The sequence below is a fragment of the Anastrepha ludens genome, chromosome 4, assembly GCF_028408465.1.
Source record: "Anastrepha ludens isolate Willacy chromosome 4, idAnaLude1.1, whole genome shotgun sequence".
Taxonomy (NCBI): Eukaryota; Metazoa; Arthropoda; class Insecta; order Diptera; family Tephritidae; genus Anastrepha; species Anastrepha ludens.
The window spans coordinates 10,933,721-11,005,809 of record NC_071500.1 but is presented as its reverse complement, the minus strand read 5'-3'; positions in this window follow the sequence as shown (position 1 = coordinate 11,005,809).

Below are 72,089 nucleotides of genomic sequence, written 5' to 3'. Positions count from 1 at the left end.
CCAGAAGTCCCTTGCAGTGATCATCACAAGTTCCTTGATATTCATTTAAACTGAATCGGGCAAGAGAAATTTGTTTTATTAATGGATAATCTTGTGCCTGATCGAAGCTTGTTTTTTGTTTTTCAAAATTAACAATATGGCGGCCTGAGGAAATATTTTTCAGATTTTCGAGAAAAAAACCGAAAATTAATTGTTAAAAAAAATCGAAATTAAAAAAAAAAGCTCGCTCGAGCAGGCATAAGTTTTTTATGGTTTTCAAAAGCAGTATGCATTTTATTGAAATCTACCAAGCGGGTTTGAAGTTACAGTGATCAGCAGTTAAAAAAAAAAGTTTTGAGAAAAACGCATTTAAAGTTTTGCTATCGATTGCCGACTTGCCCGAGCGCCCTTTCTTAATTGTTGAATAACTCGAAAAGTATTTGTCGGACTCACCTCAAATGTTCACACAATATTTTTAAGACACTATACTTTAAGAAAATGCAAAAAAGGAAAATCCAATTTTTTGAAAATTCTGATTACCCATAACCCCTTAAAGTTTGGAGTATACTACTGGCCTAGCATAAGTGAGTCTTATAAATGTATTTGAGCAAATTTTGCCTGTTCTCAAAAAATTTAAAATAATTTCTATTTGCATGTAGTACTTACAAGCGTTCGTAACCTAATACATGTAATTTAAATATCATCAACAAAAAATAAGGAAAAAAATTGGCAAACTTTAAAGGCGTTAAATTGTACGCTTTTACAATTGCCTTTGCAAAATTTTGTAAAATAAATTTTTTTTTAAATATTAACGCATGACTAATGAAATCAGACGTTATAATTTTTACCGGATTTAACTACGAAGTTTTGCTAATTTTCGATTGTGGACCCCCTAATTTCTTAGTCGTTGAAAAGTGCCTATAAATATTTCGAAATGCTTAACTTTTATTTCGTTTATAACAAACAACGCAAACTATTAAGTTTCACTTCTCGTTTAATTTCAGTTCTTTTATTGCTTTCAATTCCATGAAAATAAAAAACAAAATTTCTTAACGCATTTACTCAAGTTGCTCATACGCCATCGCGCACTCAACAAAATCAAATAGCAAAAGAAACAATGCATGAATCACGCTTTTTATATTTTTAATACAATTTGTTTTTGTGTTTGGTAAAATCCGCATGCTTTTCTCAATAAACAACCTGTCTATATGCATATGCATATGTATGTGTGTACGTACATGTAAATATACTTTTGTGTGTGCTTTAAATCGAAAACATTTAGCAATGCATGTAGGTGTTTGGCGACTCGTCAGTTGGCCGTTCGTTTTTATTCTCTTCTGAATTCAAAATAGACCGATTTTCAAATAAAAACTATTTTGTTTTTGCTTGTTTTGAAATTCAAGCGTTTCTAGTTTAGATTTTTCGAAGCTTTTTTGGTGTGTTGTCCCCATCAATGATTATGAGCAATAGGATCTCCTGCCAACAAATTCATATTGAATAGATTTGGTATTATATGATTTGGTTTTGTCTGGCGACACAGTAAACAAATATTAAATTTATGATTTCATTATTTTGGCCGGGAACTCTCCTACAAATGTTTGTGGTTATGTATTATTATTAGTGGGTGCTGTGTTGGTCTAGGCGACCATAAATTAAGCACTAAGAAATATGAAAATAAAAAAAAACATTATAGTGTGTTTTTTGTGATTGAGATGTATTGGACAGAAAATATTTTCCTTGTTTAATTTTTTTATTGCGCTTATTATTGGAAAGTGTCCAAGTGTATACTTTTTCTAACATAAAAATCTAAAAAAATATATATGTTGGCCTATTAATTTAATAGCACCAAAGTGGCGCTAGATGACATTTTTCCAAGAACCTTTAGTCACTGCAAATGACGAAATCAAAGCTAATTGAATGTGACTCTAAAAAGCCAGCTCAGGCTAAAATTAAAAATTGAAATTTGAAAAGGTCGAGCCAAGGAGCACCAGGAGATTTGGTGGCTCCTAAAACACTCAGGCTAAAAAGCCCATTCTACATATTTGAGGGGGGAAGTCCATGTAAAATTTTAAAAAAATCGATATTTTTCAATATTTCGAAAGTATAGTATCTTAAGAATAAACTTTGAAATTTTCATGCGAAAATTCTCAATATTATAGCTTCAATAGCCCATTGACTATGTAGAGAGCGGTCCGCGCGCTCCTGTGCCTCAAACTTAAAACTCATTTATCTCGAAACTGTATTTTTAAAAACTGGTCGAATTGAAACGCAATAATGTTTGAAGTTTGGTGTGGCCTTTCTGTACATTACTATCGGAAGTATAAACCTAAAAGATATTTCGCGTTGATAAAAATAAAAAATGTCAATAAAATAGCCCTAAATACTGACTTTTTTTCAAAGGCTCATTTTATAATTAATTTTATATATTTTTTTTTTAATTTTATAGGTTCATCATTTCCGTTAATATGTTATAAAAAAGAGCCAATTTCATTTTTTTGTTTCAGATCGATAGATTAAGAGTAATAAATAGAGCAGTTCGGGACCTCGCGCCGAGAAAATTTTTTTTTGTACTCTCGAAAGGTTAAATAAAGTTGTGTTGAAGCTTCAAAATAATATAAATATTTTATAACCTTTAAAAATATGTTTAAAAAATTACCGATTTTGAGGCTTCTACATGGACTTCCTTCCTTAAAGCACTGGAAAGAGGTAGTCAAGGAGGGAAGAAGAAAAATATCAGAGAAAGATATAGGAAAGAATAGCGACAGAGATAGAGATAGTTAGTCCTATGAGAATTTTCCAGATTCTTTGACAAATCTTTAAATATCCTCTAGTTTTAGAGAATGAATATTACTGATTCTCATGACATCGGAACCCAAAACTCGTAGCCGTGCTCTAGCAAAGGCAGGATACTCACAGAGAAAGTGCTCAGTGCTATCCGCCTCCTCCAAGCTTAACAGGCATACTGGGTCATCGATGATTCCAATGGTGGTCATATGCTGACCCCATGGGTTGTGTCCTGTCATGATACCGACCATCAACCGCACGTCTTTCCATCTTCCAAGTTTTAGTAGAAAGTTTGACAGTTTTCTGTTCGGACTTGTCACAAAACAATTTGCAGTTCTGCAGCGTTCTAAACCAGACCCAGTCCAGGCTTCTTGAATTCAAATTTTCATTTAAGTGCCTCAGAAAAATAAAAAAAAACATATAAAGATAAGAAGCTGCAATCCCTTTCATTCCGCTATTTAAGCTTGTTTATCCACGTTTTTGCGTTAATAAAGACCTAAAATTTGGGTCCCTTCAAGGTTCCCTGTGGAACAAAATCAAAAAATCAAGACGTACGCCACAATTAGCAAGAGGCGCGTTCGGGAAACACCTAAGAGAAGGCCGCGAGCCCTTTTGTTTATTTATTTATTTGCTTTAATTACGAACTAAATTGAAACCTAAGCGATTTTAGTCACCGGATTAGGCTGCACTGCAGTCTCTTGCCCTTGCACGCACTTTTACGCAAAGTTTAGTGGAAGTTACGAATGAATTTTTAGCACTTTGGAAATTAAAAAACATAGAATTAACATTTTATGCTTTGTAATTCCACACACAAATCCAACTTGAAAAAAAAAATATTAATTATTAAATCAGCAAGTTGCTGTGCCTAATAAGGTGGACAAATGAAATTTTTTATAAAGGGTGGCAAAGTTTCAAGGGCAGATCTTGAATGTGAACCACTCCTAAATGTCAAGTCGTTTTTTACATTTCATTTGACATGTTTCAATTTCAGACTAACTTAATTGGAACCATGGAAAGATACACAATCGAGCAAGGCGTTAAAGTTATTCAGGTTTATTATAAAAATGGGCGTTCAAATCAAAATGCATGTCGCGCACTTCATCTTCAGTGATGAGGCACATTTTCACCTCAGTAGATTTGTCAATAATAATGTTAATCCAAGAGTGATTGCCGAATTTGTCTGATATTCTATTCCATACGTTATTGAGCTATACCAGTATTATCACAATCAAGAGAAATGACAATAATTTCCTAAAAAAATTGTATTTTATTCAATATCAACACCGGCCCTTAAAACTTAACCATCCTTAATTTTTTTTGTAATGGCATAGCAAAATTCCTCCGCTTGATAAGGTTTCAAGGTACCCCCAGCCTAGGCAAATTTGCAGAAACAAATAAAATTTTCCAAAAATTTTAAGTTTTATGTTGGCAACTTGTTTTTAAATGTAAATAATAATAATTCGAATAATTAGTAATAATTCAGTTGATCAATACTAAATGCTGACCAATAATGCAAACCCGCCACTGCAAGTCATTTAATGTCACCAAATACATGAAATTACGTTCTAACTTTCCAGGAAACCGCTTTGAAATCAATACATATAAACATTAACACCAACGAAAAGTGTAGACGCGAGTACTGCTATATGAAGGCACGCATGCATACAAATAATTTGGTTCCAGCAAGACGGCGCTACGTGCACTACAGCCCGTGAAACTATGGATTCACTGCGGCATCGTTTCGGTGAGCAATTTATCTCTCGTCTCGTACCAGTGGATTGACCACTTTCATTGTGTTGGGGTATATGAAGTCTAAATCCTGTGTGGATTAATCAGCTTCGATTGAGGCATTGGAAGCCAACATTACTGAAGTTATTCACGAGCTTCGATTGAGGCATTGGAAGCCAACATTTCTGAAGTTATTCACGAGATGCTGACCGAAGTTCTCCAGCGAGTCAGTCGCAATTGGTGTTTTTGGTATTCACGGCTGGCCAAATTACGGCACAGTTGTGGTTAACATTTGAAAGGGATTATCTTTGAACAATAAATGCCATGACTGGTTATACAAAAAAATAATAAAAATTGCCCAATCAAATTGAATTTTCGTTGTTTTATTTTAATTAAAAATCTGACACCTCTAAATTGATCAACGTTTAAAATAAGAAAGGAACTGAAAACATTGTAGAAGAAGAAATACGTAAATTTGAGATTTATTCAGTGTTCAAAATTACGGTATTGAGTTCTTCAAAATCAATTAATTAAAAATAATATTTTCCAACATTTTTTTTTAACGAAATAAAAGGACTTTAAGAGACGAAAAGTCTAGTTGCCGTTTTAAAATAAAACATTTGAAAATTTGGATGCTTGCATTTTTCACTATTTTTATTCAAAGTACGGCTGTTAGCCACTTTGCACAATATAAAAAATTACATCATTTAAATGTCCAGTGTCCAAATGAGGAAAAATCAGTGAAACAGGCGATTCATGAGTGCCTAATTGCTGAGAGCGTCGAGACATCATGTTGAAGTTTGTTCAGCAACGTTTTGCGCTACAGCAGCAATATTCTCAGCAGAACGTCCAGGTTTTGGGTTGCCACTTTTTGTTCTATATTCGTCAGACATTTTAAGATTTTTTTCGTGAAATTTTTTTTCATCAACCTTTGAATTGACTTGTCCGAATGATTATGTCCACCAAAACATTCACTAATCTTGCGAAATGTTCTTCTTGATGATGAAAATTTTCATAAAAAGTTGCAGTAGTTAGAATGCATTGACATATCGTTTAAAATTGTACATCTATCCACTTGACAAATGTCAAATATGACATAAAAGAAGCTACTGTCTAAAAGTTATTCACTACTAACATCTAGGCAACAGATTTGCCTTTATTTTTGAGTAACTATAACACTTTTTAAACTAAAATCATTCAGTAGAAAGACACGCTCTCAGATGATATGTCCCACCGAGTTATTTGGACGACGTTAATTGGGACTATACATACATATATCCATTCGGTGGTGCTCACGTACATATCAACTTACTGAATCCACAGTGCACTTACTTCACTTACTCGAACGGCTAATTATAACAACTGCCAGGGGACTGTTTGTTAGTGTAATATATAGAACGTGAATTGTATTTTTGGCGATGTTTTTAATTTATTATAGGAAGCAATACAAATCACGATAGTGAGAGGTTTTATGGAATCCCTCTATGCAACTTTCAGCTCATAGTTACTGAGCTTAGTCTCAGCTATTAATGAAGAAAATAAGAGATAAATCTAAGATAAAATTCTTAAAAAATTTTTTACAAAATAATAAAATTTTATATAGAAGGCATCTTTTAGTTTAAAAAATAATAATAAAAATTTATAAAAACGTTCAAAAGAAATGTAGCTAATGGACTTGAAACAACTGAATACCAAAATTATCAACTTTAAATAAATCACAGACCTATTAACTTTTTTTTTCATGATTTATTCAGTTTACTTCTTATTATAATTCTACAGTAAACCAATTTTCAGAAAAAATCAAGACTATGTCCAAAACACTTGGATCCCTTGGACATCACAAACATGGAATCGCTCCTATTCCTCTGTTTATTCTATCTAAGTAGTAGGTTTTGAAGATCGTCTAGCTCACGAACTATGGAGGAACACAGGATGCCAGGAGAAAAATGCTGTAAGCCTCTCCAAACTGGGCCAGAGCAAAAAAGTTGTATTTTAAAGAAACACTGCATGCCAGTAAAATAAGTGCGTCATAGCTTCCAAAATGCTTATAAATATCCGGGCAAATGTTGCTCGCAAGCTCCCAAATCGACAGGCAAACTGAAACAAGCAGAATGTTCTACCTCGAGAGGTAGGTCGGGTGGCTGTCGCAATGACACACTTAAGCCTTTCGTAGGTCCATTGTGATACCACTGGAGCTTATCCTTACCCTATGGGTTTCTGTTCAAATCATCCGGTAGCTTTAATAAACAAGCAAGGCTCCGTTAGTTTTAGATGCGCTATGTCCACTACATCAGGTAAAAATGCTGTATCAAGACTGTGGAACCTCCTTATAGCTAAGATTTCACACTCACATAAAAGGTGTCTGACTGTTTCCTCTTCTGCTGTATTAAGACAGCTTCTACAGAAATCGAAGAACGGGAGTCCTAGCTTAGCGTGGCTACCCTTTTAAAAAATGACTAGTTAATACCCCTATCATTTTTCCTATAGCTTCTCTGTTAAATCTTAACAAGTTTTCTGATCAACCGCTGTTCCAGCTCGGCCATGTCTGTCTGCTTAGTTCGCATGTTGTGAGGTTTTGCCAGCTTGTAGTAACCTTGCTGATGATTTCCCTATTTACAAGTGGCTTTAGGAATAGGTATCAGCGTCTTATCCAGTAGGAGATCAAGTGTTGTACCGGTTCGAGCAAGTTCAACTGCCTTGCAGTTCCCTGCTTTATACCTCGATAGCTGAATGGCAATCAAAATGGGACCAGCCACCAAGAAGCCGGTGAACGATTTGGTTGATGCCGAGGACTAACGCTTGATTTTCTCCTGATCCAGCTTTTAAGCGGACACAGATGCTACCAAAAATATTTGCATCGTCTAAACTTAGGTGATAGTCCTTATTGCCTAGAACGCTTGGACGAAGACTGAGACTGCTGAAGAAGCGGCCTTTTATTGTAGCAGGTACGCTAAGGAACGCGAGAATCTAGCAACCAAAACTGCTGTGATTCTCAAGCTCAATTTTCTAGTCACACAAATACTTCAGTCGGATGAAAAGTGGAGGGCAGTGCAAGCTTTGGCAACACGAATTATCGTGGAGCTTAATAATTGATTGGAGGTGAAGGAATGATGCTACATAGACGAACGCAGCAGCGAGAATAACTGCCGTATTGATAAAATGAGCAAGACGAACAGCAGACGAAGGCAAGTGACGATTGAGCTCATTGCTCAATGGTCGATTTTGGCGCCCTGTGGCAGCCATTTTGTTTTGGTGACATCTGTCAAATCCTTTCTTTATTATTCAGTTGTTTATGCCAAATCATCATGGCAAGCTACACGATTGAACAGCACGTTGAAATGATAAAACTTTATTATCAAAATGAGTGTTTATTAACGCAAACGTTGCGCGCATTGCGCCCATTTTTCGGTAGACGTGGTGGCCCTTCCAATTTCTTATGGCCCATATTGAACCATATGGACATAGGCGACATGTGGTTCCAGCAGGACGGCGCTACGTGCCACACAGCAAACGCCACGATTGACATTCTGCATGCATACCCGCCCTTATTGAAAAACCCTTTATCTTGCAAAAATAAAAAAAACGTCCCGAATTGACACACTAGGTTTTATTAGCGTGAATTATCATAGCACTTAGAAGTTCTTTACTTGTCTTAATATTATGGTACGAATAAATTTTAATAATATAGTTTTTCCCAAACATAACTTCGGTATCTTCTCAAATATTTTTTCAAATTTGCAGAAGGCACATGTGGATGTACGAACGTAAGGGAGTATCTTAGCTGCGCTCACTTAAGCAGGATGCGCTCATTTTTTGGCCGAAGTAAGGCCAGTGCTCGAGTGAGTTTGCTTCAACACCGGACCACATCTGATGGACGATCAGCCGACCAAATCTAATGGACAATGAGATGCCTCAGCATATTTCACATGCATGTTTTCTTATCCTGTTACTATCAGTTAAGAAAGTGGCTCTTAGCCTTCATAGGGTAGCAGATGCAAGAAATCTTCTAAGTTGCAATGCCTCTCCGTCCCGCTGATACTGGATGCCTTATCTATATATCTATCAGTATGTATGTATGTAGGTTGCTGCTGACATTCCTAAGGAGCAACCGTTTGGACAAGAGAAGGTTTTCGTTTTGGTTAAAGCCTCATACTGACGGCCACAATGCTCATTACTGCTTTCGACGCTTTCCTCCTACTAAAAAAGAGAAATATTCCCATGGGTTATACGTTGGCTAATAGTAAAGTCGATGCATATAAGAATTGCATTGAGAAAAAAGGAACACCTATTTGACAAAATAGTAAAAAAGTACCGAATTTCAATTTTGTTCTTTAATTTTTTTCAAGGAATTTTTACTTCAGTTTTTTTCTATTTAAATTCGGTTTTTTCACTTAGCTCTTGGGCATTTGGACAATCGGTTAAATTATTCAAGCCACTAACCACATTTATACAAAAATTATATAAGCATACAAAAATATGTGTGTATATATGTATGCGGTCGTTTATTTTGCTTCTTTACTTCGTGCTTGACGTACCCGCTGAGTTGCGTTCAAGTAATTTATTTTCGAAATGTAATTATTTAATTTTCATATGCTGCAAACACAAACAGGCCCGTAAATTTCTTAACAATATTATTAACTCATAAACAATTCTTTTGATTATGTCATTAGCGAGCGTACAGAGTTAAAATGTGCAGGAGGAAGCTCATAAGGTTCACTGAAGTTGCCTACTAAAGAACCAACCGCACCGGCGTTACGTTAAATTCTCACGATTCAAAAGCGAAAAGAAACAGAGAAAAATATTAAAAAATATAAAAAATAAAAAAAATAGAAATAAATAAAAATAAATGTAAAATTCAACAATTAAACTAAAATTCAGTGTAGCTGCTGTGACGCCTTCTTTTCAAAATTGGTTTCATCATATTCCACTTCTTACCTACTTAGCCACTTCTGGGCTACTTGTCAAGCAGAGGTAAGAATTCAAGTGCATGTGTATGTGCGTACCAGTCGGCTTATTTGTTGTCTTGGAAGAATCGCGTATCATTACGACTTAATTGTGACATTTTTACGACTGGCTGAATAGCCGGCAGCCGCAGTAGCGGGAAGTAGCAGTGACTGCGACCGAAATGTGTGTCGCACGCAGCGCTGCTAGCAGTAAAGTGCCCTTTGGGTTACTAAACGAATGCTTTTGATGAATTTTTTAATGAGGTGTAATCACTGGAAATGTGTGAAAATTTGCGGAAGAATTCCATAATTCCAATAAAGAATTTGTGTTGGCGTAAAAATGTTTAGCACTTAAATAACTTATGAATATTATAAAAAAATCACTGCTTACTGTGATTAAAATTAATTTTTTCATCAGAGAATATCAGTAATTTTAGGAGGCTTTTGAAGAAAGGTGGGTCAAATAGCGTTTCTGCCTAAGTCATGTCCTTGATTTTATTTTATTTGAAGCATAAATTGAACGCTAAAATTGTAGGATAAAATGAAGAAACTGAGCAGCTTTACGTATAATTTTATATAACTAATTAAATATGATTTAAATAATATTAAAAATTATTAAATAATAAAAATTATTTAAAAATTCAAATAATTTAAATGCAATTTAAATAATTTTATTTAAGTAATTTTTACTTAAAAATTGAAACAATTTATAAGTTGAATAAATTTTAAATAATTTTTTTTAAACAAAAAAAAATAAATTTTAAATAATTTTATTTAAACAAAAAAAATTATTTAATTTTTAATAATTTTTTTTTTATTTATTTAATTTTTAAATAAATATAATTTATTTAATTTTTAAATAAATAAAATAAATTTTAAATAATTTTACTTTAATAAAAAAAAATTATTTAATTATTAAAAATTATTTTTAAAATTTATTTAATTTTTAAATAAATAAATAAAACAAATTTTAAATAATTTTACTTAAATAAAAAAATTTATTTAATTTTTAAATAATTATTGAAAAAAACCTCTAATATTGAAAACTAGGTGACAACCCTGCAATTTGTGCCAATTACCGCGGGATTAGTCTTCTAAATATCGCCTATAAGGTTCTAGCGAGCGTATTGTGTGAAAGGCTGAAGCCCACCGTCAACCAGCTGATTGGACCTTATCAGTGTGGCTTCAGACCTGGAAAGTCTACCATCGACCAAATATTCACAATACGCCAAATCTTGGAAAAGACCCATGAAAGGAGAATCGACACACACCATCTTTTCGTCGACTTCAAAGCTGCATTCGACAGTACGGAAAGGAGTTACCTGTATGCCGCTATGTCTGAATTTGGTATCCCCGCAAAACTAATACGGCTATGTAAGATGACGTTGCTCAACACCAGCAGCGCCGTCAGAATTGGGAAGGACCTCTCCGAGCCGTTTGATACCAAACGAGGTTTCAGACAGGGTGACTCGCTGTCGTGTGACTTCTTTAACCTGATGTTGGAGAGCATCGTACGAGCCGCAGAACTTAATCGCTCAGGCACAATATTTTATAAGAGCGTACAATTGTTGGCGTATGCCGATGATATTGATATCATCGGCCTTAACAACCGCGCTGTTAGTTCTGCCTTCTCCAAACTGGATAAAGAGGCAAAGCGAATGGGTTTGGTGGTGAACGAGGACAAAACGAAGTACCTTCTCTCTTCAAACAAACAGTCGGCGCACTCGCGTATCGGCACCCACGTCACTGTAGACAGTTATAATTTCGAGGTTGTAAAAGACTTCGTTTATTTAGGAACCAGCATTAACACCGATAACAATGTCAGCCTTGAAATCCAACGTAGAATCTCTCTTGCCAACAAGTGCTACTTTGGACTAAGTAGGCAACTGAGCAGTAAAGTCCTCTCTCGACGAACAAAACTAATATAACACTCTACAAGACTCTCATCATGCCCGTCCTAACTTATGGCGCAGAAGCTTGGACGATGACAACATCCGATGAAGCGACGCTTGGAGTGTTCGAGAGAAAGATTCTGCGTAAGGTTTTTGGACCTTTGCACGTTGGCAACGGCGAATATTGCAGGCGATGGAACGATGAGCTGTATGAGCTTTACGATGACATAGACATAGCGCAGCGAATAAAGATCCAGCGGCTTCGTTGGCTGGGTCATGTCGTCCGAATGGATTCAAACGCTCCGGCTTTGAAAGTATTCGATGCGGTACCAGCTGGTGGTAGCAGAGGAAGAGGAAGGCCTCCTCTGCGTTGGAAAGATCAGGTGGAGAAGGACTTGGCTTCACTTGGTGTGTCCAATTGGCGCCGGTTAGCACGAGAGAGAAACGACTGGCGCGCATTGTTAAGCTCGGCCAAAATCGCGTAAGCGGTTATCGCGCCAATTAAGAAGAAGAAGGTGACAACCCCACTCGAAAATATTTCTAAATTAAAACTGTATTTAATAGGTATAATATTTAATAAAATTTTTAAATAATTTTAATAAGTGATGACCTGATTTATAAAGCTTTTTAAAATGTTTCCAATTGTTATCCAAATATATTTTATTATATTGCATCTCATAAGTAATTAAGTAAAGAGTTTTGCACTGAAAGTTAGTTGGCAACCCTGTTCAAAAATATTTCTATATCAAAGCAGTAAAAGTTTATGTTATTTTAACTATAGTATTTAGTAAAATTTTTAAGTGATTAAAAAACTCATAACTTTATCCGATTATTTTCAGAAATAAAATCTCCCCAGATCAAGCTTTTTAAGCCTTTTTCGTTTGTTACCCACGAGTGTTTAATCATATTGAATCTCATCTTTTCAAGTAATTAAGTAAGTAAGAGTTTTGCACTGAAAGTTAGTTGGCAACCCTGTTCAAAAATATTTCTATATTAAAGCTTTAAACATATCTTTTATTCTGGCTATGGTACTTAGTTAAATTTTTAACTGATTAAGAACTAATTGTTTTCCTTTCTTTGGGTTTTCTTTTCTTTGACATTATCGGGCTCTGAGGCCTACTACGAAATATATTTTTAAAACTCAAAAACTGCCTTTGTCACCTCTTATTAGAGTTCGATCAGCCCAAATGACTTTGAAGTCTCTTCTTCTTCACGCAGAATGCCACCACCCTAATATTTGCATTGGAAAAGCGTTCGTTTGGCAACTTTTAAAACTACTGAATTTAGACATTCCTGAAAGGCGCTGAATCAAGCAATCGCCATTTTTAAGAAGGCAAAATGCGGCAAAAAGGTTTCGAAGTTATCTCAGTAGCAACCCTAGCGGACTGCGCTATAAAATTGTAACGGGGAAGGTAAACGCCAATTACATAGCCCCACTTCTATATAAGCAGCGACCATCTTAGCGAAATAGTGGACAAACTGTTTTCCACCCACCTTATGCTGTGCGGGGACCGAGACCCCCAAGGGGGGTCTTCACTGAGGAAGAGCTTAAAACCGCGGTAAGAAGTATCAAAAGAAACAAAGCTCCAGGCCTAGACGGCATCCCAGCTGAAGCTCCCAAACTTGTGGAGGGAAGCCGATCAACAGTGATGCTTGAGGTTTACAATGCATCCATTGCTCAAAACATCTTCCTCAAGCTGCGGAAAATACAGAAACTGACGCAGCTCTGTAAGGGTAAAGGCGATACAGCGCAATCAACAGCCTGGCATCGGCTTTGTATGTTGGACAACGCAAGGAAATTGCTTGAGAAACTCATACAGTGCAGGCTTGCAGAGTGTAGGCTTGAGAGTGCAGGAGGATTCCGACGCGGAAAATCAACCCTCGGCGCAATAGAGGAGGTGGTAAGTAGCGCTCAATGCAGAGGAAACTATCCGCACCGTATCACCGTCCTGGCAACGCTTCATGTACGAAACGCCTTTAACAGCTTACGATGGAAGATATTATAAAGGCACTACGAGTACCTGCTACCTCTCCAGAGCTATCTGAGTGAGCGCTGAGTAAACTGCTGTACGACACACTAGATAGCCAAAAAACAAAAGCGGTAACGACTGACGCAGCTCAAGGATCTTTTCTCGGCCCCGATCTGGAATCTAAGCTACGACGAGGTATTGAGCATAGAAATTCCCGAAGATACATATCTGTAAGATACGTGGTCGATATAGCGCCGGTCATATCAGCCCAGACACTGAGGAAGCTCAAGTCAAGTTATGACAAAGACGCAAACATGGCTTGAGGATCACGGCTTGGAACTCGCCAAACATAAGACCGAAGTCAAACTTGAGACACGCGGTCACATGCCACTCGAGGTGAGCACGCAAATAGGCAACACGTTTTCAGTGACCCAAAGAGTTGGTATTCAACTTGATTGCAGGCTTACTTTCTGGGCGCAGATACGGCAGCCGGCCACCAGAGCAGCAAAGGTCACAGGAGTGTTAATTAGATTAATGGCAAACATCTGTGGGCCAACACAGACCAAAAGAAAGCTAATTATGGTGGCTACAAACTCAATTCAATTCTCCTGTACGGCAGCAAAATATGGGGGATTGTGCTAAGCTGCAAAGCCAAGCGCAAAGCATTGGAGGCTGTGCAACGAACAGCGGCACTCAGAGTTGTCTCAGTCTACCGCACTGTGCGTGGCGTTGCAGTCTTTGTGATCAGCGGGGAGATACCCTTCGACCTCATGGCCCGATAATGAATGGATGCGTGGGACGCCAAGAAGAAACAGTAGGTGAGGAAGTAAATAATTTTACTAAAACAAAATGCATGCAAATGTTTCACCACACAGCATAGTTCCGTACCAAAGAGCCACTGCGGCTCCGCAACTTCTGCGACGCATTAAATGCACAATTAATGTTTTTGGTTTATTTTTCTTTGGCGGCATTTTTTGGGCTCGGTTTTGCTAATTAAAGGAAAATTTACGTGTCAATTTAATGAGGTGGCACATTTTATTTGCGCTATTTTGGTAAAGAGAATGTAAATTTCTCACAGCTTGCGTATGTACAATATGAGTACACACATATACACACATATAGATACACATACATGTACTAGTCGTGTTCAGCAATAATTCGTGTTTGATGGGACATAAGGAGGCTATTAAAATGAGCAATAAACTGGACGAGAGTATCAGTCAAGTATTGGGTGTTCCATTAAGATCGTGTACGAGTATTTTGAATTTAGCGCCACAGAAATCTGAATGAAACAGGTTTGTCATGGAGAATTATATACATATGTATGCGTGCAAGATGCACAAGGAATGGAAATTGTGAATCAGACAAGATTGGTATAGTTCTGTTGATATCTTTCGAAGATGCCGTTATTCAATGCTGTGGCGTTTTGGCTTGGGCAGCAAAAATATGAATTTCGATTTTTGGGTTTTTTTGTTTTGCAAAAAAATATGTCTGACAATAACGCCAGGCCAGTTTCGACGGAACTGTCTTTTTCTCCTTCTTCTTAATTGGCACGATAACCGCTTACGCGATTTTGATCGAGTTTAACAAAGCGCGACAGTCGTTTCTTTCTTCTCGTGCTAACCGGCACCAGTTGGACACACCAAGTGAAGCCAAGTTCTTCTCCATCTGATCTTTCCAACGCAGAGGAGGCCTTCCTCTTCTTCTGCTACCACCAGCTGGTAGCGTTTGTTTCCATTCGGACGCCCTGTCGGACGGAACTGTCTTAAGAAATAATAATAACAAATCCAACGATTGTCTTCCTCCCGTTCAGTTGAGACGTGAGGAAGAGTCGGCAAGACGTAGGTATGAAACATTTTTTTTTCGTGCCGGGTCTCAGAATGACATGAGGTTTGTTAAGACATCATTACCTGAATATAAAGCGAGAGGTGATTGCCAAAAAATAAATAATATCGATTTCTTAACAGGTTGAAGTGCATCTGACAAATCAAGGGCATTGCAACGAGAGTTAAGGTCTTGGTATTTTGATCTGAATGATTCCTTAGTTCGAAGTAACGGGGTTAGAAATCGATCCTGTGAGCAACTGAATTAGGAATATTATTCTCAGAATTTTCCTACGATAAGCACGCGTAGTAGGGTTGATGACCATAGCGAAAGACCACATAGAGCATGCCATTGATAGTTTCCTTGAGCAAAAACTAAAAACAGTTTTTGCATTAATTATCAGTGTAAATTTGAAACGGGTTTTGCAGACTATCCAAAAACAATTCAGTTTCGTCTTGCTAGTGTGGTAAACGCCACGATGTAAAGAATGCAGAGGTGTGGCTAACATCAGACCGTTAATCGGCAATCGGCGATTTTGAAGGTATCAGCTCATTTGCTGAAGTAGGCGCTTTTTTTCTTGCGAAAAAACTGAGATTGTGTTGGTGATATAAGGAAAAGTCAATGCAGCCTTTATTTGTGTCATTTCGTTGCAGCCTGAATAACGGACGGCGGATGAGACGGGTGTGTGAATACGTGTGAAATAAGCGGGCTAAGTTCCCTCAGACGTGACAGCCGAAGTTACTCTCACAATTTTACTTCGATTGGCCAAGCCTTTTAATCTATCATCCTTGGGTAAAAGCCGCTTTAATCCTCCGTTGGGCACCCTGGCCTGGCCAGTTTGTTTTCTTTGACTTTGGATGTAAATTTGCCATATTTCTTTTATAGCTAACGACTTAAGCTCCTAGGCGGCTTTCTAAAATATAATTTCGATTTACGGCTATAACCTCTTAAAAAGGATACTCGAACAGCACGAAAAGAGGCTATATCTGGGAGTCCAAGCGAAGATTGCAAAAAAAGGTGTCCAACGGAGACTCAATAGCACTATGAACGAAAATTAAATCAAAAGGCATCACACAGAGCGGTTGAAAAGATCTGCGACGCGGTTTTCTCATACCCATGTCGGCGCTGTCCGCTTTTACGAACACTTTCCTATGCTTTAGTCGGTTTTCAAACTAGTTTGAAGAATCTGGTTCGCATTGTAGACAGCGATCACCCTCGAAATAGTCTTTATAATGCATTCTGAGCCGGTTTTTACCTTCGAGTACCTGTTCCTCTCATAGTTCTTCTAGTAATGGATATTTGCGTGACTTCTTAAATCTGACTTTTTCGCTTACTTTACCGGACAGTATATTTTTCCTGGCAATGTTGTTGCTGTTGTCACTTTCGGTAATATTCTTAAAGTTTGGAATTTTTTCACAAAGCGCAAATTCTTTATATGTGAAAAGGAACAAATTGCAAGTATTCACATTAAGGGGTTAGGGGTAGTCTGAATTTGCAAAAAAATTGTTTTTTTTTCATTTTCATAAAGTATAATATCTTAAAAATATTGTGTGAAAATTTAAAGTGAATCCGACAAATACTTTTCGAGTTATTCGACAATTAACAGAGGGCGCTTGGGCATTCCGGATAAGCCACAAAAACTTTAAATGCGTTTTTCTTAAAACTAGGTTTTTTGAGCTGCTGATCACTGTAACTTAAAAACCGCTTGGTGGATTTCAATAAAATTTAAATTGCTTTTGGAAAAAAAATAAAAAACTCGTGCCTGATCACAGGTTTTTTTTCTAAAAAATTTTCAATTTTTTTGAACAAATAATTGTCGGTTTTTTTTATCGAAAATCGGAAAAATATTTCCTGAGGCCGCCATATTGTTAATTTTGAAAAACAAAAAACAAAAACTTCGATCAGGCACAAGATTATCTGTTAATAAAACTAATTTCTCTTGCCCGATTTACTTTAGATGAATCTCCAGGAACTTGTGATAATCACTGCAAGGGACTTCTGGTCTTCTGGAGAAACGTGTGTGAAGCCAAGCGATTACTTTTACAATTAACAATTTTTTATTTTGATTTTAAGTCAAGTCGAAACGTGATGTATTAATGCTATGATTTTATTTTTGTAATATAAAGCAATTGAATAGCAAACATTTTTTTTAAAATCATAATTTTCTCGGGCCTCTGACTACCCCTAACCCTTTAAAAAAGCGCACAATTCATTGAATCTTTTGTTAGACGTGTTATGTCATTTCAATGAAGGCGATATATGTAGCATCAGGGCCAATTAGTACAAGTAATTTTTTTATTTTGATCTACTGCAAATAAATTAAAATAAAAATATAAAAAAAATGTAGAACAACCCTTAAAGCCATAAATCTTATTGCATTCACTTTAAAGAACTATTTGTAATTCTGCATGAGTAATTTAGAAATACATTTTAATTAAAAACGATTTACGTTTCTTAATTTCGAAATATGTTCTACTGCTTTTTGAACGCACAAAATATTCTGTGAAATATTTTCAGCGTTTTTGTTGTATTTAAATCAAGTGGAAGTGGGTGTGTCCCACGTCAGGCTACCGCAATGGATGTAGCTGAATTAAATTATTTCTTAATAATATTTAAGTATTCATTGGTGCTGTCCCTTTGCCGCTTTGTTGCTGTATCAGTCACTCACTGAATGTGCGCCTTGGTTGCTTTTCGCATATCATCCGCCTGTCCAATTGTGGCATAATTTGTTAACAGCAATTTTACGCTCGATAAATTTGAATTGAATTGAACGAAAGCAAGAAAAAGCAGTTAATATACATCAGAAGAAAAATAAAACCTAAACAACTTCATGAAATTGAAAGCAAAAACCGTGAAAGGCCATTGCCAGCTGCTGATTTTGGATTTTAAAGCAGAGCTGCATAGGAGATCGGAAGTTTTGCTATAGCAGAAAATGTTTTCATTGGAAAATAATATGAATAAGTGCTTGCTCACTATTTATACTGCGAAATGGCAGTACTTCATAGAAATCAACTCAAAAATAGTGCATTGTTTCAGCTACAGAAATAAAAACATTTTTGCGTGTGTGCGTTTTCATATGAAACGAAACCACAAAAAGGCTGTTCGAAAACTTAATTATCTGAAGAGGTATATGCGTAGATAACTTTTAAGCTCTTTTTGGAAAAATTAAATGTACATAGCGCCATGCAATGCGCTGTTTTAGACTAAAAATGGGTACTAGGGTTACCCTTCATATTATGCGCCTTTGCACCCTTAAGTATGATGAGCTGTAATTCGATAGTTTTGTGGAAAAATTTGGTATTTTTTAACATAAATTTGCACTTAATATTTTCACTTACGAGCTTAATTTGTTATTTTTCAGTGAGTTGAAAAATTCATTTCGCTCTAAAGAGGGAATCAACTCGTGAACAGTTTCGTGCGTTGATGTATTACGATTTTCAACGAGAATTACCGAGACAGGAGTGCATTGATCAACTTTTTTCGACTTTTGGCGTTGAAGCACCACACTTAGCCATGAGTTCCAATGTGGCCGTTGGCTCCTGAAATATAAATTTCCTGATTGGCATACAAAAATTGTTAATTTTGCAGAAACAATCGATGCTATCCGTCAATTGATAACGCAAGATCGTTATCGAGAGATCGTCTGCTGTTAAGGTGCTCGGGCGTCCGGCACGCTTTTCGTCGTTCACATCTTCTAGGCCTTCAGAGAACATTTTGTACCACCGATAAACGTTGCTTTGGCCCAAAGTAGCTTCACCGCAGACACAGTCAACATTCGGAATGCATTCGCGCACTTAATTTCGTTATTCACACAAAGTTTGATACAGGTTCTTTGATCCATCTTTTTGGATAGGTTAAAATCGAAGACGAGCCGAAACACGTGCAAGCAAAGCAGCTGTCAACAATTAACTGAACATTCAAAATGGCCGAACTCGTCAGCATGACTGAGAGACATGAGTACCAACATAACGCCACAAAAAAATCGAAGTTCGAATATACGTAACCTGCGAAAATTCAATATTCACGATACTTTTTGAACACACCTCGTATTGCTTGTTTGCTTACTCATTTTTCACATTATATTTGGTAGATATTTTAAATGTTATGGTATATATTTTGTATGCTACTAACCAAAATGCCGATCTTGTGCATTTTTTCCTAGTAACGAATACTCGATATTTGTTTTAATATTTTTCGATTTTTGAGCCACATAAACCTTGCACTTTGTCAGACTATAAAACTGTGTACTGGAAAAATAAAAATTGTGAACTTTTTTTAAAAATTCTGCTTAAGAAATAGAAAAAAATTTGATGATAATTTGTTGAATTTTTATTTAATTTGCACAAGGCTTGAAACTTGGTTTTGTATGCCTTTTGTGGGAGAATGAACTATATTTTCACAAACCAAAAAAAATTAGGTTTAAGTAGGAAATTAAAATTGTCAAAACTTGGCTATAAGTCCTAGTGCTACATATAACTTAGTGTAAGTTGGGGGAAAATAGATAAATTCTGTTTGAAGTGACTTCCTCCCTCTTCAAAGGCTTATCCACTCTTATTCAATCTAAAATGGGCTGCACGTTTTTAACGATTGATGGAATTGGCGTTGTATATGTAAGCGCAATTTTTTCTGTTTTTTTTGGGGGTTTCCTCGTAGTTGTTAAGGGGGGTAACATTTAAAAGACCGATGTTGAATGTTAACCACACCTAAACGTCAAGTTTTTTTTTGCATTTAATTTGACATATTTCAATTTCAGACTAACTCAATTTGAACCATGGAAAGATACACAATCGAGCAAGGCGTTAAAGTTATTCAGGCTTATTATGAAAACGGACGTTCAAATCAAAATGCATATCGGGCACTTCGTGATTTTTTCGGTCAATTTATTCGTCCAAATGTGCGTACAAAAAAATTGTGCAAAAGTTTGAGCAAACCGGGTCTGTAGGAGATGTGAAAACAGCAGTGCATGCTCGTACAGCTCGTACTGCAGAAAACATGCTGCTGTTCGAGATAGTGTGGTTGAAGAACCGTCCACCTCAACTTGTCGTCGTGCCCAACAATTGCACCTCTCACGCTCGTCGTTTATGAATATTATGCATAAAGACTTGCATTTACACTCGTACAAGGAGGAATTGACTCAAGAACTAAAGCCTCTTGAGCATTTCAAGCGTCGTCAATGGTCAGAATGGTGGCAGGAAATGGCAACAGTGAATGACCAATTTTCGAAGAAAATCATCTTCAGTGATGAGGCACATTTTGCCGCATTTGGGCGAATGATAATCCAAGAATGATTGCCGAAAAACCAATGCACCCACAAAAAGTGACTGTTTGGTGCGGTTTATGGGCCGGCGGCATTATTGGGCCGTATTTTTTCCAAAATGAGGCCGGTCAAGCAGTTACTGTGAATAGTGTTCGCTATCGTGAGATGATAACGAACTTTTTATACCCCGAATTGGAAGATATGGATGTGCACGATATGTGGTCAACAGGACGGTGCCACTTGTCACACAGTTCACGAAACAATGGCGCTTTTGCGCGAAAAATTTGATGGCCTAATAATCTCACGTCGCGGCGATGTCAATTGGCCGCCAAGATCATGTGATTTGACACCGTTGGACTTCTTTCTTTAGGGTTATTTGAAAGAAAAGGTGTACGTCGATAAGCCAGTAACAATTCAAGAGCTAAAGGATGAGATAATTCGGAATATTAATGGCATAGAACCTCAATTATGTGTCAGCGTCATCGAGAATTGGGACCATCGGATGGAGGCCTGCCGCCGCGGCCGCGGCAGCCATTTGGCCCATATTTTGCTTTATAAGTAATTGTGCTATACCAGTTTTATCATAATCAGGAGAAATGATAATAATTTGCTTAAAAAGTTGTGTTTTATTCAAAATCAACACCGGTCCTTAAAACTTAACCACTCTTTATATACATGTATACCTATATAAATATTGTCCCGTGGTGCGTAGATGGATCAGTTGTTGCCATGTAGGCATAACAGACGTGCCGTTGGGTATTTAAAAAACTCTAATTATAATGACAAATGCTACTTAATTTCGTGTTAAACAAATTGAAACATTAGCGTGACAAAGCACCACTTTTCTGCCATATCTGCAACCTACACCCATTAGCAAACTTTTTTGGAGAATCGCTCAGATTGTGTCGCACATAACGCCAACTGCTTACATTTGTACAAAGCTTTTCAAACAAAATGCAAAATGCAAAAATAAAAAATAAATATTAAATAACTTGACATGCACGCAATGTGTCAATTAATTCAGCTGATCGCTGTAATTGTTTTTTTGCGCTCTTTTATCTGCATCTTAATTTTACGCTTTTGCTCTATTTTGCACAAACACAACTCGTTAGGCGCAAAGAAAAATGACAAATATTTGTTTGTATGTATGTATGTAATTGCGCCGTCATTGTAAACAACGGTCACGACAAGTGGAATTTCACTGTCGACATGGCCACTGCCATCGACAAATGTCAAATAAGCAGTTAAAGCCCAATTAAAATTAAATTAGCCTAAAGAATATGGTCAAGGATCAACAAACTCACAAATGTAAATATGCATACATACTTACGTATGTATGTGTGTGTGCAAAGTGGCTTGCAATTTGCTGTGCGCTTGTCGCATTAATTAAGATTTGCATTGAATGCCAGACGATTGCACGAGCCCAAGCAGCCAACCGCCTCGAAGGTGCAATACTTCTGACAACTCAAGCGGTTTAGGTGATTGTTGCTAGGCAATAAAATCAATGTCTCATATTTAAAAATGCACACGCCCATATACGTGTGTGTATGTATGTTAGAGAAAAAAAGTCGATAAATTGCTGCCAGCTGCAAATGTGGCATGCACTGCTGCACACATACATTGTAGTTGCCATTAAATCATTCATATTTCATTATAATTAGCCCAGCTGAAATCTTCTAAATATGTCGGTGACCACCCGCAAAACATTAATATGAAAAAAATTTCTATTTTTTCAAAAATTTTCGAACTGTCGCTTTTTAAATGGTGGTGAATATAATTATTTTGCATCATTCGCCCCATTTCTTAAATTTATACTTGTACAGTAGGCCGGGTCGATTTGTGGGGAGGCAAAAAAATTGCCCATTGCTCTGTGAAAATCATATTCGATCGGATCAAAATGAGAAACTTTGCCGAAGGAACCATACCTCTAAAACGAATTCTGGTGTCCCCCAATTTGGGTCGAACTTTTTAGTTTCTTTTCTAATGTAAAGGCCAAAAATGGTGATATTTTGAAATGATTGTATGGGGAACCCCCCAGGGGAGTTCTAGGGGGTGTGCCACTGGCATGGGTGGATCGGCCGTCCAAAGTTAGTGGGGGTCGGTCATAGATTTGGACTCGATTGGAGCACTCTAAATGGGTCAGAAGAATTCGTTTTAGAGGTATGGTTCCTTCGGCAAAGTTTCTTATTTTGATCCCTAGAATACGATTTTCACAGAGCAATGAGCGATTTTTAAATCGACCCGCCCTATTGTACAGCTATTCGAGAAAGACGTCTTTCGTGATTTTCGCTAAGATGGAAAAAGAGCAGCATCGTTCGGTGATTCACTTTTTGTTTCTGGATGGAAAAAAATGCGAGAAGATAAAAGCAAATTTATATGTTGTCTATTGGGACGCTTTGCCATCTACGGCCACAGTTAGATTTTAGTTCAACGAATTTAAGCCTGGGCGAACATCCGTTTTTGATGAGGATCGATAAGGCTTCCGGCAGACGTGGTTACCAAGGAAATCATTCAAAAAGTTCACGACATGATTCCCGTTGATCGGCGAACGAAGGTGTTACTTCACGCACCTTCACGCAGAGGCCATAGGTGCGCCGACCAGAACGGCGATTAAAAGTTTACATTATGAATTGGCGATAAAAATATTGTGGGCCCGATGGGTGCCGCGATTGTTCACGATGGACAACAAGTGGCTGCTGCTCTTAACTTCGAAGTAGTGTTTGGAGCAATTTAAGCGAGTTCCGAAGGAGTTTTTGCGTCGAGTTGTCACCCTTGATTAAACCTGGAATTATCATTACACAACAGAAACCAAGCACCAATCAAAACAATGGATTTCTCCCGATCAATCTGCTCCAAAGAAGGTGAAGACAGTCCCATCGGTCGGAAAGTTCCGAAGTGGCGAAGATTGTGTGGAATGCGAACGGCGTCACCTTCATGGATCTTTTAGAAAACGGAAGAACGATCACTGGACAATACTACAGTGAGTTATTGGAGCGCTTTCACAAGAAATTGAAGAAGACACGGCCGCATTTGGCACCCTGCGACTTTTCTTGTTCCCTAACATAAAGAAATGGCTTGCGCGAAAAAATTTGGTTCAAACGAGGAAGTCATCACCGAGATAGAGGCGTATTTGAGAGTTCAACAGATCCTATTTTTTGGAGCGATTAAAAGAATGGGCGGGGCGTTGAGAGAAGTGTATCTTTCTAAAAGAAGACTACACCTTGATCAAAAAGTTCCCGGAACTACCGCCAGCTGACGCTGTAAGTCAACTGATTCGAGTTCTGTTTTTTTATTTTTTTTGATAGGTTACCACGTCTTTGACTAATATTTCTTACTTACTTACTTACTGAGGTGGCCATAACAACCCGTTACCGAGTTACGGCCGACCTCACTAGCTCTCTCCAGGCGCCTCTGCTCCGCGGGCGCCCTCTCCAATTCTGTACACCAAGCGAGCATACACCAGAGCAATGGTCTTCCTCTGCGTCGGCTCCCTTGGACTTCGTTCTGGAACACCTTCTTTGCTGGAGCTTCTTCATCCATACGCACGACATGCCCTAGCCAACGCAGGCGTTGGATGGCGATGCGTTGAACTACGTCAATGTCGGCGTAGAGCTCATACTGCTCGTGGTTCATTCTTGAACGGCAGTTTTCGCTAACGCGCACAGGACCGAAGATCTTACAAAGAACTTTTCTCTCGAACACCTCAAGAGCGGCGGCATCGCTTTGTGACACTACCCATGCCTCTGCGCCATAAAACAACACGGGTATGATGAGCGTCTTGTAGAGTGTCAGTTTGATCATGCGAGAGAGGGCCCGACTACTCAGTTGCTTACTTAGCCCATAGTAACACCTATTAGCAAAAGTGATTTCCCGGTTTTTTTTTGGTTTTTTTTGTAGAAACAATTTTTTTTTGACTAATATTTCTACAAAAATTTTTTCGCCACTGCTTGACATTTGGAAAAGTTGCGCCATCTTGAGTAAATCTATCACTGCAGGAGATTTTGATTTTTTACAGTTTTAAAAATGGATTGGAAAAAAAGAAAACAACCGTTGATGAGTGGCATGAACGCTTCAGAAGAGATCGCGAGTTTATCGAGGATGATAAACATAGGGGCAGGTTGTCGACATCTTAAATGACGAAAACATCAATGAAACATCTGCGATCGACTTCTTTTTATGGGGATATTTAAAAGACAAAGTGTATCTTAATAAACCAGAGACTATTGGACAGCTGAAGCAAAATATTCGAGACGAAATACTGAGCCTTCAACCAGAAACATTATGTGGTGTAATGGAAAACGCGTTAAAAAGAGCCAATCTTTGTATCGAGAAAAATGATGGACAATGGTGGACATTGTAATATTTCATACATAATTTCCGCAAAATATATTCAAAGTATAAAAACAAATAACCAAAATAAATGATTATTGCAAAAGTTATTTGTGTTCAACATTAGTAGATCTTATTTGGCCCACCCTGTATTTGTAATGTGAATGCTAAACAGAGTACAAGCCGCTTTCTGAACACTACTTAAATTTACTAAAAATACAATTTATTCGCTATTCGAAATTCTCAGCGATAATTTAAACACAAATCTGTAAATGCTGCCCTTATGTGCCTTTTCTTCACCTCTACCTTCAGTTAGTCATGTAACAGATTATGTAATTTGTGATCATGTACTTGCATATAAATGTTCATACTATTGTGGGCAAAAAGTAAGGTGAATTTATTTGTCAAACTTCGCGGGATTAAAATTTCGCTCTAGTTATTTTTTCATGAGTTGGCAGCACTGTTAATAACATCTTGGCCAACTTTTATGTGAATGTCATTCAGTCATCAGCCATATATTTACGGTTGTGTTTACCAAACGACCAAGAGTGCATTTTTCGATTTTTACAATGTCTGATTTGATTGAGCAGAGAAGTGCCATCAAATTTTGTTTGTGGAATGGGAATGGGAATGGGAATGGGAATGCGGACGACCATCGACGTCAACAGATGACCAACGCGTCAATAAAGTGAAGGAGTTAGTGCTCAAAAATCGTCGGTTGACTGTTAAAGACCTTACTGATATGATCGGAATATCAGAAGGATCTATGAAAACCATTTTGAAAGACCATTTGGGCCTACGAAAAGTCAAATCTCTTTTGGTACCGAAAACTCTCAATTTCTTGGAAAAAAGTTGTCGCGTTGATGTGTGTGAAACAATGCTTTCAGACTATCAGGACAAGCTCAAATACATCATTACGGGAGATGAGACTTGGATTTATGCTTTCGACCCTGAAACAACCGACCAATCAAGCGAATATCGTGCTAAAGGCGAGGCCAGACCGAAAAGAGCACGTCAAAGTCGTTCAAAAATAAAGGCCATGATGACAGTTTTTTTCGATTTTCGTGGTGTGGTGCACTATGAATTCCTTCCACCTGGCCAAACTGTTAATAAGGAATATTATTTGAGCGTTATACGTCGTTTACGTGAAGCAATTCGTCTAAAAAGACCAGAATTATGGGCCAACAAATCTTGGTTTTTGTATCACGATAATGCACCGTCTCACACTGCACTCATTCTTCGTGACCATTTCGCCAAAAATTCCACGCATATCGTTCCGCAAACACCGTATTCGCCTGATTTGGCTCCGTGTGACTTCTGGCTATTCCCAAAACTCAAGAGACCACTCCGGGGAACGCGTTTCGAGTCGATTGGAAAAATCGTTGGCATAAGTGTATTTCATCGAGAGGGGATTATTTTGAAGGGGTTGGAAGTGATTTGCAGGAATAAATAAAGATTTTTCATTTTACAACCAAGTTCACCTTACTTTTTGCCCACAGTAGTAAATACGCATGTACAAGCGCATAGGTAGCCCTCAAAAGTTTATGACAAAGCAGAAAAACAATCGTTGGCGATGTGTGGGCACGCCATTTTATGTTGCCGTTTGCTGAACAAATAAATAGCAAACAAATGTGCGCCGTTGGTGCACATTTACTTGTGAAGTTCAATGAAAAATACCATAGTTTGAGTTGCACAGCGACGCACCATCAAACATACAGGCGGCTGCATGTCAGCCACAAGTTGACAAGCACAGCTCGCCTGAATCGAGAGGAAAATGTTGTCGGAAATGCTACTGAGCTTACATAGCTGCCTTTGGATTACAGAAAAGTGCATGTATTTTCCAGGAAATTCGCGCTTATTCATACATTTAAAGTGTTACAAAAGAGGAGTAAAGTTGAAAATTACTTCGGAATAAAATGTCTAAATTTATTACTTTATAAGAACAAAGTTGTTCGCACTTTTCATCAATTAACTGGTACGGCAACATTTAATTACAGCCATAAAGCGGACGCATACGCACATATGTAAGTGTGCGTGCGTGTGTTCACGTTTTGCACATTGATAGCTTGCCTGCTTTACGATCGCCGCTTGGAAGATTAATGAGCTATTTTAGCCTACTTTCGATTTTAATTAGCAAATCTATTTTTCAATCAGTTTGCCAAATACAATTTGTTAAATTCAATTTGGCTGTTAGGCCGATCGACACATTTGTCGTACGTACGGGCGCATCGACGCTTTCAGTGCGCTGCTTTGTGGGCAAAGCAGCCGAGAAAATAAAACAATTTCCTCAAATAGTGAGATGGCATTGCAGTTGCTGCCTGTGGACTGCTGATTGCTAACTTCTGACGCTTTTCTGTTTGATTGTCTGCTTGTTGTTGTTTTTGTTATTTAGTTGGCTGTCTTGCTATTGTCGACTGTCTGTCTATGCGCTTGTTGTGGATGCCCCGTCTTGCCCGGCTGATATTCGCGGCTGTGTTGTTTCACTGTTTTGTCGTTTTGTAGTTTTGTTGTTGTTGAGTTTGATTAATGAGCACCGTAAACTTGTGCCTCATGTGGAACAGCCGTCGGTTGATTGCCGATCTTTTCCAACATTTTTCGCACATTTCGCACTCTTTTTAATTGCAGAGAAATTAGAAATGAACATTTATTTTTAACCAAAGCGCAAGGGTATACATATGCACGTATATATGTATGTATGTGTGTATGAATATATGAATGCAATGTAAGTATACTATGTATGTATGTATGTACTATACACACGATGTTTGTGTGTGTCGAAAGGGAAACAGAGGTAATCTATTATGTTTTCTAAATGGCCTACACCTGTGTGACAGGGAGTAGAGGGACGTGAGAAATTTAATTTATTTATTTATTTTTGATTTTGTGTGGATGGCTAATGTGAAAAAATGAGTGCCTCTGCACATTTGTGTATGTACCCTATGATGAGAAAGTCCCGGGAATGTTTAAATTTAAAATTTAAATTTCAGGCAAATTTATTTTACGAGTATGCGCCCGTCTGAAGCAATACCATACACATGATCCACGTTTAACCCAGTCCTCCATGCACCCCATGTCGGTAGGCCGACGAAGGAATGGCCTTCAGCTCCTTCGTCGCATTCTCTCTGATCTCCTCTATCGACTGAAATCTCCTTTCACGAAGTGGTTACTTCAACTTGGGAAACAAAAAGAAGTCACACGGGGCCATATCAGGTGATTACGGTGCTTGCACGATGGTATTTACTTGGTGTTTGGTCAAATAATCCAGCCCAATTTGAGCTCGATGCGATGGTGCGTTATCATCATGCAAAATCAAACAATTGTTTGCCCACATTTCCGGCCGTTTGTGACGTACAGCATCTCTCAAACGCTTCAAAACGGATAAATAATATTTATTAGTTATCGACTGTCTGGACCGATGGAAAGTACTCCTGGTGCACTACGCTATGGCAATCGAAGAAAACATCAGCAAAAAACAGCATTTTAAAATGTCTGTAGATAAATGGGTAACAAGAATTCGCGTACAATTTTTAAAATTGTTTTTAACTTATTAAGAGTTTAGAGCTCAGAGCACCATGAGGTTGAAGGGGGCAATCTCCTGCAAGACATGGTAGCATTTTGAGGCAGAATTCTCCTTCCTTCTGTGTATTTCAACGGATCTCTCCATCCGCAAACTGGGTTTTGAGGGGTGTCTTTCATACCCCTTAGTCTGAATTGGAAACAAAGGTGAGTCTGCACGGTCATAAGTACCTCGGTTTTTACCGACGGATAGAAGATGGAAACTGGAGTTGAAGCGGGGGTTTTGCTCTAAATCAACCAATATCTCACTCTTCTTTAAAATGCCGAAAATTAGTAGTGTTCTTCAAGCAGATGCCCTCGTGATCCTGCAGGCATGCAAAATGCTCAGGCATCGCTGTTGGGATGGATAGGCTAGGTTTTAATGGTTGCGCAAGATAAACGGGCTCGTACTTTGTGATACCATTGTGAAGGAGGTGAGGTGAAAGAGAGAACCGATGGGATTAAAGGAGATGGCGGGCAGATGTGGCAGTGGGATGGTTGGGGGATGGGTTTAGAGTGTGTGGATTATGAGCGATGACTGTGCTGCGTTTGCGTCAACCGCTTTGTGCTGCTGATGAAATTCATCCGATTTTTAATGGCAACGCCAGCTATATCAGCAGGCGTAGCAAATGAGTAAGAGCCAAGATGTGCTAGTCGATTCTAACATAACATACAAAAAAGGAAGGGGTTTCTTCATCGTAACGTAACGGGTGATGAAAAATGGATTCATCACAGCAATCCAAAGAAAAGAAAGTCACGGGGACTGCCCGGTTGTCTCTACGTTTTCGCCTCGGCCGAATATTCACGCTGCGAAGGCTATGCTATATATTTGGTGGGACCAAGTTGGTGTTATTTATTATGAACTGTTAAAACGAAGCAAAACGGCGGTCGCCGTGGCCGAATGGGTTAGTGCGTGACTACCATTCGGAATTCAGAGAGAGAACGTCGATTCGTCTGGAACTGTAGGTCCCTCCATTTGTGGAACAACATCAAGACGCACACCACAAATAGGAGGAGGAGCTCGGCCAAAAACCCAAAAAGGGTGCGCCAATTATATATATATATTAGGCCGGGTCGATTTGTGGGGAGGCAAAAAAATCGCCCATTGCTCTGTGAAAATCATATTCTAGGGGTCAAAATAAGAAACTTTGCCGAAGGAACCATACCTCTAAAACGAATTCTGGTGTCCCCCAATTTGGGTCGAACTTTTTAGTTTCTTTTCTAATGTAAAGGCCAAAAATGGTGATATTTTGAAATGATTGTATGGGGAACCCCCCAGGGGAGTTCTAGGGGGTGTGCCACTGGCATGGGTGGATCGGCCGTCCAAAGTTAGTGGGGGTCGGTCATAGATTTGGACTCGATTGGAGCACTCTAAATGGGTCAAAGTGGGATTTTTCGTTCGACCCAAATTGGGTGACATCAGAATTCATTTTAAAGGTATAGTTCCTTCGGCGAAGTTTCTTATTTTGATCCCTAGAATACGATTTTCACAGAGCAATGAGCGATTTTTAAATCGACCCGCCCTAATTTATATATATACCATCACTGGGGATCGGTAGCGACTTTAATTGATGCGATTGAGCCGAGTACTGCGCGAGAAGCGTCCGCAATACGCGGAGCGGCATGAACAAGTGATAATACAGCATAAGAACGCTCGGTTTCACGTTGCCCACTCCGTTAAAATGTACCTGAAAACACAAAAAGGGGAAATCCTACGCCACCCGCCATATTCTCAAGATATTGCGCCGCCCGATTATCACCTGTTCCGATCGATGGCACATGGCTTAGCTGACCAGCAGTTCCATTCACATGAAGACATCAAAAAATGGCTTGATCCGTGGATAGCCTCAAAAGATGAACAGTTTTACCGCGACGGTATACGAGATCTACCAGCAAGATGGGAAAAACTTTCAATGATACTTTCAATGATTTACTTGTAACCATTTGTTCAGAATAAAGTTGTATTTTCATCAAAAAAAAAAAAAAAAAACAGCGAGAACTTAGTTGCGCACCTGATACTCATAATGAAATGTGAAGTTTACAGCCGCAAAATCATAAAAATGTTTCAATGCAACACAAAAAAAAAAAAAATTTTAATAATACTATGAAACTCATAAAATCAGAAGAAAGTAAAAACTGAAGCAGACCAACTGTGGAGTGGGAAAGTAACTAAACGGCACGCAACACAGGATGTCAGTAGTATTTGCACGGTTGAAATTCACACAAAAATCGCACACTCATACCATCTACGTTCGCCTACTACAAAGTTTAGTCAGGGGTGGCGCACTATCAACGCTTGGTTAGTGGTTGAAAATGAATTTTTGCGGTATTCAGTCAATTTTATGCAAGACCCTAAAAAGGGGTAATTAAAAATTTAACTCTGCTGTCAGTTTACCTTTGTGTGTGCGTGTGTGTGTGCACGTGCATAAAAGAACTGCTTTAATTCGTAGCCAAGAGCAGGAATGCATGTTGCATGACACTTGCAACTTGGCACTTCACGCCTGGGGCACGCCACCACCAGTGACACAGCATTTGGTGTTTTGGCAACTTTATAATTAAATACTCGTACATACATAGTAGACATGCATGCCGCGCGCGAAAAGTGAATAGAGCAGTGAACTAATGAATAAATAGTTAAATAGTCGCTTTCGTTGTTGGAGGAGGCAGTCATCCGTATGCATTGCCCTGAAAGGCAGACGCATTACGCCGTCGGCTCGGGAAATGTGATAGAAATCTCTGTGAGAATTTACTACAAATTGTTGATTGTCTGACAGGTAGTTCGTTCGTTGCGGCGGATGGAAACGCTACTGCCACAGCTATGCACTTACCATAGCTGGCGACTGGGTTTTCCGTGTCGAACGCAATGTTAACCATTGGAGTTCTACTAAAAATATCTGTATAATCTTGCATCTAAGACGATTAAATAATAACAACCATTCGAGCGGCAGCAAATGTAACTTATGCAAACTTTTATTTGTTTCGAGCCATACATACGTGTGCAGACACATACACACCTACATATAAGTATGTTATATTGCATCAAATCACTCAACTTGATTCTCATTATGCCTTGCCATGCGCGAATGTGAATGCTTTTACGTTGCACTTAGTGGTTAGTTACTTGGTTACACTTAAATACCATCACTTGTGTGTGTATGTGTGTGTGTGTGTGTGTGGAAGTTTAGAAGTAGGTGCATTGCACTTAGGTATCTCAGGTGGAAAATGGAAAAGGGCTGCACACGAAAGTGGCAAAAATAGAAATAGTTAAGTAAATACAAAAAAAAAAAACAAAAAATGAAAAAAAAATGCCGCAGAATTAAGGCGAGTGACTTAGTCTAGCGCAACTGAAAAAGCTTTAGCGTTTACAGGTGCCAACACATTGCATAGCTGGCATTTGTGGCATGGGATTTCCACAATTTTGCGATGGCAAATTGAAGTTTCAGCCGCATGCACTTGCTCATTTCCGAGATATTAAATTTACATACGCATATCTAAGCATATAAATTTTTGTTTATCAAAATGTAAAATGTTTTAGATTACTTTAAAATACTCGGCAATATTTTGCTTAAATATATTAACAATTTTGAAGCAGATATATCGTTTCGCCTGAAATAAATAATTCAGGCAATTCTAAAAGCAAGCGCACATCAAATTACTCATACGCACTGTTGGTTGTACCATTGGCAAAATACAATAAAAATATATAATTGAATCAAAGCGTTGCACATTTTCTTATTTGAGATATCGAAAATTGAACAACAACGTTCTCCCGCTTTCATCGGAAGTTAGGTATCAAGGAGTGATACTTGTGTGCAAATTCCATTGGAAGCTGCAAATTGAAAACCGCGTAAAGAAGGCCAGCATAGCTTACTAAAGGGTGGTTAAGTTTTAAGGGCCGGTGTTGATTTTAAATAAAATACAATTTTTTAAAAACTTATTATCATTTCTTTTTATTATGATAATACTGGTATAGCTCAATTACGCATGGAACAAAATATCGGCCAAATGACCGCCGCGGTCTCGGCGGCACACCTCTATCCGATGGTTCAAATTTTCCATGACGCTGAGGCATAATTGAGGTTCTATGTCGTTAATGTGCCAAATTATCTCATCTTTTAGCTCTTGAATTGTTGCTGGCTTATTGACGTACACATTTTCTTTCAAATAACCCCAAAGAAAGAAGTCCAACGCTGTCAAATCACATGATCTTGGCAGCCAATTGACATCGTCGCGACGGGAGATTATTCGGCCATCAAATTTTTCACGCAAAAGAGCCATTGTTTCGTAAGCTGTGTGACAAGTGGCACCGTCCTGTTCAAACCACATATCGTCCACATTCATATCATCCAATTCGGGCCATAAAAAGCTCGTTATCATCTCACGATAGCGAACACTATTCACAGTAACTGCCTCAACGGCCTCATTTTGGAAAAAATACGGCCCAATGTTGCCGCTGGCCCATAAACGGCACCAAACAGTCACTCTTTGTGGTGCATTGGATTTTCGGCAATCACTCTTGGATTATCATTCGCCCAAATGCGGCAATTCTGCTTATTGACGAATCCACTGAGGTGAAAATGTGCCTCATCACTGAAGATGATTTTCTTCGAAAATTGGTCATTCACTGCTGCCATTTCCTGCCACCATTCTGACCATTGAAGCGTGTATATGCAAGTCTTTATGCATAATGTTCATCAACGACGAGCGTGAGAGGTGCAATTGTTGGGCACGACGACAAGTTGAGGTGGACGGCTCTTCAACCACACTATCGCGAACAGCAGCAATATTTTCTGCAGTACGAGCTGTACGAGCATGCACTGGTGTTTTCACATCTCTTACAGACCCGGATTGCTCAAACTTTTACAAATTTTTTCCGATTGTACGCATATTTGGACGAATAAATTGACCGAAAAAAGAATGAAGTGCGCGATATGCATTTTGATTTGAACGCCCGTTTTGATAATAAGCCTGAATAATTTTAACGCCTTGCTCGATTGTGTGTTTTTCCATAGTTCAAATTGAATTAGTCTGAAATTGAAAAATGTTAAATGAAATGCAAAAAAAAGTTGACGTTTAGGTGGGGTTCACATTTAATATCGGCCCTTGAAATTCAACCGCCCTTTATTGCTGCATATGTTCGGCAAAAATTGCGGACTCAAGCCATAGAGCATAGTGTGGATGTAGAGCATAGTATGGATACCTGGTTTGGTGGGAAGCTCTTCGAAGAGCTAGGACTGCTTGCATTGGTATCAGCGGAGCATATGCAATTCGACCCAGTGCTGCCCTGAATGTCGTTTGCCACTTACTTCCCATCGACTTTTACGTTACTTCCACCGCAGCATAAAGTGCAATGAGATTAAAGGAGGTTGACCATAGAAGGCAATCTCTCAAAAGACATGGTTTGGCATTTTTGGGCAGTAAACATTGTATCCAAGAGTTTGAGGGTCTTTCCAAATAGGCAGGTTTGGATGGAGGGGAAAATCTCCGTGGAAGTTTGCACCTCTGTCTGTCACTGACGGCTCCCTATCCGTGAACTGGGTAAGCGACCGCTGGGAGACTGGCAACTTCACACACCCGCACACACTCCACAAGGAGTTGAAGGAAAACATACGCACATTTTTAAACTGCCGCATACTGCTAGGCATGCAAAATGCGTAGGTAGCTTGGGAGCGTGGGAGATATTAACGTTTTCTCCGATAGTCAAGCCGCGATCAAAGCTCTGACGACGCCATGATGCAGAACCAAACTGGTAAACTTCTGTAAGGAGGAGATGAAATCTCTGGGTGCGCAGCTAACATTTCTCTCATTTGGGTTCCAGAACATAGGAACATAGAGGGAAATGCATGCCAGAAAGGGGACTGAATTGACCTCAGAGACCTCCTACTCGGTCATCAGCATCTCTCTGACAGTTGCTAAAGGGAACTGCACCACAAATTATTTCTCAGGAAAGCGCAGAAAAGACGGAGCTCAAATTCTTCATGTGCTATTTCGAAAACCCTTTGACACCAGTACAATATACGGAGGACTCAGAAAGTCTTGGGGATTGCACGGCATTTAATTTCCAAACTCGTAGCTTTGTTTACCGGTCATTGGACGATCGGTACACACGCAGAAACGCTATGTTTACCATTTCATGCCGATTGCAGAAGCTGTGGAGACACCTTTCGGGGAAGAAGGCTGTTAAGCACTTTCTCTATAAATGCCTGGGCTTGGTAGCTACACGATTAAGGTCATTGGGAGCTTCTTTCTTCAACTGCCTGTGGCAGTACGCAAACCCAAATCTCATGGATCTTCTCCGCTACATCATCCGTTACAGCTTTGGCTGGCGGTAGATATCTGCCTGTTGGAGTGTCTACTTGGGGAGTGCCAGATTGGTGCCTCAAACATTTCACCTACATACCTAGGATTTCAAGGCATTGGACCTTCTTCGCAGAACTCTGCAAGCGCAAGAAGAAGTGTAAGTAAAGCACATAAGTTCAAGTGTATTTTTTTGAATGCACCTTTTAATTATGAAGATTTTTGCATGAATATTTGGATAAACGCACAAAGATAGTGCAAACCCATCGCTGTTTCCCTTCTTCAGCTAAAAATACTTTTTGCGATAAGTGAAAAATTAGTTGAAGATTCGTTCACCCTCTAATAGCATTCCTCCCTAACTCGTTTTAAAGCAGTTACACAAACAAACTAATAATAAATCACAGTCTGTAAACAATAAAAAAACAACTGGAATATTATTTACAAACGTATGATGCATAATTGAAGACAGTCTACCACATACAACAAAGTTCAAAGCTAATTAAATAATACGCAAACTCCGTCAAGAAATTAACTGACGTTGGGTGATGATAATACCGTGCGACAGTAAAAGTTACACAGGAAGAATTTCGTATTCCCATGAAACCATAGCTCTTACATAGCAATGCTGCATATTCAGTTTTTCAGTGTATTTCCAACTGATCAAGATAGCGGTGTCGTCTTCAAACTTTGCTGTAGCGCAGTACTGATAGGTAGGCAAATGGGCCCCTAAACACTACCATGTGGGACATCAGCTTTAATATGTTTCAGGTCAGAATACGTGTCTTCGTATTGAATTCGAAAGAAGCGAAGAAGAAAAACTATTGAGTTGGTAATAGCTCTTTTATTTTATTGAGAAGGTCACCTTGATATACCTTATCCGAAGCCTTGTATGTCATACATCTTGGAAGACAGCGGAGTGCACTTTTTGGAAGGCATTTTCTTTAACCTGAGTTAGCCTGTGGACTTGAGCGAATGTTGAATGTTTTGGGCGAAAGCCTAATTAATGTTTTGGCATCAGGTTCCTCTGTTCAATAACTTTACTAAGGCGTTAAGCAAAGAATTTTTCTAGTAGTTTTGATAAGATGGGTGGGAGTGATATCTAGATCGATATAACGATACATCGTGTGCTGGCTTTCCTGGCTTATTGAACATGATCACCTCCGCAGTTTTCCAGTAAATAGGATTGTGATTCAATTTGAATGTAGCATTCATATATTCTCTTTATTTAGTTAGAGTAGTTAGTGGGAGCTTTTTTAGGATTTTGCCAGGGATAAGGGATAAAGTGAAAACCAGGTGACTTTTTGGATTTTAATTTTTTTAATACATCACATAATGCAAAATCCGTTACTGCAGGAATTTCGCCATGATATTATGGTGAATATTGTGTAGCTGGTTGTAAAAATCTTTTTGTGCATTTTCAAAGTGAGTAATCGAACCTACGTTCATTTTCTGGCCCTTTTAGGTAGTAACTAAGCGAGCTGTTTTTAAAGTTCTTTAGACATTTCTTTTTAGAGAGTTCTTTTGTTATTTGATTCAGACAATTTTTATTGGGTGGAGACCTGGATTGTGGCCATCGTCGACGGGTTTTGCGCTTTTCTAAAGGGTGGTTAAATTTCGAGGGCCGATGTTAAATGCGAACCACACCTAAAGGTCAAACTTTTTCTGCATTTTATTTAACATTTTTCAATTTCAGACTAATTCAATTTGAACCATGGAAAGATACATAATTGAGCAACGCGTTAAAGTTATTCAGGTTTATTATGAAAAAGGGCGTGCAAATCAAAATGCAAACCATCTTCAGTGATGAGGCACATTTTCACCTCAGTGGATTCGTCAATAATCAGAATTGCCGCATTTGGGCGAATGATAATCGAAGAGTGATTGCTGAAAAACCAATGCACCCACAAAGAGTGACTGTTTAGTGCCGTTTATGGACCGGCGGCATCATTGGGCCGTATTTTTTCGAAAATGAGGCCAGTCAGGCAGTTACTGTGAATAGTGTTCGCTATCGTGAGATGATAACAAACTTTTTATGGCCCGAATTGGAAGATATGAATGTGGACGATATGTGGTTTCAACAGGATGGTGCCAATTGACACACAGCTAACGAAACAATGGCTCTTTTGCGCGAAAAATTTGATGGCCGAATAATCTCACGTCGCGACGATGTCAATTGGCCGCCAAGATCATGTGACTTGACACTGTTGGACTTCTTTCTTTGGGGTTATTTGAGAGAAAAGGTGTACGTCGACAAGTCAGCAACAATTCAAGAGCTAAGGGATGAGATAATTCGGTACATTAACGGCATAGAACCTCAAGTATGCCTCAGCGTCATCGAACATTTGAACCATCGAATGGAGGTGTGCCACCGAGGCCACGGCGGCTATTTGGCCGATATTTTGTTCCATGCGTAATTGAGCTATACCAATATTATCATAATAAAAAGAAATGATAATAATTTCATAGAACAATTGTATTTATTCAAAATAAACACCGGCCCTTAAAACTTAACCACCCTTTATAACCATTTCTTTTATTTTTCTAGTGTATTTATGACCTGCTGATGTAGTTCTTAAAATTGGCGTACTAATCCACATTGCGCGTTATATGTTGTTTGACAAGTTCAATACTTAAAAAGAGTATGCATAACTACTATATAAAATCTATAGTTTTACGTGCATGGATAACGAAAACAGTTGATTTTTGTCGCACGTTGTAATATCACACGGATAAATACTGCATTGATTTATAGAGCGCATTGTAAGAGAAGATTATAAGTTAGCACTAATACTTTTGATATCATGTACCAACGCATACACACACATATACTATATACATACAACACATACACAAAAATATCTGCTGATGCTCAGAAGATTCTGCAAACACAAATTTTAGTAAGAAGAGTAAGAAACATTTCCGCACACCTTTTTAAAATTTCCATGACGCAACGCATTTTAATTTCAACTGCTACGTCTATTAACTATTTAATACATACACACATAGTTGAATAAAAAATATGTGTAAATGTGTATGTAAATGAATTGATTTCATAATAAAACGATAAGAATATGAGCCGGTTAGAAGGTTACTTCAATGTGAGTTATGGGGGCGTGTGAATAAGCGATGGTGATGACGCAGTTGATAAGGTAAATTCAGACATCTCACAGTATGCAGTGAATATGCGAATAACACGAACAAAGCGATAACAACACGTGAATTCACAAGAAACGCATGCAGAGACAAACGACGTCAACATGTTGACAACGCGCTGTCAGCATTGTTTAGCGACACATGTTAGCCGATAGATATGAAGTTGGTTGTTGATGCAGGCAAACACGCATCAGCAAGTGTGCAAACAAATAGGTAAACAAACAAACAATGTATGCAGCGGCAAAGGCAAAGTGGCAGGGAAATTCGACTAGGCAAAGCAAAATGGACTTTGTTCCGGTTTCCGTATTTTTGACAGGCTCCAAATATATTTACTAGCAGTCATTGAAAAATTTGAGCCAAAAATATTGTAAACGTGATGGACTTGTGTACTTGTATAATAAATGTCATTGCAGTGTTTCGAATAGATGCATCACGCAATAGCGACCCTGCAGGAAAACCCTGAACGAATGAGAACAAATGTCTTATAGAGAACTAGGACAAGTTCGCTGATTGTGAACCACTTTGCTACTCAGGTTGCAAGTAAGGACAACTATCTTCAGCGTGTGACAGTGCCATAGTAGTAGTAAGTAGTAATTCTTCTTTATTTATTTATAAATATTTCATCTTACATTACAATAATTTTTACAATAATTCGTTTAAATATACATATAAATACATAAAGAAAGAAATAATAAATTTGTGGCAATAACAATGTTGTCTGTCACAACTCAAAAATTAATCAAAAATTGAACTCTGCAATAAGAAAATTTCTATAGCGTAAGGCTGAGTATATAAAGCAAGTTAGTATTTTCCAATTGTGGCCATTAAGTATATCTATTACTTCTGCTTCATTTAGCTTCGCTGCGTTTAGGTATTTTATTCTGATCTCCTTCAGTACCGGACATCTTCCTAAGAAGTGCTGCATATTTTCTTCCTCGTTTAAATTGCAGAGGGTGCATATTTTCTGAGCATTTCCATACGTAGTTGCATTTAGCTTCAGTAAGCCACATCTTGCTTTGAAAATTGTCGTAATATCAGCTAGCCGCATATCTTCTTTAATATATGATTCCCCTTTTGAGTAGTCTAAATGTTTATAAATTCGCTTCTCGCTTGACTGTGCTTTTTGCCTTGCCATGTTGATATCTTTTACTCTCATTTCGGTAAGAAGTTGCACACAGCGATCTTGCCAGTCTATAGAAGTGATGTTTTCTTCAAACTTCAGACCGAACTCCATTCCCATGTCGTTCAGATGTTTAAGCCAAAATACATTTTTATTTAAGATGCCTTGTGTTAGTTTGTGTGGGAGTCTGTTGCAATTATATTTGTAAATAGTTTTCCAGATATACTTCATGTGTAATTCTAAAGAATACATGTGGCTATCTTCTATATTAGTTTCTAATGTTATTGCATAATTTGGAGTGAACTCGGGTAGTTTGAGGATTCTTTTAATAAAGTAGCGTTGAAGTTTATTTACCTCATCGAATAAGGCATATCCCCAAACTTGCGCTGCGTAGGTTTGGATCGCTCTGCATACCGATTGGAACAGCTTCCATTTTGATTTTAATGAAATGAATGGCTTCGCTAAAAAATCGTTCCATGTGCAATTAATACTAGCTTTTGCTGAAGTATTTCTGGCTTCTAAGCGCTTGCTGAATGCCATTTTGGGTGTGAGAATGACACCAAGATATTTATATTCGGCCACCAATTTAATTTCTTTACCTTGGTACCACCATTTTTCAGCCTGGGAAAGTCGTCCACCTCTTCTAAACACCATCATCTCCGATTTATTTTGGTTTACTTCCATATTCCATTCAGCGCAGTATTTCTCCAGGTTATTAATCATGGATTGCATGACTTTAGGGTTATCCGCTAGGAGAACGATATCATCGGCATAAAGGAGAAGACGTATATTCATGCCCTCAACTAATTGTCGTGCAAATCGTTTAGATATAAAATGAACAATAATGGCGACAACAGACATCCTTGTTTCACACCAGTGCAGGTTTCAAAATAGTCGGATACTTCTTTTCCTGTCCAAACCGCCGATCTAGTATTACCGTAAATATTTTCTATGAGGTTCGTTATTTTGCTAGATATTCCCATCTGTCGAAGTTTATAAATCATCGGTCTCCTCGGCACCCTGTCGAACGCCGCCTTGAAATCAACAAAATATGCGTAAACTTTTTGATTTTCATTAAACTTTAGATGTACAATAGACGCAAGATTATAAATGTTATCTACAGTTGAATAGTTTCTTCTAAAGCCGGTTTGGAATTCTGTGAGCACGTTGTTTTTTTCTACCCAATTAGCAAGTCTTGCATTTATCAATCCCATTAACACCTTTGCGATAGAATTCATAAACGATATTCCCCGATAGTTACTGGCTGCATTTACATCTCCCTTCTTAAAAATTGGGAAAATTATCGTTTTTTCAAAAGTTTCATCGATTCTTCCGCTCTCAAAAATTATGTTGTATACCTTTGTTAACTCTAACTTAAATTCTGGCGAAGCAAACTTTAGCAGCTCATAAGGTATTCTATCTTCTCCTGGCGCTTTATTGATTTTAGCATTTTCAATGGTTTTTTCAACTTCCATAAATGTTATATCTTTATCGAGATATTCATCTTTACATAGCGCAGCTGCGTAATATATGTCTTTTGTTAATTGCGGTTGGTTTAGTAGGCTTTGAAAATAGTATTTAAAATCGTTCGCAGTGATATTTGTACCAACTTGAAATGACTTTCCTCTTATATCCTTCGCTAAACTCCACCATTCTTTTGCATTTGCAGTTTTGTTGATTCGTTTTTCAATTTTTTCGTAATATTCTTTCTTTGCTTTTTCACATGCGTTTCTATAAAATTGACTTGCTTTTAGATATTTTTGCTTATCGTCTTCAATGTTAGATTTTCTAAAATCATTCAGATATTTGAAGGATAGCTCCCTAGCCTCAAAACATTTGAAATTGAACCATGCTTTTTTAAAAGTGATTTTAATATTTCTGGCAGGTGACTGTGGCACTGACATTTTTATTACGTCGGCAAGCTTCTTCAGATCCATAATTTCTCCTCCATTTTTAAACTTATTTAGGTATTGGTTTAGTTTTAATTGATAATTTATCTTATCTTTTCCTTTAAGCACTACTTTCGGCAATAAGTTGATGTTTTCCAATTCGTTTAGTACCATATTTGTTTTTAATATTAATATAATTGGCATGTGGTCAGACCATACCTTTGATTCAACTTCGAATCTTTCAATGTATTTCAAACCTTCTTGGGAAACTGCGCATATATCGTTTACGGAATTACCAACTGCACTTATGTAAGTCAAATTACCTTCCTCATCACCAGCTGTTCTGCCATTCAATATAATTAAACCATAGTCTTCACAGAAATCCATAAAATTTTTGCCTCTATTATTTATTACCGCGTCTCTTGAGCTCCTTTTTCCAGTATCTGCTGAGAATGTAGCTGTGTACAAGTCTTCAGCATTTTGTTGTATATTTCCAACTCTAACATTTAGATCTCCCATAACGACTGATATCTTCTCTGTGTTTTCCTTGAAAAATTCCTTAACAACCTCAATTTCTTCGTGCCAAGCTGCTCCTCTTATATACAGTGGTATAAATGTGATTATGTCATCCTTTACGTGGAATCTTATCACATCTACTCCATTTTCGGCTTTGAAACTATGTCGTATGCCCCTTTTTTGCAACTCTTTTTTGACTCCATACACGCAACCTCCAGACGCTCTTCCAAATTTGCTGCTACGACTTGCTGGTTTCCAGTAAGTGTCAAACTCGGGGAAATATTTCTTTGCTTGATTTATTTTCTCTTCGGTTAGGTGGGTCTCTATAAGTTCAAAAACGTCATGCTTTTTAACATAGTCGAAAAACGCAGGGAAGATATATTTGTTTTCAAGGCCATTGACATTAAAGGAAATAATATTAATTTTAATTTGTACACATTTTAAATTATTTTCAATTCTAATACTTTTAAGGTTATTTTTGCTAATCATTTTGCTATGACAGACGTTTTCTAATTTTTTGAAATAATTTTACTTAATATAACAATATATTATAATCTATTTTAACGTTCTGAAGTCTGTTTTCATATAAAAGTTGCAATGTAATATTTGCATCTTCCATGCCACATACCAGCTTTTTATCTTTATTCCATCTCAACCATTTGTTTGCTACTTTCATCCTATCATCTCGGACGCCAATTCGATGTTTAGAGGAAATCGCCATAATATCTTTTTTCAATTGCATCATAACTTTCTTGTCTTGTTGCCGCTCTAAATTAAGATCTCTTTCTACATAGATTGTTGTACCCGCAAGCTTACTTGATTTTTTGAAAATATCTCCGATATCCTTTTCTGATCTGATTTCTGCCAGCACCGTCATTTTTCCATCTCGCTCGTAGATTTTCTTTGTCGAGACAGTGCCATAGCAGAGCAGTACATTTCTATGCATGCAAACAATTATGACAGCAAAATGACAACAACGGGGACCTATGCAACGCAAGCTAGACGATGTGACTACCTACACAGATCGCGTTGAGTTGCGTATTAACATTGAAAAGACGAGGCCTATGGCCATTAATGGCACTCGACCTGGCGCATTCACAGTGCACGAACAACGCATCAAAGGTGGAAACGACTACGTTTACTTAGGTAGCAAAATCACGCACCTGACGGAAGTGCCAATACGGACATTGAGTATAGAATAAAGAAAACCAAATCATACTTCGCTATGTTTGAAAGCGTATGGTACTCGAAGCAGCTAACCACCAGAACAAAGCTAAGGATTTCCAACTCGAATGCGAAGTCTGTACTGCTGCATGGCTGCGAAACGTGCTTCATAACGGTTTTAACAACAAAAAAGGTTCAAGCTCTTACAAATCGCTGTTTAAGAGCCTTACTGCGGGTTCCCACGATAATCGGTTCCTCATAACCGGAACGAACCGGATCTACATTCGACGAAAGACTGTCACTTCAGCAGATTTCTCCGCATATGTAAGGGGAATTTTTATGCTGCTACAACAAAAAAAAACAGCTTTACTGCACATAGGGTGGCTAGATAACTGGACTTCTAATGACGAGCTCCTTACTCGAAGCGAACTAAGTCCGGTTGAGATTGAAATACGAGAACTAAAGTTAAAATGGATAGACCATAAAATCCGTAAATCGGCCATTGACATCAGCAAAATGTCCCTAGACTGGAATCTGTAAGACTTCCGCCGAAGAGGATGGCCGAAAGGAATATGGAGATGAAGCCTGTATGTCGAATTCACTCACGACATCTGACGACTCGACCCCGATGGAATTTATTTGTGTCGGCACTAAGAAAATAATAATAATAAGAAAACATTCTCTCCCATTAAGATCATGTCGTTGTGTTTAGACTACTTCGTCCGATACAGTAAAGTGGTTGGCTTGAAGCGGGCTTAGAAATCCGTGGAGATTATGCAGTGTTGCTCGTTGCAAATACTCTGAATGTAGGTTATGGTGCGACATTTGATTTTGAAGAAATTGAAAATGTTTACATCAATTGATAATTAGCAAAAACACTAGCTGAAATTTAGTTTGATTTTCCCAAGAATTAACTTGAAGCTTTCTTGTGTGCCATGCTCTACGCTATTGACTTTTGTGGTAGCAGTGTTTTATGTATACCAACGTTTTATTTCTCGTAAATTTAATTTGACAAATTTATTAGTAGTTCGGAGCTATCGAGAATGCTGCACCTTTGACAGTAGTACTTCGATATGACATCCATCTCTCAGCTATAGTTCACTGATGGGTCCAAATTGGAAAGTGGTCGAACAGGGGCAGGAATCAATGGGTCTAAATTCAAAAAATCGATTCCGATGGGACTCTACCCAACAATATTCCAGACAAAAATACATGCCATTGAAATACGTGTGTGAGAATGCCTTAGCAGGAAAATAAGAGGTACTCACATCTACATACTTTCAGATAGCCAAGCGGCTCTAAAAACCCTTCTATCAACAACTATCACCTCTAAATTGGTAAGTGATTGCCTAAACCTTCTCAACACGTTAGGAAACCTCAACATAGTAACACTAGGCTGGACTCCGGGACATGAAGGAAATGAGGGAAATGAAATGGCTGATGACCTTGCAAAACAAAGAGCAAATATGCAGCAACTTACTGCTCCTGAGCCTTTCTGTGGACTCACAAAAGGCCACATTAATGAATTCCTTAGGAAATGGGAAGAAAGAAAATTTGCCGCACACTGGCTAAACTGTGCCGGTCAGCGTCAAGTAAAACTATTCCTAAGTCCCAACAAAGGAATATCAGACAAACTTTTCTCACTAAGCAGAGTAGATCTGCGTCTTTTAACAGGATATCTTACAGGTCACTGCAGCCGAGGTATCATCTAAATAATATTGGTCTATCTGAGACCAATGACTGCCGCTTTTGCGAATTGGACATAGAAAGCTCAGAACATGTGCTTTGTGAATGTCCTGCGTTGGGCAGACAGAGACTTCATCACCTTGGTGGTATCGTAGTATCTCCATACAATCTTTGGATCAACAAACCCAAAATTGTGCTACAATTTTTAAAAAGCCTAAAACTCTAGGGTTACAAAAATAGGCCTTTCACAATAGATCAGCTCTGATCGCAGTGCGTAATGGCCTTCTAATAATAATAATAATGACATCCATTTTGCAATCTTCTATTTCAAATTACTCAAATACGCATTGTGGAGAATTTGGTTGATGCTGCTTTTTCCACTCTCTCCTTTTTGGCTTCTCTGCTGCGACAGTCGCCACGTAGTACGTTCCCTGGATATGAATGCGGCGTGAGTGAAAACAAATGTAACACAGACGCTTACAATTATATTACTAGAATTTTTTCATTTTTGTAATTTTGCATTGTCATCTTCGTCATCACCTTAATTTCTTATCTAATTGCATTTAAAATGATTACATTTCTACAATGCACGTCGTTACACAAGTAACAGGTGATTTTTTATGAGTTAATGATTATTATTTCTTTACATCTCTCTTAAACAGCTGAATTTCATTTATTTCAGCGATTCATTGATACCACGGCGCATTCATAAAAGGTGGTGGCACTGGACCAACAAATTGTTTTGTACGTTTGATTATTAAAGCCAAGTATTGGCAAAGTAGAAAACAAAGAATGAATTCACCTTGTTTCATGCTGGGCTGACAGTCAGGTGGACAAGGCGAATTGAGTATCTTAGGTGGCGCAATAAAAAACAGTTACTTTATTTTTCGCGATTCTGACAAGTCCGACGTCAGCTCTCTTCGCAATACAAAACAAACAAAAGTGGGAAGTTGTGAAAACTCAGTTAATGGCTTGGTAGTATTGTGATTTGTGAGGTTTAAACTAATCAGACTAATGAAAAGGAAATGCCGTGTGTTAAATTATGAGAGCGCAAATTAATATAAAGCCTCAAAATGCAGTTCGTTTGTGTTCTTATGCGGAAGACGCCGTGACTAGAAAGTGTGTGTTTGTGCGTATAATTTCTTGAGTTTGGTTGTTTCCATTGCCTTCGCCTATTCTTCTTCTTCACTAACAAGTAATTCCTCTTTATTTTGCTTGCTTATTCATGGGCTCTTACGCACGGCGAATTCGGAAGGCGCAGTCATTTTCGCTATCATTCTTGGATACCACCTTTAATAGATTCGCCTTGATTGATAGATATAACATGAAGCTTCAGTTTTGACTTAATTTTCTAAGTAAAAGTTGTACAAAGAAAAAAATCCGTAACATAAATTTTTCGTATGGCGCTCAAAAATTTTACAGTTGTTGTTTGATCAGCAAGTGAGACATATAAAAGGGCGAGCACCATGAAACTTTGCGGAGAGTGATTTTTGTTGGTCAATAGCCTATAGAACACAAGGATTCAAGATTTCAAGGTTTGCTTGAGGTGTGATGAAAACAAAATTTGAGGTGAACTTGGCTACCACGACACTTGGGGCACAAAATTTAGGTTGTGTTAGTGACATACGAAAAAAAACCACAACCAATGCGCATGCCTTGTTAAACACATCCCAAGTGACGTCAGCCGGTTGTGTCAAATTCGCTGAAAACTGAATAGCGGTCTGCGTAAGAGCACACCACTAAGTATCGTTTCACCATTTATAGAACCCAAAGTAGTACAAGTCAGTAATTTTGTCATTCAACAAATTAAAAAAAAAAACGGGATGAGGCCGACGACGCGCAAAGAAGTTATTAATCAATCAATTTCTAACAAAAAGCAATCATTTAAAACGCATGAGTTTTAATTTAAGAAATAAGTTATAAAACAAAAAAATTGCTAATTTATAATATTTAACGAAGAAAATAACTGCGTGCAAAAAAAATACAAGAATTTGATTTTATTGTGTAATTCCAAAAAAAAACAAAAGCAAACCCGAAATAAGCTTTCATAGCGGCGATGAGCAACATTCCACAATACATCCTTACGGCCCTCGAATCATTTGAAATGGTGTTTTTTGGGTGTTTCTTTAAAGCGTGTAAAACGGAAACGAAAAAAGATTTTATATTTTTTTTATTAATAGGACTATGAATAAGTTCGTGCGGTTTTACAACAGATGGCGTAACTTGATTATTATTCCATCGATTCACATTTCCAAACATTCATTGGAGAGCTACTGTCGTAAGGCACAAACGTCAGTATAAGTTTTTTATTTGAAGCGTAAACAACAATATTTTTACCACACTTGAAAATGTCGAATTTCGTGCCAAATAATGTGTTTTTGCGGGGAATTCTTCTTCATTATTTTAATATGAAGAAAAAAGCAGCCGAAAGTCATCGTATCTTGGTGGAAGTTTATGGTGAGCATGCTCTATCTGAGCGAACGTGCCAGAAGTGGTTTGCACGCTTTAAAAGTGGTGATTTTGGCTTGGAAGACGAAGAACGCGAGGGTGCGCCGCCAAAGTTCATGGATACCGAATTGGAGGAATTGCTCAATCAAGATCCGGCTCAAACGCAAGAAGAGGTTGCAAAAACTTTGGGAGTTGATCAATCAACCATTTCCAAACGTTTAAAAGCCATGGGAATGATCCGAAAGGTAGGCCATTGGGTGCCGTATGAATTGAAGCCAAGAGACGTTGAACGCCGTTTTATGGCATGCGAACAACTGCTTCAACGGCACAAAAGAAAGGGTTTTTTGCATCGAATTGTGACTGGCGATGAAAAATGGGTCCATTACGACAATCCAAAACGTCGGGCAACGTATGGATACCCTGGCCATGCTTCAACATCGACGTCGGCGCAGAATATTCATGGCCTGAAGGTTATGCTGTGTATCTGGTGGGACCAGCTGGGTGTTGTGTATTATGAGCTACTGAAACCGAATGAAACGATTACGGGGGATGTCTACCGACGACAATTGATGCGTTTGAGCCGAGCACTGCGAGAAAAACGGCCGCAATACGCCGATAGACACGACAAAGTTATTTTGCAACATGACAATGCTCGGCCACATGTTGCACAAGTGGTCAAAACATACTTAGAAACGCTCAAATGGGATGTCCTACCCCACCCGCCGTATAGTCCAGACCTTGCGCCATCCGATTACTATCTCTTCCGATCGATGCAACATGGCCTGGCTGACCAGCACTTCCGTAATTACGATGAAGTCAAAAAATGGATCGATTCGTGGATTGCGGCAAAACCGACCGAATTTTTCACAAAGGGAATCCGTGAATTGCCAGAAAGATGGGAAAAAGTAGTAGTAAGCGATGGACAATATTTTGAATATTAAATTTGTAACCATTTTACGTCAATAAAGTTTCAAATTTCGAAAAAAAAAAACGCACGAACTTATTCATAGTCCTATTACATTTCTTGTTTTTGAATATTACATTCCTTGGCTCATTGTTAAAAAAGAAAAATTTTGGTTTGGCCGTACGAGGTTCGTTCAAAAAGTTGTCAGCCTTCAAAAAATGCTCTTCACATGCACAATGGACACAGATATAGCCGGTTATACTGAACCGGTTTTGATGAAATAAAATTTAAATAACGTAGAATTGATGTCGTTATCGTGTGAACTACGATCATTCCGAAAAAGAATTTTTTAGTATTTTTTTCAGACCTTTAAAGTAAAAAAAAAAATAGTCTAGAAACGGGGTTTCATCTTTGGACGTCCGGCATTTTGTCATTTTTTTTTTTGTTTTTTGAAAATCTCACGATAACGACATGCACACTGAACAAGCACCTTTTGTCTTTTTGATTTCAAACACCTGTGAGTCCCGGAATCCGTGTAGCGAGCGACATACCTTTGTTTGGAAGACCATTTTTTGAACGCTGAAAACTTTTTGAACGCCCCTCGTATGATACGAAAAAAAACAAATTTCATTTTTTAGGAATGAATCAAAAAATAAAATACTTGCAAGCAAAAATAAAAAATCTTTTTTCATTTCCGTTTTACACGCTTTTAAAGAAAAAAACCAAAAAACCACCATTTCAAAAGAGGCCACGGCCTTAATGTATCAAGAACTCCATTTTCATGCTGACTCCCTCTTCATGTTTTTAAATAATTTACATGCAATAGCTAATTTTATTTTAACTCAACTGCCAACACTGATCCTCACATCCAATCTGTTGTCTCTCACCAAATCTCATTTCATGCTTATCAGCTTTAGCTTCTCTATGCGTGTCTGCGTCTGTACTAATTTTCCTTCTACGGCTAAATCACTAAGCATTTCACATTCTATGTTTGTGTGTGTGTATAGATTAGATTTCGGTTTGTTGTTATTGCTTGTGCAAAGAATTAGATTGCATCAGATTTGCGGTAATCATCTTAACCAGAAGTTGATGTAGAAAATTTCTACCAAGTCAGTGCAGTTAAGGAAAGTGTAAAGTGCTTTGCGTGATTTGTAGATTTGTAGATTTTCGCAAGTCAACGCACAAAAGTTTACTGCTCACTGCAAAGGAAGTTTACCTGCATTTGTGTACACTCGTGAAGATTCTAAATGTTGTGTCTAAATTTAGCTGCATGGGAGTATTAAGCAAATAAACGCTCAAACATGCTGCGCACCATTTTTGTGAATACCAGTAGTACGTATTTGTAGTTGACACAATCACTGACTACTTTTTGAAACTCACAAGCACTGTCGCATGAATTCGTACTGAGCGAACATACACACATCCATACGCAAGTACGAGTATTCGCCTAGTACGCAGAGAATGGACTTGCAATGCAGATAATGTGGGACACAATGCGACAAAAATGGTATGGTTAGTGAGCCAAGCAAATAAATAAATAAAAAAAAGCGCAAAAAATAAAAAATAATAATAATAAACCACAGAAAGATAATTGCTATAAAAGTTGTGGGAAGCACAACTGAGCTGAGGAATGCAGTTGGCAAGTAGAATGTTTAAAAGTAGGGAGCTTTACTCATATTTACTTATAAATTTGTATCTAAGGAGTTTTTAAAATGCGTTTTGTATGGTATATACGAGTATGTAGTAGTGTATAGTCGTATGAGTGTATGGGTAATTGCGAGGCTTTCGGCATATTGGGGCGTGGATCTATATGACGGCAAACTTATATTAAAATAAGCATTTCAGGTCCAATTTAACTTTGTTAATAGTCGAAACTCAGCTAGCAACAATTTGTAAATGCAGTGACTTGCAGCATATGACATTTCCAGCCGAAACGTCTTCGCAAAGAGTGTAAGTAAAACTTATTCAATTTTCGGTGTGTCAATATATGAGCTGCGTTCTTTGAAAACTGAGTGGTGTAAGTCCATTTTGACAAAAAATTAGTTAATGATAAAAATTAATACAATTTACTATCAGCTTTTTATTTATACACTTTTTCCAAAAAAACCTGTTAAAATTTTCGTTGTTTTTATCATTAACTAATTTTTTGTCAAAATGATCTTATACCTATGAAATGAGCCTTTTTTCATTTCAAACGTTTACTAACAAAAACTTGTTAGAAATTTAATCTTTAAAATAATAACCATCGCTAGCAACACATTTTTCCCATCTCTCAGGCAATTTGTGGATGCCGCACCAAAAAAATTGGACGTCTTTGGCCGCAAACCAATCATAGAACCATTTCTTGGCTTCTTCGTGAGAATTGAAGCGCTGCTCGGAAATTGCGTGGCCCATCGATGTCAAACAAATGATAATGGGAAGGCGCCAAGTTTGGTGAGTGAGCCGCATGCACCAGCGGTTCTCAATCGTACGTCTTCACCAATTCCCGGGTCGCTCTTGTTCGATGTGGCGGTGCATTGTCATCAAGAAAAATTACTTTGTGACGCTGATAGCCATATTCTGGGCGTTTCCGGTGTATAGCGCTGTTCAAATCGGCCAATTGTCGTTGGTAGCGTGTACCGTAAACTGTTTCACCTGGTTTGAATAGCTCGTACCAAATCATCCCACGCTGATCCCAGAAAACACACAGCATTGCCTTGCGGCCGAAGCGATTTGGTTTGGCCGTTGTTTTTGGCTTGTGGCCGGGCGGACCATACGATCGTTTACGCTTGGGATTGGAGAAATACACCCAATTTTCATCACCCGTAACGATTCGATGCAAAAAAGACTTCCTTTTCAGCCGGGAGAGCAGCATTTCACAAGTGGTTTTTCGGTTCTCTTGCTGCCTTTCAGTCAGTTCATGCGGCACCCACCTTCCGACCTTTAAAATCATGCCCATGTCTTTCAAACGTTTGGAAATGGTTTTTTGGGTCACTCTCAACTGCTCTGCCATCATTTCTTGCGTTTGACCATCATCTTCATCCGTCCTCAAACTTTTTCGGTGGCCGGCCACGGTCCTCGTTCTCGACGCTAAAATCACCACTTCGGAATTTTTCAAACCACCTGAAGCACTGTGCTCTACTTAGAGCATGTCCACCATAAGCTTCTTTCTATAAGCATTTGATGAGCTTGAGAAGTGTTTTTCTTCAATTGATAACAGAAAATCAACGATGTCCGTAAATCGTAGTTTGAAGGCACGAAATTCGACATTTTTAAGAGCGACAAAAATGCATTGTTGTATGAAAAGTAACAAACAATGAACTGAATATTGTTGACAGATGGCAGGCGAAAAAAACGAGACATTTGGGAAGGTTTAGAAATACTCCGAGCGACATCTATGGACTAATAGCTGAAAGTCTCATTTCAGGGGGGGTAAGGGATAAAAATCGATTTTTCTTTTTTGCATGTTATTGTAGTAAACATTTCAAAAATACCGTGTTAAAATTTTAAGTCAATCCGAGCAAAACTTTTTAAGTTATAGAGCATAAAGCCGAGCCGCCTCAAACATCTGCGCGCGTAGTCCGTTACAAACTTTAAACGCGGTTTTCTCGAACCTTTTTTTTTAAAGTGCGTAGTCATTGGCATTTGAAAACTACTCAACCGATCCTTTTGAAATTTTGCACACATATTTTACATATAAAAAACCTCCCCCCAACGTTTTTTTTTCGCCATTTTTTTTTATATTAAGTTGGTTTTACACCTACAAAATGGCGGCATTTTTTCGTCAAAAATCACTTTTTACTTCAAACGACTACCAAATGGCTGAAAATGAAAATAAATCGTCAAAATAAACGTTGGGGGGAAGTTTAACTCATACTTTAACTAAATTATTCGATTTTTTTGATTTCAGATGATTCTACGCTGAGATATGCTGACTACTGCAAAATGTATTTTTGAAAAGACGTCTACGTAAATGTGCTCTCATTCGCTCATTTTGCAATATTTTTACATGAAAATTTTATCAAATATTCTTGAAATGTTACTTTATAATATGCAACAACTTTTAATAAACTGACTTGAACCGTTTCGCTACAATAAATTCATGAAAAAAGTGTTTTTTTTTAGCGTTTATCCCTTACCCCCCCCTTCATAGGGACACCACTTTCAAAAGAAAACGGCTCTCTTTTTTACTTTTTGCTGACTTTGAAAGTGCTGTAAGTCCTTCTGAAGACATTAAAAGTATACATTTTTGTTAACCACACTTAAAATATGATTACATTATAAATTTATATCAATTTAATATTTAAAAAACATAAAATCAATGCCTTAACATATTCCAATATTTTTCAAACCATTCAAATGCAAACCCTTAAACATCTCCAAATAATATAAAATGGACGTACACCACTTTTAAAGAAAACGGCTCATAGGTGTGAGTTGATCTGTTTAAAAAAGCATTTTCTACCAAAATTTGTCAATTGCTTCAGGCGATGGTCTTCTCATTTGACAATCAATGTTGCTAGCAACATCTCGTGGCAAGCCAGATGCATGTTGCTGGCGAAATTTCATGGCTGTGCCGTTTGTACTAGCCTTAATGAGATACTATTAATAGATTCGATATGAAATTTTTACATATATTGTATATATACATATATACAATTGGCGCGTACACCCTTTTTGGGTATTTGGCTGAGCGCTCCTCCTCCTATTTGTGGCGTGCGTCGTGATTTTATTCCAGCTAATATTTCTATAAAGGACCTTTTTAATGGCAGAAATACACTCGAAGGTTTGCCATTGCCTGCCGCTATTAGAAAAAGCATTTTGTTAATTTTGGGTTTTCACTGAGATTTGCACCTACGTTCTCTCTGTGAACTCCGAATGGTAGTCACGCACCAACCCATTCGGCTACGGTGGCTGCCGTAAAGCATAAATAAAAAGGCTTGTGATTATTTCTTCGTTTTTATCTAAAGTTTGTTTTTTTATTATGGCACTATTGAAGTAAGTGAGCGAAATGCATGGTGATTAGTTTAACAAACAAACCAAAATTGTATTAGAATTTCTGACATAGACACAACCTTCACATTTCATCATTTCTTCCAAACATTCCCCATATATGTATGATGAATACCGTTGGAGGGGCAACCGAATGGGTTGGCGGAGGTAACTATTTGGAATTCGGAAAACGTAAGTTCGAATCTCCGTGAAACACCAAAATGAAGAAAAAGGTTTGCTTTCTAATTGAGGCCTCCCCTCAACAGGCAAAGGCAAATCTCTGAGTGTATTTTTACCGTGAAAAAGCTACTCACACTCGAAGTCGGCTTGAAGCTGTAGGTCCCCCCATAGGCAAGTATACTTTTATGTTTGGGAAGCATTTCTATGAAATTTTTTACTTTAACAAGCTTTGAATTTAGATCAATAAAGCGCCATATTTCAGAGACGAATTTTGTATTATAATCCTGCACTCATTGAGATGGCCTCTTAAGCCACAGCGTGGAATAGAAACTGCTAAGTCGAGAAAGCGCTAAGCCAACAGATTTGAAATAATAAGAATTCATTCGTTGGCAATTGGTTTTTTCTTGATTTCAAAATTGTATTCTACCCATCAGGGAAACTCCTTCCCCGTTTTTACATTATAAGCAAATGCACAAAAAGACGAATACAAAAAAAAACGAGTCTATACGACAACAGATAAATTGTGAGTCGGCGCAATGAGTCAAGTTGCAATCGCCGTTGCAATCCAGTTAAAGTTGGTAGTTGAAGTTAAAGAAGACACCGGAGCTTATCTTGATCAGCTCCAACCAACCAGACGGCCAAGCAGACAAAACAAACGAACAAGCCTACAAACAGCAATAAGAGCCCCACAAGTAACACCGATAATTGTTGTACATAACAGTGAGCAACAATGCTAAATGCAAAAACCAAAGTAATTATATATGTACGTATGTTGCAGCAGCAGTGGCAGGAGCAGAAGCAGCAGCAGAAACAGGTAGCTGGCTTGCACTTGCTGTATGCAGGAAAGTGCACCGGCATGACTCGGTGGGTGAGTGCGTCATCGTCGTCATCATCAGAATGCAATGCGTTTATTGTGGTGGCCTTAAATTGGTTGGTTGGTTGCTTGGTTGGCTGGTTGGTGACATTGTTGGCACACTCATCACATACATACACACATATCAAAATACATACGGCTACACACACATGCGAACTAACAAAATGCATTACGGCAAAGTGGGCGATTTCTGGCTGATGTTGGTTGCAGATTTTTCGGGCAATCGACCAGAGGCGTGCGGCGATAGTGGCAGAGTCGATTGTTGGCTGACATAAATGAAGTTTCAATGCCACCGCCGTTGTGGTATATTGACATAAGCATGCATGTGTGCAGGCGCTTCCACGACATCAACGCAAAAATTGCTAACGTTGATGATCATCAAGCTGAGGTTTGGAGCTGTGGTGACGACGTCAATAACGACGATCATTATTCGCCTGGTGCTACTCATTTGGGAATGGCATAAAACGTAGTAGGCTTTGTGGTTGACGATGAGCTGGTCGCTGTGTTCGTTCGTGCATAGCTGTGGTTGTTGCTTTTATTGTGCCTCGTATTAGCGCATTGTTGGCATTGCGCGGTTTGTCGTTGTATGCAAATGCGAATAATGTCGTCAATTTTGTTTTGAATTTTTGTAAAATTGATCGATTTAAAAAGAATTAAGATCATCAGCGTTTAAGCCGTTGCCTTGAAAGCACCACGCGCATGCAAGCCACTCGTTGTTGCTGTTGCTGACGGTGCAGTTCTCATTCTCATTGATTACATTTTGTTGTGACGCTCGCAAGCAATGTATGGATGTGAGTGTGTGTGTGTGTGTGTGGGTATATATATTGGCCTAAATGACTGCAACTTAATTAGGAATTGTTGTTGCTGGAATGCTTGCTGATATGTATGTATGTATGTATTCATTAGCTTTGCCTGTTGGTGGCGGCTCTTCGGCTTCTGCGCCTGCTTCTGCATCTCCTCCTGTTCGCTGTTTGGCGTTTGTTGGCATGCCATTTGGTGTGGCGCATTGCATCTGCTTCTCAACGCTTGGGAGGTTGCTTTGTCATGAAATTGGATTGCGATTGGGATCAGTAATCAGTAGCATTGTTGGCATGAGCAGTACCGCGTGGCAGCAGCAACTTAAATATCCAGCTACCAACAGCAGGGGTGTTGCAATAACAACCACAATAAAACAAGTGCAGCTGCAACAAAAATTAACGAAATGAAAAACAATTTAATTAAATCGCTTTGGCAGCGCCATTGACTGCACATCTTTACATGTCACTCTGTTTGTCTGTTTATCGGAGAGCCCGAATGCATGCCTGACTATTTTCATGTTTATTTATTTGTTTGTTTGTTTTCCAGTTGTGTATGTATGTTTCTACTCTATGTATCGGCAATGTGGCTTGTTTGCTTCCAGAGTTCTTTTGATGTTTGATTGCTTATTTTTCGTGCCCCTCAGCCTCTCGGCCTCTGCCTCTATGTGCCTGTCTAATTGAATGCTCCCCGTTTTTGGCGCAATTTCAGGGTTTAGCCAACTAAAAATGTTGAGAGTTTGCAAACTAATATAGAATTTCTGAAAAACAAAGATTTCTTAAAATAACAAAAAGATTTTTTAATTTGGACCTTACTTTTCAGTCAGGTCTATAACCTTAATTCTGATGCCTCAACTTGCTATTTTAGGCATTTAAGAATCTTTACTCAAAGAATATGAATTCTAACCCCAATACTCTACATAAGTATGTACATACTTATACATTAGAGCGGGCCAAATTTTTTTTCTACTATTTTTCGGAGACTGAAGTATTCTACTGCCAATTCTGTACAAATAAGTTCTCTGGAATAGATTTCGAGCCTCCTTATTTTTAGTTTTAGTTTTTATCCCCAATAATTTTTTTTTATTTCGTAGTAAAAATCTTTTCGGACGAAAATCTATGTACATCTGTGGGCTATGGCTATGACATATTTATACAATATTTGTTTATAACAAAAAAAAAAAAATGTCCGTAGAACAAACAAATTTCTGTTCAAACAAAGTTGGTTATATTTTTTAAGAAACATTGACCCGCCCTAATGTACATACACGATTGCGAATCCACTCCTCTCTTCGTTTACGAAACTTGGAGTTCAATATCTGTGGACATGCAAGCCATACAGGCCTTTATGAACCGATGTCTCCGCACAAGTATACGCATCTACTGGTCCGACACAATATCTAACACCCATCTGTAGGCCAACAGTAAGCAAATATCATTACGACTGGACCCAACTCTGGACCCAACCTGTCGAAACAGCTTGTTTCCTGGGCTTACCTTTAGATGAGCCAGACGAAGACGACCGGTGATATACCTTACACTGACGGGGCTTCTATTACTGCTACAGCAACAACAATGACTAGAAATAGCAAAAAGAAAATGGGAATGGCTTTGAGACGCCCAACAAATTACTTTAGATTAGATTAGATTCTTTGAGAGCTTTACATTTCGGCCTCATGGTCTTTTGTGCCCTCTACTCATCACAGTAGCTCCTCCAAACGGAGTTCTCTTATTAAACTCAGGATAGAGCTGGGTTGGATTGAGCGTATGTGCCCATCCTCTGTTTGCAATTAGTCAAGACGTCTCAATTTTATGCGCGCTATAGCGCTGCATTCCAGGAGAAGGTGCATTGGAGTCTCCTGAGATTGGTCGCAGAAACGACAAGAGTGCATAGACCAAATCCCGATCATGTGCAGATGACTTCGCAGTTTGCAGTGGCCTGTGAGAATGGCTGTGAGTATTCGCAGTTTAGCCTTGAGGAGGGTTATGAGCTTTTAAACCTATTTTGGTTATAATCTTCCAGTAGGATTTTCGTAGCATAGTTTGGTGCCAGCAAATCTCCCTTAGCCTTAGCACTTCACTCCTGAGCTTCTCCTTGACGGTGTGTTGTCGCATAGAAACCCGAGACTTTCCGGGTCCTATTAAAGGCGAGGCAGCAGCCACTCTCTCGCTAATGCCTCCGCTATTTCATTCCCAATTCTACGCCTGTATCTGACAAATAACTTTATTCGTTGCGCTATCGATTGGAAGCCGGCGAAGAGGCAGTTTCGCGCAAACCTGGAGAACCTGGAAGCAGACATTCGAGCAACTAGAACAGACAATAGCTGGGGCGAAATCGAGGTGCTGGCGCTTGACAAAAATAAGTGGACGAAACTTGTTGTGGGCCCATGCTACTCCGCGGAAGATTAGGAATTAGTATATATGGAAATTACTTACAAAAGTGTTGTTTTTTATAAAATGCCTTTCAATTTCGCTCTAACTTCAATGAAACGCTTCGATTATGCAGCTTTTTAATGCCATCTCATTGAAATTTTGTCAAATTTAGTCTATTTAATTGAGAATATGGAAACAAATCCACCAAAACACGCAATTAGTCCATTCGAAGGTGCCGCTTCGTTCTGTAGCGTCAGAAGCCGCAATTAGTCAAATTAGCTAGCCATTATTGGTATACAAACAGCTGCACAGTTATTTGCGGCAAGCAGCTTGTAAGTATAATAAGAATTACGAGTATTTGGCGGGTCAGCTGGTCAGCTGGTTGCGACTCGCGTTTTATGGCTTGATCCGGTTTCGAGTGCAAATTTGCAGACATGGCTGGCAACAAATGAGTGCAACAGCCACATAATGCAGCAGCTGTTGTTGGTATTGCTTTTGGCGTTACGAGCGGTTGTGGTCGCGAGAACTGATGCACTTTACATTGCGAATAACCACAGCCGAGACGTCGACGCTGGCGCGCCAATTTTTCAGTCAATACCGAACGACCTTCAACTTCGGGCGACGTGCGCACACTTGCAACAGCAGCGTTTACAAGAACAACACAACAAAAATTATACACCAAAAAAATACTACAACTATAATTACAACAACAACAATGCCAACAGTCGCACCAAAGTCAACATTTGTTCACACCCAATTTTGCGGTCGATGCGATTGAGCGGCGGCGGGTGACGGCAGTTTACCACACTAACGCTGAGCTGATAGAGGTGATAGTGGTGGTGGTGCTGGCGCTGGTGCTGGTGGTGGTGGTAGTGGTGGCGATTTGCTAGCGCACTCACCTTTATTGAGGTTAGCTGCAAGCACTGCGATTAAATTGGAATTTTTATGTTTGGTAAATGTAACAGGCAACGAATGCCGTTAGTGAGAGCATGTGAACGCGCACAGTGCATACCTTCGTACACCCATACATACATACATACATCTGATATTGTATTGTTATGGTTTAAGTGGTTTGTTTGCTATGCACAGCTGTTGCTATTGGGCATATCTTTTACACGTCGATGTGCACTTACATACACACGAGTCTATTGCATTTTCGTCACCCCTTTGTTTTTGTGTCACATGCCCCGTTCCTCCGCTCAACCGGCTCTCATTGCTGCCGTGCTGCAGGTGCTCGTGGAATTCTTTTGAATGCCGCCAATTCAACATTTTACCACTCCAGAGTGGCGCAAGCAGTTATGCGAGTGTTTGTTGTTATTGGCATTGTTGCTATAGGTGATGCAAATTGTATGCGCCAAGCCGGAGATGTAGAGCACACGATACGGAAGCAAAAGCCGCCGCTAAATGGAGCGCAATGAATTTCTCACGCTTGCTGATAGAAGTCACCAGCAAAAGTAGAGACGCAGGTCGGCTGAGGAAAACATAGGTACACTTTGTACACATGCGTGTGTGTGTGTGCATATTTTATATACCTGGAATATAACAAAATACTTACAAATATTTATGGACGTACGTATATACATTTGTTGATGGTATACGGCACCGAATGTGGCATGCAACAAGAGTGGCGTGACAACTTACTACGCGCCTACGCAATTTTCGAACCATTTGACCGGTCCGGCTCGCTCACGATGAATCATTTTCGCACACACGTGAGCACATACAAGCTTTTATGTGGGTATGTTAGAGCGCTGGGGCAGACAAAGCGGCGTGTGACCGCAGGTGTAACGGCTAATAAAATAACTTTAAGCTTCGCAGAAATGTATCAATACGCGATACGAGGTTGGATGCATTTTTTATGTGTGTAAATACAAAAACCCCAAAAAATGCATTGACGCGATGAGAAAATATTTACTATACGTAAATTACGAGTATAAGACTAGGAATGGAGTTATTCAGTAATAAATATTGGGTTAGGGAATCAGTTCATAGCGTTTTTATATTTGCTTTTATTTTACATTTATACTGCTTTTCGTCGAGGTCAAAAAGCTTCCGAAGCAACCCGGGACATTTGCGACGTGTAAGAAGACGGTATCACAGGCGAGTCTACAGCAGACAACTGATTTGCAAAGTTCAACAATGACGACTTTGACGTCGAGGAAGGCGTTTTGAATTCAAAGAAGAACGTCTCAAATCACTTTTGAAGCAGAACGGTCGCCAAACCAGTCGAGAACTGGCGGAAAAAGTGAGCTGCGATAATAAAACGATGCTCAGTCACCTTCAATCAATAAGATTTACCAAAAAATTTGGGAGCTTGGGTGCCTCACGAGCTCAATGAAAAAAAACAAAGAAAGTCGTCTTTAACTTGCTTCTCAGCATCTCGCTCGCCATCGAGCATCACGCGGTCATAAACAGCGCGTTTTGTGCCGAATCGTCATGGAAGTTGAGAAAATCGAACCGGAAGTCAAGCCGGATCTTCATCCAAAGAAGATCATGATATGTATTTAGCGCGACTGGGACGACATGCTGTACTGGGATAGGTCGAGAAGAATGCCACAGCCAACAATGAGCTCTACATTGCCAAGCTACAGCGCGTGAATGCAGCTATTCGACTGAAAAGATCTGATTGACATGGTCAAACCAGACTCCTGCACGACAACGACAGGCCCCATGTTGCACAAGTCGTCTAAGGCGCACTCCAAGAGTTCGAATGGGAGGTCTTTCAGCATCCGGCGTATTCTCCGGACCTTGACCGAGCGATTACTATCTTTTCCGCTCCCTGTCAAACCATATGAAGGGCATTAGCTTCGATAACAAAGAGACCCTTAAAATCTGGCTCAACAACTTCTTTGGCATCAGACCAGGCGATTTTTGGCGGAATGGCATGAACAAATTGGTCGAGAGGTGGGAAGAGTTTGTAAACAGAAACGGCGAATATTTGATTGATTAATTTATTGGTGTAATTATTGTTTTACGTATAAATAAAAATTTTCGGTGAAACGAACTACGAACTTATTCCCCAACATAAAATATGTACGCCAAAACCTATTTTTTTACATTTTCTTCTCAAAATAAATTTATATTAAATTAATCGCACCTCAATTAGCTCAATGTGAATGGTGAGAGCCAATATCTGCACCAACAATGCACATACATACGTAAGTACGTAAGTTTTTTCAGAAATGTGACACACAAATCTCCACACAAAAATGCCGAGAATGAGTGCGCATTAAAATAAAATTGAGGTGCATCTACGAGCGCTTGCATTTCTTCTGGTTTTACGATGGGTTTTCTTATTTTTAAAGAAAATGCAAAATTTTGCGTTGCATGCAATTTAAAAACGGAATGGACGGACAATTTCAATTAACCTATGAATTCTGGGAATTCGGAGGCGAAAAAGAAATTTGCGAAATAAAATTTATCAGGTCAAAGTGTCGCAGTAAAAACGGAGAAATAAAGAAAAAAATGTGAAAATTTACACACATAAAAATAAGGCATGAATTTATTTTGCTCACTACCACTGCAAGACGTGGGTATCTCTACGTAGGAATTTCCATATTACTTGGCCTAAGAGAAAGTTAAAAAGTGTAGGAGGTTTTGAATTCCGGTAACAACGAATGAATTCGGATAATTACACGTTTATGGTATGCAACTTCGAATAAAACGTTTTTTGTTATTTACTCGAAACGAACACCAACATCTTTTTGTTTTATTTTTCGTATGTATCACTGCAATAAAATAACAACATCCCATGCCCCAGCCTAGCGGAGATTAAGGATGCAATTAAGAAGCCGAAGCCCAACAAACCAGCGGGCGAAGATGGCATACAGCCTGGAGTAATGACAGCCGACCAGCAAATATCAGCGGAAATTCTTCGTCCCCAGATCACCGCCGTCTGGAGCAATGAAACGCTGCCTCCGTGCTGCACAAAAAGCATCATAGTGAAGCTGCCCAAGAAAGGCGACCTGCGCGAGGAATAACCCTACTGAACACCATCTACAAAATTGTAACAGTAATCATACAAAGCAGGCTCAAAGATATCGAACTCTCCTTAAGAGACGAGCAAGCTGGTTTTCGCCCTCACCGAAGGTGTGTTGACCAAGCCAACAGGGCGCTCTTCGCTCTACTTGATGTTCGTAGATTTTAAGAAGGCGCTCGAAACTGTCAAACGTGACGCAATATGGCCGGCACTGCGAAGAAAGGGAGTTCCGACCAAGATAATCCGCCTCATCAAAGTCCTCTACGAGAACTCACAAAGGCGATATCAGCGATCCATTCACTACCAACGCAGGCGTACGGCAAAGTTGTCCTCTGTCGTCCCTTCTCTCCGCCATCGTCTTTGATGACGTCATGAGCCAACTGACCCTGCATAAAAAGACATCGTATGGAGCTTCACCAGGCATCTTGAGGATCTACACTTCGCCGATGACATTAGCCTCCTCTTGCACAATCTCTCTGACATGCAAGCGAAGATGGGCAGATTAGTTTCGCTGGCACGCACTTTCGGACTGGAGGTCAACATCGCCAAGACCAAGGCCATGAGAGTTAATCACAATAACGCAAGGCAGATATTGGTTGACGGATGCCCGATGGAATTTGTTGAGAGCTTCTGCTACCTCGGCTGCATCATCACGGCATGAATTTCAATTCGAAAAGGTCGAGCCAAGGAGCACTAGGAGATTTGGTGGCTCCTAAAATACTCAGGCTGAAGAGCCCATTGTATTTAAAGCTCTGGAAAGGGGGTAGATAGTCAAGGAGGGAGGGAGAAAAGTATCAGAGAAAGAGATAGAAAAGAATAGAGACAGAGATAGAGATAGTTAGTCCTGTGAGAAGTTTCCAGATTCTTTGGCTAATCTGTATCACGGCAGATGGTGAAGCAGATGAAGATGTCAACTGAAGGCTAAACCAAGCAAGGGAGCACACAGTATGGGGAGTTCGCAAACCTCCAGGCGCACTAAACTGTGAATATTCGGCTCATGCGTAAAGGCAGTATTAGTGTACGGAAGCGAAACATGGCTGGTCTCAAACACCATCACACGGAGGCTACAATCCTTCATCAACAAATGCCTCCGCATTATCTGCAGAATATTCTGTAGGAACCCGAACGAGGAACCCATCCTATGTCAAACCAAACGCAGAAAGTGGCGATGGATAGGTCACACATTGAGAAAACCACCAAATGGCATCACGAGAATGGCACTGGACTGGAACCCGCAAGGGAGCAGAGGTCGCGGTCAACCAAAAAACACTTGGAGACGGTCGATGCTGCGCGAACTAGCAGATGCCGACATCTCATGGGACGGCGCAAAGACAACAGTACAGCACCGTGTACTATGGAAGAGTCTTGTCTTGCTCCTTAACCAGAAGCATAATAGCCTCGTTAAGGAGATGTTGCAGCGGAGGCATCTCGTAGATGTTTTGATGGCGAAATGAAGCGTAGTCCACTACAAACCAAACATGCACAGCGTAACTCGGAATCCCCCAGCCAATTGGTGTAAATGGCGCAACATTTCTTTGTTCTTGCCCCAACTGCTACTGGTTAGCGATTTGAAGAATTTGTGTGGACTTCAGTGGCAATTGTAGTTTTGTGCGTCGAGAAGGCGAGCAAACTGTCGAAAGTGACCCCCAATATTTTGGAGTTGCTTACGGTCGGCATTGGTGCATTGTCGAGTTTCACCTTTAACTGTAGTTTGACCTCTTTGGTCTAAGCGGTAAAGTGGGTCGAGTGGATTTAGTGGGTGGGAAAATGAATAAGCGAGTTGTGAGATAATGATTAACTTTGGAACACAAGCCCCCTATGTCATTGCCGAGCACTATTTGAACAATTAAACAATCGTCAGCATGGTCGACTTATAAAACTCTTTCTGCTGGTAGAGGAAGCTTGGAAAGCAGAGGTAGAAGTTGAAAAGCAATAAGGGAAGTACACTAACCTGCGGCACTTCTTGCTTTATCCTTCTCTGTTTTGAGTTTTGATTTCGAAAAATGGCAGACGATTGTCGATCAGATAAGTAGTCGCGGACCACCTCTTCATTCGCGGCGGAAGGGTCTACTATTGGATGTCCTCTAGTAGCGCGAACTGGCTCAATGTGCCGAGTGCTTTCGATAGGTCCAATGCTATTAGGAAAGTCTTATTACAGGAACAGGTGTTTCAATGCACTTGGGTAGCCGCTCTCATTTCGAACATCTCGGATATGAAGCCTATTGTGTAAATGAATGATGAAATGATTGAAGCAGTTTTCTTTATCTGCGGAGAGTATTTCTGCTACCCAAATATCATTTCACGACAATCATCTGCCGTTCTGAGGTAGCTTAAAGCTGTAGGCTTTCCCAATTGTAGGACAAAATCCAGTACGCGCTGTTGTAGCCGAAAGTGTTGAAGAAAACCCAGGTTTGTCCATTCATCGTCGTTTCATTGGAATTAGGCATTCCACCAACGTCATTACACCGTATTTTGCTTAAAGATTTGGGTCTCAAGGCTTATAAAGTCCAGTTAACACAAGAACTCAAGCCGGCCGATCATCAACAACGTCGTGTCTTTACTGATTGGGTCGTTGAAATCCATGAAAATGATCGGGAATTCCATCGAAAAATCATTTTGAGTGATGAGACCCATTTCCATCTCGGTGGCTTCGTCAACAAGCAAAATTGTCGGGCTCAGAAAATCCAAGAGTTATTGTTGAAAAGCCTCTATATCCTCAACGTGTGACTCCGGAGGCGTCAATTGACTTTACTTTTTCGAAAATGAAGCTGGAGCAACAGTTACGGTGAATGGATTGCGCTATCGAGATATGATTAACGATTTTTTATGGCCGGAAGTGGATGGTATTGATCTGGACAACGTTAATCTTCAACAAGACGGCGCTACGTGCCACACAAGCAACGAAACCATTGATCTTTTACATAAATAACACCTCTTATTGAAAAACCCTTTACATTAAGAAAAAAAATAAAAATAAATCGATTTTTTGAAAATTTTCACTGTATATACCCCCTTATATCCACGGTAGGTGAGGCTAGAATTTTTTGTGATAGGCAAAGAGTCAAGCATTTAATTGAAAATCTGTTTGAATATCAAAGATTCCAATACTCAGAAACTTAAAATTTGTAATATAAAATTCTTTCGTTTTTAATAACTACTAAAAACATGAAAATATCGGTAATTACGTAAGTTTGCAGATTTTTCTTAATATCAAATTCGTAAATATTAAAATAAAAAATAAGTAATTGGCGCGTACACTTCTGTTAGGTGTTTAGTGGAGCTCTTTTACCTCTTTGTGGTGTGCATATTGATTTTTTTCCACAAATTGAGCCCTGGAGGCCCTACAGGACCTACAGTTTTAACCCAACTCCGAAGCTTTTAATGATAGAAATACACTCGGAGGTTTGCCATTGCCTGCCGGGGGGCGACCGCTATTAGGAAAAACTTTTTCTATCATTTTGCTGTTTCATATACGGAGATTCGAACCTAAAAACCCCCGCACCGTAGTCACGCACTAATCCATTCGGCTACGATGGCCGAACAGAATTTCTCCACACATCGAAAAATACCCCTTTTCTTTAGTATTAGCTAATATTGTCTAACTATTTACCAGGCCATATACGAAAATAACTACAAATATCAAATTTCGTGCACTTTTGGCTCGCAGTCAAAACGCATTAATCTTCGTATGCGACAAACTCATTCATATGCATAGGGGTACATACTCGTATATACAAATATATAAATACGTGTGATAAATCACTGCAACTGCCATGCCGTGACATAACAATTACACGAAAACCCCCTCCGCAGTGAGTAGTGCAGTAAACATTTCACCCACACGCTATAAAAATAGTCTCAATTCGCCGGTGAAACAATTTTGTTTACATTTCACATGAAATAACAGCGAAAGAAAATAGTGGAATTTTTTCCACGTGTATGCAATTGACCGGCGTAGTGTAAATACTCAACAAATTCGTTGTAATTTGCAAATAATTTTACTTTGAAAATTCACACCTTCATTTTGGTGTGCCGTTTGTTGTTGTTCTGTAGGAAGATGCGCGATTTAATGTTGATTGTTGTGTATACACTATTGTTGGCTGATAGATATACAACAACAATAAATATTTGATTAAAATTGCCATCATGCATCCTGCAACAAATAAGTTGCCATTGGGTTTCCGCTGTATTGAGAGTGAAGGCACCACTAGACAGCTCTTAACTACACCGATGTGTACATTTTTGGGATGCCAGTTTTTTCAGTTTTTACAATTTCGCGATGTTCGGGATCCCGTATTAAAAATTTCGGTATTCTGAGACTAGTGCCGGGTTTTAGATATTCGTTGTTTTGTAACAACCTAACTCTAAAAATTCCATCCATATAATTTGAGAAGCTCTCCTACCTTAAATGGCCTCAAATATATGTTTCGTGTTTTATTTCACTGTCAAACCCACTGAACCGGCTATTCGAGCTATTGTGACTAAATTTAGAACCAAATTTACATTATTGGACATCAAACCACCAACACACTTACGTAGAGTGCGAACTGAAGAAAATAGCGCAGCTGTATCGGCCAGTGTTAATGATGACCATCAATTATCGATTCGTCGCCGTTCGCAGCAATTGGGCCTCTGTTACTCAAGAACGTGGAAAATTTTGTGAAAGGATTTAGGTGTGAAGACTTTCAAAATACAGCTGGTGCAATAATTTAAGCCGAACGACCAACCGCAACGCAGAATTTTTGGTGAATGGGCTCTTGGAAAGTTGGCCGAAGATCCACTTTTTTATTGTGTTCAGCGACGAAGCTCATTTCTGGATCAATGGGTACGTAAATAAGCAAAATTGTCTATTTTGGAGTGAAGATCAGCCAGAAGAATTGCAAGAGCTACCAATGTATCCAGAAAAGGTCACAGTTTGGTGCGGTTTATGGGCTGGAGGTATCATTGGACCGTACCGCTTCAACGATGCTGCGAATCGTAAAGTCACTGTGAACCGTGAAATGATATCCTACCTTTTTTTTGCCCAAAATGCAAGAGCTTGACTTGCATGACATGTGGTTTCAGCAAGACGGTGCCACATGCCACACAGCACGCGTTACAATGGACTTGTTGAGAGGCGAGTTCGGTGAACATTTTATTTCACGTTCGGGACCTGTCAATTGGCCTCCCAGATCGTGCGATATAACGCCTTTAGATTATTTTTTGTGGGGCTATATTAATGCTCATGTCTATTCAGACAAGCCTGCTTCAATTAACGCATTGGAAGACAACATTAAAGCATTTATATGTGAGATACCGGCCGAAACATTGGAAAGAGTATGCCAAAATTGGACTAAGCGGATGGACCATTTGAAGCGCAGTCGCAGTCAACATTTGCATGAAATAATCTTCCAACATTACATTATATCGATTTAAATAAAAATTTCATGCATTTTTCTGAGTTTTACGTGTGTTTCTTTCTTAAAGCTCTTAAAAAATCACCTTTTACATATATGTTATACGTATATAAGTTACTCATACCGCCAAAGGGAACACTTCAACTGATAGTTTACTTTCAGTTAGTTAGCTCACTTTTAAGATGTGGCGTCTGTGGCCGTTTCGGCTGACTAAAAGAAAAATAAACTAAAATTTCATTGGAAAATTTTTCCCACACCAGCTTCCAGTGAAACATAGGTATTAGACGCCTTCACTAAAAGCAATTATTGCGCACATTGGGATGTAAGTGCAAAATATATTATTTATATATTTGTATGTATGCTTCGGGAAATGTATAATAAATTCTATAAAAACAGTTGCCAGGGCCACAAATGGCTAGCGAGCTGCACATAAAATAGCAACTTAAAGCTTTAGAATTTAAAATATTCGAGTTCCACCCTATCCTCACTACGATTTATGGTAGAGACAAAGTTTAATTTATGGAAGAACTTTCAATACACAAATGCAGGTATGTTATAAGTTGTTCAAGAAACTCTCTATTAATATTTTATATAATTTTTTTACTCAGCCGCTATTCCACTGAACGCAATTTGTTTCCCTCAAACATGTTTTTATGACTACGGAAATTTATAATACTTAAGGTGTTAAAAGTTACATTCAAAGCTAAACGATGACAACCCAGTTTGCCATTCTCAGCTGTCAAACCTTAGTTATCGATATCGATAGTTCCCCTGCAGTTAAGAAAACACCGGATATTGAAAAATAAAATGGTTTAAAAAAGTCTTCTCCAACAGCGGTCGCTCCTCGGTAGCCAATGGCAAATCTCCCACTGTATTTTTGACATAAAAAAAGCTCTTCATACAAAACAAAAAAAAGAAGAAAACAAAATACATTTGACGTTCGAAGAAACACAAAAAAAATCACAAAATCACCAAAAAAATTTCAAAAGCTAACACAATTTTTGAGCCACTGGAAACTAGCATTTTCAATTCAAAACTTAGAAGACTACAAAACTACGTACTTTAATACGTAAAATATTCTAAGAATTCTGATTACAAAGGCCACCGTCTCATATGAAATTGTGTTTTTGGGTATTTATTAAAAAAGCGTATAATGCGGAAACATAAAAAGATTTTTTCTTTGGAGTATTTCATTTTTCGAGCCAGTGTTAAAAAACAAAAATTTAGTTTGGCCATACGAGGTTCGTTCAAAAAGTTGTCAGCCTTCAAAAAGTAGTCTTCACATGGACAATATACACAGATAAAGCCGACCTCGGTAGTCTACTATAAGTGCACTAGCCTCCCATCCCAGAGGTTGTTGGTTGAATCCCACGTAAAGCACGGCTCTCGCACTTTTACAAATTTGCCTACTTTCCCTGCTTCACGTTGCATCAGTGGGGCCAGCAATTGCGATAACAGCGTAGACACACCAAATTTAGCGAGGTGCTCAACCATCTGGGCGATCCTTCTGCCAGAAAAATGTGAAACACAGATGACGCTCCAAGCTCTCACAATAACTTCATTCATACTGAACAAGAACCTTTTCGTCCTTTTGATTTCAAACACCTGTGAGTCCCGGAATCCGTGTCGGCAGCGACATACCTTTTTTAGGAAGACTATTTTTTGAAGGCTGACAACTTTTGAACGAACCTCGTATGGTCAAAAGTTTTTCTTTATTTTTTAACAATGGATTGGAAAACAAAATACTGCAAACAAGAGTAAAAAATCTTTTTTCGTTTTCGTTTTACACGCTTTTAAAGAAACACGCAAAAAACACCATTTCAAATGAAATGTTGACCAAAATTAAAATTAAATTAAATATTCAAAAATTTAGAGCAACCATGTTAGGTTTCTGAAGGAGAAGGCACTATAAAAAATAATTAAAATTAAATTAGAAAAAAAAAATACGTTGTCCAGACTTGAGCTCCATAAGCTCTTCTCTTACAGTTATTTAACGCATTCCCATGAGGGCGTGGACTATTCACAGAGGTGCATATTGCGCTAAGCTCTCTAATTGCCATACACTTTGGCATGACCAGAAGCGACTCCTTTGTTGAATAGCTCAAGGAGTTCACAACCTCCAGTTTTGGCTAGGTATTCTTTGGATAGCTTCTTGATACCTATCCAGAAGTGAACTAATGTGAAAAGATAATAACCACAGGCCTGCCGATCTGCAAAAAATGGTGCATCAGCTAGTAGAGTGGTGCCAAGATGAATGTGGATAACTTAAGGCCGGCGGGCCAATTAAAAGGTCAAAAAAATCGATTTTTTTTTTTCCTGAAATCAATAGCTTAGATATTCAAGAACATGAGACACAAATTTTCAGAGTTAAATTCCAAGTATTTGCAGAGCTACAGAGCCGAGCGTAGTGCGGCGTCGAGCAACCGTGCGCTTATTGTTGTAGTTTGAAGCGCGTTTTCTCGGCTTTTCATTTTCACGATTTTACCTAATTTATGTACACGATTGCAAAAACACTAAACGAGCTATCCATTTCATTCAAAATGCGTTATCTTCAGTATTGTTTTCTCTTCTATGTGAACTAAAAAAAACATCCAAAAACTTTTTTTAAGCGACTTTTTTTACCCAGTTGAAGAGTTTTTTTTTCCTTGAAAAACCACTGTTTTTTTCTACCTTCCCCAACAATTCGAATTTTACGTGTTTCTCCCAATTTTCTTAGTTCACATCGAAGATAATTACATCAAAATTAATAATCTTTTTTTTTGTTTTCAGATGAAAATTGCAAGTTGTATCTTGTACAGAAGTTGGATACTTCAGTGGCAAGGCGCTCTGGGAATCTATTGATAACTCGGCTTACAATATATTGTTGGAGATTGTACAATTTTTTTTTTAGTTCAAATATATATTAAACTATCCCCAAAACTTCATTTGGCTAATTGTTTTTTTCTCATCCTACAACGCTTCGCGAAAACTACTGAATTTAGGACATCTAATTGGCCCGCCGGCCTTAAATTCCATCACATATTTTCTTGTCTAACGGTAGGTTGGGTCATGCCAGTGATCTCTACGTAAAAATCAACAGACTCAAGAAAGGTTTCCGCTGGATAAAATTTGATTTGATTGTCAACTCTGCTAGAGAATAAAAAACGCTCACTATCTTGATTTGTGTGGGAACAGCGAAACTTAAGGGGGAAGTCTACTGTGAATTTTTGAAAAAATCGATTTTTTTTTTATTAGCTTAAAAAATACTTTGAACCCTCTTAAATAAGGTACAATATGTGTTACAGCTGGCTAAACTTTTCTTCGTTGAAATTTCGACCTTTTCCCGAAGCGCTCCAAAGCGCGTACCTGCTATACTGAAACTTTAAACGCATTTTTCTCGAAACTAAGTTTTTGTATACGGTGTACACGATATCTCGAGTTCTGATAAATGAATCAGCTTAAAAATTTTATTATATATTCTCTGTAATAGTGTCTCTCGTCTGACATAGGATTTTTTTGATATCGTTATTTGTTAAATTGTTATAAACAATAGTAACATCAATTTTAGGCAAAAAAAAAGAAAAAAATTTCAAGAATTTTTTTTCCAACGCCAAAATTTTTTATCGACATAATCCTACGTCAGACGAGAGTCAATACTATGTATATGATAACAATATTTTGTTTTTTTGTTTTAGATCACCGAAACGTAAGATTTCATGTACACTGATTAGGCACCTAAGAAAAGCGGACCTGCGCTTGCACAAGTGCCACAGCGGCCATTTTGAATATTTTGACTTACAATTTTTTTTTCAAAAACTTAAATATATAATAAAGATAAGAGTTTAAATAGATTTTATGTACGAGCAATATTTTGTTAGAAATAAAATCCGGAAAATAAGCCTGTTTTTTCCCTTGTCACAGTAGAGTGGACAATGCGGAAAAATGACGAAGAGGAGGCGACTATACTAGAGAGCATAAACCAGTTAATGTACGGATCGAAGGAGCTCCAATCGTATTCTGTTCTTCTAAACACAGATAGGGAACAAAGAAATGCCGTTAGTGAAATTCTTATCTATGCAGCGCCCATTTGGTTGCCAAGGAATAGTAGAACGCAATGGTTAAAGCTCCATATCTGGATCAAGAAACACCGCTTCCCGGATTGCCACGGAATGCCTTTTAAAGTGCCAAGAATAACACCTAAGTGCAAGTATTGAGACGTGTATGTTTTCCATTTAAGGAGCCTTTTCATTTAAGGCGCCGGTAACGAGAATAACAGTTTACATATTTTAGCTATCTGCAGCAAAATTACGAAAAAAACTTCGGTTGCCACATCACAGGGCATCCAATAATGGAATACTGCCCGCTCATTACATACATATTCTCACACACGCGTCCGATCAGACGGCAACAGAGTAATATGAGTTGGTTGCGTTGATTTTTTCGCATGCCTCCAATACAAGCCAAGTTTTTTCAGAAGCAAACCACCTCGGTGATGTCGAAAAATCCTTCAGCTGATCCTGCAAATTCGCATATACTCGGTTAACGGTCTTGTGTTGGCCACACCTCCGCATGCTGTACATTGCGACTGCCTCTAATATTTGTCTGAAACCTTCGCTTTAGACACGCTTCTGTAATGCCAAAACCACTGTACTCAACAGTTCACATGAATGTCGTCATCAGAGACCGACCAATACTTTATGTAAACGAACAGCTTCTTGTGCTCCAATGACAAAACTCGACTCTGGATTTGTAGCAGACTAAATTTGTACTTATGTATTAAGAAAACACCCCCAACATATGACCCACCTGTGAAGGAAATCCGCGCGAGCCCAACCAACTACCCCCTTGATTACTTTAACCCATTCATCTAACATCCCTTCACATACTTTGCGTGCCCTTGGGGGCGACACGGTCGAAACGATTTGTCGCTTAGGTTTACCGTTGGTTGTCAATCATGACAACTGATGGAGTAATCGCAATGAAAGAGACTCAATAAGTTGCTAGAATTACGAGAACCACAGGAAAATCAACCAAATAAACAATGAATTAGCTTTAAATTGATTCTACTTGAAAAGAAAATGCGGTATTGTGCCTGTTGGGCTTTCAGTGCAAGGCTTCCTAAGTGCAGGCTATGTTAGGGCATTGCTTAACCTAACCCAAACTACTGCAAAATCAATCAAAATTAATTCAAAAAAACCAAAGGCATCCAACAAAAGTTTTGTGTTTTTTTGTATGTATATTTATTTGTTAGTGTTTTCGCTTTTCATTTCTAATGTTTATTTGAAGAATTTTACGTGTGCGAGTATATCAAAATCTCAAAGCCCAAATCAAGATCAGAGACAAACTAGCGCTGAAGTAAATTTAACAAAAAACAAACATTAGGTGGCCCACCAAGCTGGCAGCCGGCTGCAGCAACAATAAAAACAATATAACAATAACAAAAACAACGTTTGGCAGCTGCGGCCGATACGGAGATGTAAATGCACTCGTACAGTGGTAGACACCATAACCGAAACTAGCAGTCACTGCTGCCCGCAATAAATTTCTCGATAGTGCTTCTGAAGTCTGTGCAGTTAGGAGTCTGTGGGATACTTTTAAGCGCCTGCATGGCGTGTGACTTTTGTGCTCCGCCCAGCCGGCACAGGGTGGTGCTAGTGCAGGTGCAGGGATATGTATTTAGGTATGTTTGGTGCCAAAGTGCGGTGCAACAAGCATACCAGTGCAATATAGCCAGACCGCCCTACAGCTGCAATGCAACCAGCATGCAACACTGTTCATGCAACATTGAAACATTCGCTGCACGACGGCGCTCAACAGATCAAAGGCGACGATTACGCAAATAACTGTGCCGCTCGCTTAATAATTATTATTGTATGTTGTTTAATTGTTGTTCTTTTGTTATTGTTAGTGTACAGTTAGTGCGCCTTTGTTGGTTGCTGTGATTGGCTTTTGTTTTTGTCTGTGGAATTATTAGCATAAAGCATAAGTTACTTGACTTATAGGCCCAACAGATTGAGTCCGTTGCGGCAACGCCTTTGACTGACAACAGAAGTGATTGCTTGCATTTGATGTATAGAGAGTGCGTGCCACATTCGTGCCGGTACG